This window comes from Onychomys torridus, chromosome 1, assembly GCF_903995425.1.
Source record: "Onychomys torridus chromosome 1, mOncTor1.1, whole genome shotgun sequence".
In the NCBI taxonomy this organism is placed as follows: domain Eukaryota; kingdom Metazoa; phylum Chordata; class Mammalia; order Rodentia; family Cricetidae; genus Onychomys; species Onychomys torridus.
Window position 1 is genome coordinate 8,046,120 of NC_050443.1, and position 72,089 is coordinate 8,118,208.

The 72,089-nt window shown below is 39.2% G+C and overlaps 1 protein-coding gene across 3 annotated transcripts; it reads right to left on the reverse strand.

Moving 5' to 3' along the window:
• Nucleotides 1-10,524: 10,524 nt before the first annotated feature.
• Nucleotides 10,525-48,252, reverse strand: LOC118569513 (probable alcohol sulfotransferase). Of its 3 annotated transcripts, none has more exons than XM_036167358.1 (6): nucleotides 48,120-48,252; nucleotides 46,467-46,675; nucleotides 44,377-44,503; nucleotides 26,577-26,671; nucleotides 13,669-13,825; nucleotides 10,525-10,637 (listed from the first exon to the last, which is right to left on the reverse strand). In XM_036167358.1, the coding sequence occupies exons 1-6, from the start codon at nucleotides 48,250-48,252 to the stop codon at nucleotides 10,525-10,527; spliced, it is 834 nt and encodes a 277-aa protein (XP_036023251.1). The 3 variants fall into 3 exon arrangements, with proteins under 3 accessions (XP_036023251.1, XP_036023242.1, XP_036023259.1); XM_036167349.1 differs by having other exon boundaries at nucleotides 13,648-13,825; XM_036167366.1 differs by lacking the exons at nucleotides 13,669-13,825; nucleotides 26,577-26,671.
• Nucleotides 48,253-72,089: the final 23,837 nt, after the last annotated feature.

Here is a 72,089-nt window from a genome sequence, read left to right on the forward strand (position 1 = left end):
TTGAAGTCTGATATCAGAATTTATTTATTTTTTTGAACTTTTTGAACTTAAAAAATAGAACTACAAAAATATTTTTTTGTTATGGATTTCTTCATATCTGGAAGGCTCGTACCAGAATTTATTATTTGAATTTTGAGACTGGAGAAATGAATTGAACAATAGAGATTTCATTGCAATGCGACAATTTTGAATTTACTTATGGTAATGACCTAGGAACTGTTTTCTGGAATTTGTAATAAAAATGGAAATGTTTAAATGAAGAAATTTATTGTTTCTACCTAGAGTCAAGAAGCAGTTTTGTGTATGCATATATGCTCTATTAACTGGTGGTGATTCATGAATTGTTTTATGGGGCTGTTTGTGTAAAAATGTAATTACTTATGGAACAAGTACGTATCAGAAATTTTTTGTGTTACAAATGGAAATTTTTAAACGGAAAAGTTTGGGTTTTCTAACTAGGCTTGAGATTTTGCTTAAAAAATTATGAAGAAAAGGGAGAGTTAATATTCCTTAATCTATTTAATTAAGAAAATATTGTTTGAGTGGATTAATGTCATGTTTTGTTAGTAAGAAATGAAAATGAGATATACTAAGAGACTACTTTTAAAGTGTAAAGAGTTTTATTAAGAAACTGCTTTCGGATGTTTTGCTAAGTTTTCAAAGTGTTAATGGTTACATTGAGAATACTGTATCTCAATATGGGTTTATAGGAATTGTGTAAGTTTGGGTTCCTCTAACTAGGTTGGAGGTTTTGTTTAAAAATTATAAAGAAAAGGAAGAGTTACGAGTGAATTAAGGTTGAATGTATTTTTGCAGAAATGTTTAACCAGTTGATATTAATGCACCCTAGTTTTGTGGAGTTAAGGAAATATTTAAGTTTGATGTAAAAATCCTCAGAAATTTTTCCTATGTTGTGTTAGCAAGAAATTCAAATGATTCTATTAAGAGTTAAAGTTGTAAGACTGAGAAAATTGTTAGCTATATATAGCACCATATATGCTAATTCAAATGGTTCTGTTAAGAGTTTTGTGTTGTAAGACTGGGAGAATTGTGACTATGTATAGCAATATTTATGTTAACCTGTTAATAGTAATGATGAAGCTAAGGGATTCTTTAGGTTTGTAGTTGCCTTAAGAGTTTTTGGTTTTAAGAGGGTTAATGCAGCTAAAGACTGCTGTAGTCACCTTGGACCTAATTAAAAAAAAATGCCATCTATATCATCCTCTACTCCCATACTTGGAGGTATAACAGCTATGGAGATTGCTTTAAGCTATTAATAATGAGTTATTTTCTATATATTAAGAAAGGTGGACCTGTAGGAGCCTGTTTTCAGGTTCCTTGTGGCTTTACTCAGCAGGTCTGCAAAGAGGATTAGGACCACAGGCCTGAGTGCAGTTGTCTGAGATGGTCTGCACTTGGCTGTGTTGGGGGGGAAGTATTTTGTTCCACCCTTTGGCATCTCTATAAATACTCTGGGGCAGAGACAGTCAGGGCCCATTGAGGGTATCCTCTTGAGGGTATCCTTTATTTTCTATGTGTTTATCTCTATAATTTAAATCCTTCTATCTAATATTTCCTGCTACTTGCATTCAAGAAAACTCTGGGGAGCTGTGGGGTTGGTGGGTAAACACCCTGCACATGGTGTCTCCTCACAGCAATGAATACCCTAGGTAAGACACCATCTCTCTTGCTCCAGTAGCCTGCTATATCCTTCTTGGAACTTGTCATGTATCTCTTGGTATCCTTGGCTCCTTAGGCCTGCTAACTGTCATGAATACCCCAAATGTCTACTAACACACTTACCCTCTTCTTCTGTGGGAACACTCCCCTTTCCAAAAAGCCTCTCCCTATCCACCTCTCCAGGCATTTTCTCCTCTACGTGCTGTAACACCTCATATTTTCTATAATGGGTAAGAGTCACCCCAGAGTTGTTTTCTTTGTCTTTGCTGGACTAAGTCAAAGGGTACATTAGTGGGCCAGAAAGTGATGCATGTCCAACAAAGTCCCTATCACATAGTGAGGGAGGCCTCTCCTTTGTGATTTTGAACATATCTCTCTAATAAGTGTCTCAGTCAACTTGGGGATGCTGTGGATTAAGATTCTTGTCACCATGACATGTACCCTCCTCTCTCCCTCCCTTTCACACCCCAACATGTTCTCAGATCCATCCTAGCATTTCCTTGCTTCCCACTGGCACTACCTGTTCTGGCTCTTCCTTAGCCACTCTTGGTCCTCCATGATATTGGAACCCTCCCTCTGGGGTAATTCTTGCTTACTACCCTTGTCCCTCATGATGACCCTGTTCTCCTCTGTCTCTCAGTGCTCTCTTGGAGATTAGTGGAACCCTCACTCTGATGGAGTTTGTTTTGTGGTTCTTCCTTGTTTCCTCCTTGGACTCAGTTTCCTTTTCAAACATGGAGATTTCATTATAGCCTTGTTGTCACACTACAAATGGCTTGGCCTCATTACAGCTCCATGTCCACTTGATTGTCAAATTCTCTAATATAAGAACAACTTCTGATCTTGCACAAATAAATGATCCTCAAATCTCTTATATCTTTGTCTTCTCTATATTTTCTAATGTCCCTAATCACTAAAGATTTACTCCTTTTTATTCTTGAAAACCTTATGTCTCTGATTTCATTTTTCTCTACTCTTAAGAAATCTTTTAAGACTATTGTGCAAATACTTCATATCAGAATTTTTGTTTATTAGGTATGGTCAAAATCTATAAAATTCTTATCAACAAGGTACCTTAAAACAGATAAAAAGTTGAAATTCTATACATATGAAACCCTAATTTGCTACATCATATTATATGTGTGGCTCAACTCTAGTTTTAAAAAATACATCTACTATAGCATGCTGTTTATGTAACTTGGGTTCAATACTTGTTTAGAAAAATAAATCCTCTATATTATACTATATATACAATATGAATTCAATTCTTATTTAGGAAAATAGATATTTTAAAATAATTACCATGTGGCCTTCATCATCTTGACTTATGCCTTCATCAGGATGGAATTCACCATGTAGCTGGCAGCCATCTTTACTAAGGTTAAAAAGAATACATGGTGTTTACCTTCACTACTATCTTGCTTAAGCTGACCACATGGTATAAAGTAACTAAAGCAATAGTTACAAAACCTTTTAGTCCTTGTGAGCCCTCTGCTAGTTATTGTATCTCTTTTTTGGATAAGGAAACAACAGCATGTTGTTTTGGGTTAAGATGGATTTTTATATGATGATAAATTGCCATGATTGTAAAGATATACTCATGTTAACAGAAACTGATTTAATGTATGTCTAACTACTTATTTCTTTGCTAACTGTTCAACACTGAAATTCTAGAAAACTTTAGATAAGGAACAAAATGTTTAGTGAAATAGGCAACTTCTCTTCTTATGTGGGACCTTGAGTTCTAGTGCAGACAACTTTGTCTCCACAGAGTCTGGAGCACAGGAGTCTGAGGTTATCTGTCAATAGCAGTGGATTCTCCAGAGGTCTCAGTCCATAGTGAGATGATGGTGATGATGATGATGATGATGATGATGATGATGATAGACAGATAGATATTTTTGAAATGATATGTATGTGTGCTCAAATCTGAACCCAAAATTACTCTTTTTTTTTCTTTCGAGATAAGATTTCTTTGTAGCTTTGTAGACAAGGTTGGGCTTGAAATCACAGAGATCCTCCTGCCTCTTCCTCCTAAAAAGAGGAATTTGTAACCATGTCATTGTACACACACATAGCTATTCACATTCAAAGAAAACCAAAAAGCCACACAAAATATGGCATACACCTGCAATACTAAAACTCAGGGGCTCAAGACAAGTGAAGATCAGAGAGGTTCAATGTCATTTTCCAGTACATAGAGAATTTGTGGCCAATCTGGGATAAAACAGAACCTGTCTGGAAACACAAAAAAGTCAAAACCATTTTAGGGAGAGCACCAAATATAAGCTAATGACATATATGTAGCTGGAAATTAGCAGTGGTTCTGTCTTGGAAGTCATTTTAAAAGATAAGTGTTTATTTGGAGGAAGGTATTATAAAGGATATCTCAATAAGACTGACTCCATCTTCATATGTAGACAAGGATGGTCTTAAAGACCCAGGGATCACCCAATGACAGAGAAATGGATGAGATCTACATGAACAACCTGGACGACAGTGGGAGTAATGAAGGGCAAGATCTGAGGGAAAAAAAGCTTAGGGGAGCAGGAGATCCCAGCTGGATCAAGAACAGAAAGGGAGAAGAAGGAATAACAGATCATGATAAATGAAGACCACATGAGAACAGGAATAGGCAGAGTGCTGGAGAGGTCCCCAGAAATCCACAATGATACATCCTCTGTGGACTGCTGTCAATGGTCAAGAGAAAGCCTGATCTGACCTAGTCTGGTGATCAGATGACTAAACACCCTAACAGTCATCTTGGAACTCTCATCCAATAACTGATGGAAGTGGATGCAGAGATCCTCAGCCAGGCCCTAGGTGGAGCTCCAGGTGTCCAACTGTCGAGAAAGAGGAGGGACTGTAAGAGTGTGAATTGTTGAATCCAAGATTGCAAAAAGCACAGGGACAAATAGCCAATCGAATGGAAACACATGAATTATGAACCAATGGCTGTGGAGCCCCCAACTAGATCAGGCCCTCTGGATAAGTGAGACAATTGAATAGCTTGATCTGTTTGGGAGGCACCCAGTCTGTGGGACCAGGACCTGTCCTTAGTGCATGAGCTGGCTGTTTGGAACCTCAGGCTTACACAGGGACACATGCTTAGCCTGGAAGGAGGAGACAGGACCTGCCTGTACTGAATCCACTAGGATTAAATGAATCCTCAGGGGTGCCTTGGTCCTGGAGGACATGGGAATGGAGGGGAGAGGCTGGGGGAAGGTGAGGTTGGGGGCGGGAGGGGGAGGACAGGGGAACTAATGGCTGATGTATAAAATTAAAACAAATAATAATAATAATAATAATAATAATAATAATAATAATAATAAAAGAGGCCAAAAAATAATCCTGGAACAAAACAGTAAAGGGCAGCAATTCATCTTGTCAGACAAAAGGTCCTAGTACAAGGAAAGTCACTGAGTGAAATTGATAGGAGGCAGCTCCCCATCCCATATCTCCAAGCCCACACCAAGGAATCACCAGCCCTGGTGTCAGCCAGTGCTCTTCTTTAATGTCTCAGCACGGAGTATGGAAGCCATGCCATCTGTGTGGCCAGTCCATGTAACCCACATAGTCTGTGAACACAAACTGTGTACAAGCAGGAACTTGAACAGAGGTTCCCATCACACGGTATTTAGAGAACCACTGTACTGGAAAGACAAGAGGTTGAAGCCCTGAATCCTGTCTTCCATCTCATCTCCAGCCAGCTAACTTCCTAGAGCAGAGGAGGAACAGCAACATACAGCCATTTCTCCCTCCTGTCAGGACATCTCTGATGTCTGTGTTCCTCTTTATCATCACAAGCACTTTTCCCTCTTTTCCTGGGTGTCTAAGCTGAGGACCCTTTTAAAGTGCGCATTGTAGCTGGAGTCTGGCAGCATCTGTCTTATATTCCTCCAGGTCCTGTGGGCTGAGGCATTAACTCAGACCAAGAAATCGGCCTCAGTTTCATTTCCTGTGCTGTGATACTTCACCCCAAGAAAAGGAACCTGAAGGAGAAAGAGATGCTTTGGCTCATAGTTCCAGGACACAGCACATCATTGTGGGGAAGTCAAGGCATAGGACCTTAAAATAGCTAGTCACTTGGCAGCAGACACACAGGCTCCTGTGGGAAATATAGTAGAGCCATTGTGCCTGACATAAACTCAGGAGCAATGACACAACTAGTTTTTGAAATAATCATTTGCATTAAGCAGTGATTGTGATTTGAGATTGATAGAGTTGCTTTTTGTGTAGGATCTTAGATTCTTTGCACGAATTCAGTCACAAAATATTCATGGCAAACCAGAAAGTCTTGTAATGGCTGAGAATGGCTTGTGTAATATGTTCCTCTGGCTATTATGTTATTTGGCCTCTGGGTCTGTGTATTGTAGCATTATTGTACTTTACAGCTGAAATTTATTTATTTAATTAATTATTTATTCTTTTTTTTTCCTTTTTAAAAATTTATTATATTTGTGTTTTAATTTTATACATCAGCCATGGGTTCCCCTGTCCTCCCCCCTCCCGCCTCCGCCCCCACCTTCCCCCATCCCCTCCCCTCCATTCCCATCTCCTCCAGGGCCAAGACTCTCCTGGGGATTCATTTAAACCTGGTGGGTTCAGTACAGGCAGGTTCAGTCCCCTCCTTCCAGGCTGAGCAAAGTGTCCCTGTGTAAGCCCAAGGTTCCAAACAGCCAGCTCATGCACTAAGGACAGGTCCTGGTCCGACAGCCTGGGTGCCTCCCAAACAGTTCAAGCTATTCAATTGTCTCACTTATCCAGAGGGCCTGCTCCAGCTGGGGGCTCCACAGCCTTTGGTTCATAATTCATGTGCTTCCATTCATTTGGCTATTTGTCCCTGTGCTTTTTGCAATCTTTGTCTTGTATATTTCTTAAGAGTACATAAGGAAATTATGTGTCCTAATATCTTAAAGTCCTCTAGTGTCCCCAGGAACCCAAATACTACCAAGTTTCCAATGGCATCCAGGCCCAGGAGCACATGAGAAACAATATGTTGCATACTTTCCCAGGTTCTCAAACACAGGGAAAGTTCCCAGGTGTCCCCAAGTCCAGCAATGTCCCTGTGTTCCCCAGTGATTTATGTTTGGTAGAGTTCCATGGCTACCCTAATGCACAGAGACAAACCCAGGACTCTAATGAAACCATGTGTACAGCAAGGAACAAAACTTTTGCTTCAAGAATATTTTGCTATTCAGTGCATGTATCCCTTCCTGGAGCAATGCATTGAACTGGCAGATAGGAATCTCATGACTGCATACCAAATTCAGATCTGACCTCCTCTTATTCCTCTTTCCTCAAGCTGGAATAACTACTCTCATCTTAGCTATCAGTACACATTTCAGAATCCTACAGTCCCTGTGATGCTTTATTGCATATGTCAGCTTGGGACAGTTAGAGAATGTATATATGTGTATCTGGGGCTGTTCCTTGCATTCTGCTTCAACTGAGGTACATCCATGGAGTCAAATTATTGCCTGCTACGGTCTAATATATTCTCTGTCTCGATGGTCTTTAATCTTCATCATGCTGCTATTCTTGAACTCATGCTGTGGTTCCAACTACAAAACTGTTTTCATTGGTATTTCATAACTGTAATTTTGCTACTGTTGTGAATCATAAATATAAATATCTGATCTTTTCAATGTTCTAAGGCCACCCCTATGAAGGGTCATCAACTCCAATAGGGGTCCTTATGCACAGCTTTATAACCACTGTTTTAGCTGAACCTTCCCTAGTCCTTTGGTGTCAAGTCTTACTCATCGTCCCTTCCTACCTCCTTTTTGACATCAAAGGCCTAAGAACTCTGTGCGTGGGTGTGTGGCTACAGCCAGCATTCCATCCAGCATATTCACCATGTGGCCCAGGTGGGGGCACTCTGTTATTCCTCTGACTTCCCCTTTGTCTTTCTAGATCTGGATCCAGAACCATGGTGGTATGTACAAAGTGGAAAATTCTCAGGATATTCCCGAGGAAAGCTTATGAGAGGTGGAAACGGAAAGTGTTTTCTAAGTCATCCCATTTACTTGATTACTTAACTGTCCCCCTCTTTGTCAATGTAGATATCAAGTCTCTAGGCACATCCCCTGTGGGCTCCATTAGCAAAGTCAACCCCAGCCTGGACAGTTATCCCCACAGTTATCAGACCAGGACTGTTCCAGGTGTCATCTTCAAGGGGACCTGCTTGATACTCAAGCCCCAGCTGGAGCTACAGATCCTGGTCAATCTGAAACAAATGAAGCCCTGACTGTCTCCATTAGTTTCTGAGAGTTGAGCCTCAGCTGAAGGTCCAGTTCCAAGAGCAGCAGCTGCCTGAGATAATTTTCTGAGCAGCTCTTGCAATTAACCCATGAAAACCTGTACACTTCATGGGGATTCACAGCCTTGGAGTTACATTCTGACTCCACATAACTGCTCTTACTCCTGGAACAAGAGTCCTTGGTCTTAGCCAAAAATAAATAAATAAGTAAGTAAGTAAGTAAATAAGTAAGTAAGTAAGTAAATAAATAAAATAAAAATAAACCAACGAACAACAACAACAAAAAACTCAATTCCAAGGAAGAAGTAGCCATGTAGTCAAGGACCAGGACATTTTTGAAATTTCTGAATGTGAGGGTTGGGGATTGGATGCTCCTTTGCCTTAAGTACTGCAGGTCATATCCTTGTGTCAAGGTTTGTACATAGAGTCAGCAGCTCACTCCTGCTTTACACTGTTTTCACCTGATGACTTAATTGTGCCCTGACTGAGGAATTATTTATTTTGTCTTTTATATGGGAGAGGCTCTCCTGGAGTTCCTGGCACTCCTCCCTCCCCCTTACAGAGTGTAGGGGTAAGAGGCAATAGCTGCCACCACACCCAGATCACATTGGTTTTTTAACACTGGTTCCAACTCTATTTTAGCAAATATGCCTGGACATTTTTATGAACTCATTTGTTTGGTTCCCTGAATGCTGGGATACTAGCTACTGACTGAGAATTGGACAGGAGTTGAAAGTTCCTCAGAGACTTTTCTTTTTCAAGTTTAATTGGCTTGCTATTGTGATCTATAGAATAATCATATAAATTTGTCTCTGTATTGAACCAATGTTTCCATATGTATCCCAGGCTGAGCCTCTGACTTAATCAGAATTTTAAGACTACTCCAAAGCTGCCTGCACCTTGCTAGCCCCAGATGGTCTCACAGAACCTGGGAAGCCTACATTCCTCTCCTTCCTCCCAACCTTTGGTCAGCACATCAACCTGCCCAGGTCCTGACAATGTCCTAATTTCAGCTAAGAAGAAGTTACAGAATAGATTACATCATCACCAACAAACAGGCTGATATGTCAGGACCAAAGAAAACTCAGGGCAAATGGATAAATATGGTGCCTATTAGCATAATAAAGTGCATACTGTCTTCCAAGCACTCTGGGCAAGTATTTGTTAGAGAGTCTACTCAGATATCTTGGGTTCTCTCAGCTCCTCTCATTTCAGGCTCTACAATAAACTTCTCCAGCTCATGGGCTTCCCTTCCCCCAGCTTTTGATTCATATATAACCCTGACATTTTGACTATGCACCTCTTGGCTCTCTTGGTCGTCTTTGACTTTCTTTCTTTCTCTCTCTCTCTCTCTCTCTCTCTCTCTCTCTCTCTCTTTCTGTCTCTCTCTCTCTCTCTCTCTCTCTCTCTCTCTCTCTGTCTCTCTCTCTCTGTCTCTGTCTCTCTCTGTCTTGGCTCCTCTCTGTTGGTCCTCCTTTCTTGATCCCTACCTCATGGCCTGGCCTATTCTGCTGGCCATGTACAGTCTACCTCTTTCTCTCCCTGCTCTGGAATCTTCCAGATGCCCCTGGCTGTGTTCTCCACCATGTCTATCTGAAGAACTTTCCACTTATTATTAAAAGGAGAGAAAATAATGCATTCTGTTCCCATCTGCACATCTGGGTTTAAGTGTAAGTGTGTCACTATGACACATAAGCAGAGTGGACAATGTGGAAGCAGAACCTACTAACAGGAGCATAAAGACAGGACTGGGCAATAGAGGAGAAATACTGAATAAGTTACAATGATATACGTGTCTGTATCAAAGTTTCATAATGTAACACAACATTTTAAACACCCACTAAAATTCCAAAAAAAAGAAAAAGTGAAATACAGATATAAAATTCTGAGCAGAAATATAAGTTTATAAAGGTCTTCCTATACCATAGGCAGTATGAATGAAGTTTCAAAGTCTCTAAAAATACATTTTTTATTTCTTTTGCATAAAAGTCACAGAATAAAAATTACTTAAATTTTCTTATAGTTTTTTTTTAATGTTTAAAATGTTACAAAGATTGTTTTAAGCTGGAATTCCATGAAGCATATTGGAGTTAGCTGATAATGTATAACAAAGTATAATAAAAGAAGTCATATTTGATGACTCAAGATTCCAAGATTTAGAGCTGATTCTGAGATGATTCTGAGGGCAGGAGTACTGTACTGTCCTTGTGGAGGACCTGAGTTCAGTTCCAAGACACAAAGCATGCAGCTAATAGCAATATATAACTGTAACTCCATGGGAACCAATGCACTCTTCTGACCTCTCAAGGCACTGTACACATAAATATGGTCACACACACACACACACACACACACACACACACACACACACACACACTACAACTATTGCCACTACTATTACCACTACTAATACTTCTATCAGTTCATATATAAAAAAAACCCCAAAAGTCTATAATTCAATATCACGGTTTATTCTGTGACAACACTCAGTCATTCACATGTACAAGAACAGAAAAAAAAAACACTCTCCATATATATATATATATATATATATATATATATATATATATATATATATACATTTATTCCCATGGAAACAGCCCTGGAGGAAAACCAGCCATTTTCTCCTGGAATACTTTATCAAAGGCTTCAGCTTGGGCTACTGTAAAGTGATTCTTCCAGTCCCCAGTCATGCCTAGAAAAGGTGAAGCAGACACATAGATGGGTTAATGATGGTCTCAACACTGTTCTCAGTCCTTTCTTCATATGCTCTTACCATCTGCTTGACAAGGACCACACAGTTAATAAAGTGGAAGTACCAGTGATGTCCTGTAGAACACATCTATTCCCTTGAATTAATATTCATCAAACTTCTAACTCTGTGGCAATAATGTTTCCCCTTCTCCTAATTCATCATATCAGCTACACACTCTAATAGCTTCCACACTAGCTCTACCATTTAGATGTTGAAATTATTCCTGCTTTCCCACTACACCTGCTTCCATCACATTGTCCAATCCGACAGAGTTTCTTATCTCAATTATCCAAACAGGTTTCAATTATTCTTTTTAAATTTTAGTGTTTACTTATAAAAGTTCTGTAAAACATGCAAGCAACTTTTAAAAGATTTTTGAAATTATGTTTAATTGTGTGTGTGTAGGAACACATCAATGTAGGTTGAGGAAACATCCACTGTGAAGTATTGTGGTCCAAAACCTTTGAAGTTTGTCAGAAGATGTTTCCTTCATCATGTCTTGATTGTGATAATGTTCTTATATAAGTTCTGTCAACTAAAGAGTGGATGAATGGGAATGACCATCTCTCTGATCTCTATTTCCTGCAGTATCTAAATATGGAATCATAATGGTCAAAACTGTTTGTAGATAATTATTGCTTAAAGCTAAAAACCAGATTCATTCCAACTAGCCAGATATTGAGTCTCCCATGTAAAGAGTAGCTCTTCAGAGTAGCTCTCCAGAGGTAAGAAAAGATATTTTTCCTGGGTACTGAGAAGAGCAACTAAAGGACAGTGAAAATAAGTCTAGAGAATTCTTCCTGCTTAAGGCTAGTCCAACAGTTAGCAAAGCTTTTCATGCATTATGATTTAGGGAATTAGGTGTCTACTGGTAAGTAATTAAACTTGTTTTAAAATTAATCTTTGATTGCTCATACCTTCATGGTTAAAAAAAGGAACCAATCTTATGTAGGAATTGAAAAGACTATCGTTATCCTCATGTGTCATATTCTTTCAAAAGTGTTTCCCAGATACCCTTCTCAGCATCCTCTATAATGAAGTCATGACTCAGGATTGGGCAAGTAATGAAGGTGTTCTCCCCTTCAATGACCTGGTCTCCAGTGGACTCATGGCTTATAATGAGTGGGAGTAAAAGAAGAATTATTCCCCAGAGTAAAAATTATCTTTAAGTGCTGAAGAAACAGATGTTTTGTATATTCACCATGATAAATTATAAAGGACTTATGGAGAAAGATCAAGTTTTATGACTGACATACATGAAAAGTACTATGTTTTGGAGATACTTAACTAAAATCCCATTTTGGTCTCATCCTGGAAAAATCTACATGGAAAAGAGGAAATGACAGTTGTCTTCATAGAATTGTGTCCTTAATTCTATTGCATCTGCGCAAATGTGTTTCTAAAGAAGCTTTTACTTGTTAGTTTCCATATCCTTTTCCTATTAAATAAGACATTTAATTTCTTTTGGCATTCCATTAAAGCTTTTTATGTATCAATACTTTTTTTCCTTGGCCAAATTCTGATTCATTACAGGAAATCTAAGAATGGGCAACTTCTCTTCTTATGTGGGACCTTGAGTTCTAGTGCAGACAACTCTGTCTCCACAGAGTCTGGAGCACAGAAGTCTGAGGTAATCTGAGAATAGCAGTGGATTCTCCAGAGGTCTCAGTCCATAGTGAGATGATGATGATGATGATGATGATGATGATGATGATGATGTTGATGATGATGATGGTGATGATGATGATGATAGATTTTTTTGAAGTGACATGTATGTGTGCTCAAAGCTGAACCCAAAATTCCTCTTTTTTTTTGAGACAAGATTTCTCTGTAACTTTGTAGCCTGTCCTGTATTTTGCTTTGTAGACCAGGTTGGCCTTGAACTCACAGAGATCCACCTGCCCCTGCCTCCCATGTGTTGGGATTACAGGTGTGTGCCACCACCACCCAAACCCCAAAATTCCTTGTGAGGACACCAGGAATATTGGTTAAATACAATCTGATAACCATTTTAAATTACTTCTCTGTCTGTACACTCCTGATATCTTTATGTTCTATCACCTGATCTTTACAATATAGGGTGGAGGAGGATTGGAGGTTAAGGCTGAAGCAAGTAACTTATTGGAAGAAGAAAATAAACCCATAACCAATAATTCTCCACCTGCTGAGTCTATACCCATTTTCTTTACTTATCCCCAAAGACCTGACATCTAATTCATTCCTTCTTCAATGCCAAGTCTCATCTCACCAATTATTTGATAATTAGGAAAAGGTGACACTCCAGGTGTGGTTCTCTTTGGCACAGTTGCTCCTCAAACTTAGAGCTGTGAAACCATACCCACAACCTGCACCCAGCATAGAGAGGTAGCACAGAAATAGAGAAGATGGGTATTCTCAATCCTGGAGAGGCAATTCAGAACAAAACAAGAAGCTCTGAGGCAGAAGCAATCCAAATTTAGGCTGGCAAGAACCATAATGTTTTAATACTGGTGACTAATTTGCTTAGTTTTATGGTGTCTCAGCCTGGTGTCAGACAGAAATCTTGACATGTTCAACATCTTTTCCAGCTATGAATGAAAGTTTTTTTTCTGTGATTATCATTGAAAATATATCTTTGGTCCCATGAACTATAGGTTTTTTTTTTTTAATTTCTATGATATATGGAGCCTTACTAAGCCTCATTGCAACATGTCTATCCCCTTGTTTTCCATTTAGGGTATTGGACACAACAATCTGCAGTCCCAAGATCCTCTCCCAGAAGAAATCATTTCTTTCAGAGCTACTGAAGCCCACATCATACCATGGAATGAATCTTCTGTAAGGTCTGTGTGAAACTATGATGTGATAAGCAATGACTTCTGAAACATTCCCAACTCTTTCTTAGAGTCTCACTGGAACAACAAGCCCTCCCCATCTCCTGACATCATTTAAAGCTCAAAAACTTCTTCACCTTTTCTCAAGAGAACCAAACCATTAGGAGCTATATATTCTTTGATGAGACTGAAATTGGACATTTTATTTTCTTTCATGGCCTTAAAGGAACTGTACTTGAGGATCATATCCAACTCATCTGGCTCTAATTTTTTTCCTAGGAAGTCACAAATCTTCTTTATGGTGCTCTTTGTGTCCTGAAAGAAGAAGAAACAAAAATGAAGGTTATCAAGAAAAAACTCTGAGAGAGCAGATGCAGAGATAGGAACTATGGATAGAGGATGAGAAAGGGATATGAAGAAAGAAATGGCAACATGAAATGAGAAAGCATTGAAAAGGATTTAGGAAAGATACAGGAAATGTTGAGAGGGTAGGAATTCCACACAGCATTTGTATATTGAGTGGGCTTGCAATGTGACTGATCTATAGCCCTAAGAGACAGAGGCTGGAATTTCTTCTAGGGAGGAGAGGATACTAGAGACAAGGTCTCATATAACCAATGCAGTTCTCAAACTTACTTCATGGTGGATGAATTCATTGAACAACTGATCTCTTGTTTCCATCTTTGTGGTGATGTGTTCACAGGTATGTGACAACCCACCTACTAAATATACCTGAGATGTTTTTCTTGAGAAAGGGTCTCACTATGGAGCCCTGTCTAGTGGGATGGAAGTTGCTCTGGAGACCAGACTGACCTCAAGCTCAAAGAGGTCAGAGATCCACCTACATGCCTTTGCCACCCAAGTGCTGGCATGAAATGTGTGCACCACCATACCTAATCTGCCCTCTGATGTCCAAAGAGACTTGTAGAAATAATTCTGACAATTATCCACAGGAAACAAGGAAATATGCACAAATAATTTGAGTTAGGTTAATGTTTACACCATGTAAATCTGCATCCTATGAGTAAATGAGAATACTATAGATTTACATTTTCATAAGACTGATCTCAATGAATTTGTTACTTGGGGATACTTCTGGGAGATATAAGTTTGTTTTGAGTTTTACCTCATGCTGTAACTCAGATGGGCATCACATTCACAGTCTTCCTGCTTCAGATATCCACATTCTGGAATTACAACTGTGCACTCCACAATTGAGTTAATACTAGGAAATAGTCACAAGAAGGCACAGTCTTGGATTTTGCTTTGAATTCCAGCTCTTTACCTGGGGGCCTAAAGGTATCATTGTCTGAAAACTTTTGTTACATATTTTATCACAGATTCAGTTAATATTTCATGGGAAGGTATACAACCATGACAATCACAGAAAAATGTCATTGGACAGAAAAATTATGGGAAACTATACTATCATGCAACAAAACATCTAAGTAAGGAAACTTCCTGGGGAATATTGAATTATATGAAGAGAAAATAAAAGATTCTATAAAAAAATGAAAGAGTCTTTTACATTGCTACTTATGCAGAAACTTTGTGTTCCTGGATGATACCATTAAGAGATCCCCTGGAGCCTTAAGCCTACTCTACACCAATTGGAAACAGGTAAGGCCCTAACTCTGGAATTGGCCGACCAGATCCCTCACCCCTTGGCCATGGGGAACATCCTGTGCCCCTCTCCCAAGGCATTGGAGCCCAGGGACCGGCCTGTTGCCTCTTCCCCTGACGCTTTACCAAGAAAACAGCTCCCTGTGTCACCAGTGAAAACCAGAGACATAAGTCCACTATGCACCAATTGGGAATAGCCACTCCCTGAGACAGAGCCCACTGGTGCCCATTAGACTAAGTTCTGCTCCCTGAGACACAGAATCTATCAGAACAGCTTGGACCAAGTGCCAAGTTTAGACCAAGAGTTCCCATTAGACCAAGGGTATCAATCAGACCAAAAGAGACTCATTTAGACACAGACAGCACTTGCATGGAGTGGAGGATGATATGGGTAGACACCAGTGCAAAAATGCATTCAACAACATAAAGACAAATATGGCACCAACAGAATGTAGTGGTGCTACATCAGCAAGACCTGAACATCAATCACAAAGCAGAAGAAATAGATCAAAAAAATGACTTTAAGAAGATGATAGATGCCTTTAAAGGAGAAATGAAAACTACCCCTAAAGAATTCAAAGAAAGGACAAACAAAAAATTGGAAAAAAAACCAATAAATTCCTTAAAGAAAGCCAAGAAAAAGCGATTAAAGAGTTGAATGAAAAAAATCCAAGATTTGAAAGTTGAAATAGAGGAATAAAGAAGACACAAACTGAGGGAAGGCTGGAAATGGAAAGTCTGTGTAAATGAACAGGAATTACAGATGCAAGCATAGCCAACAGAATGCAAGAAGTGGAAGAGAGGACCTCTGGTGTTAAAGATACAATAGAGGAAACAGATTCATCAGTCAAAGAAAACACTAAAGCCAAAAAAGTCATAATACAAAATGTCCAGGAAATTTGGGACACCATGAAAAGATCAAACCTAAGAATAAAAGGGATAGAAGGAGAAGAATATCAACTTAAAGACCCAGAAATATATTCAACAAAATCATAGAAGAAAACTTTCCCAACTTAAAGAGGGAAAAGCCTATGAAGATACAAGAAGCTTACAGAACACCATATAGACTGGGTAAAAAAATAAAAGACCACTGGGCTCATAATAATCATATCACTAAATATACAGAATAAAGAAAGAATATTAAGAGATGCAAGGGAAAAAGACCAAGTATCATTTAGAGGTAGACTAATCAGAATAAAACCTGACTACTCAATGGAGACTTTGAAAGCCAGAAGGTCCTGGACAGATGTTATGCTGACACTAAGAGATGGAGGAAACAAAATATTCCATGATAAAACCACATTCAAGGTATACCCATCCACAAATCCAGCCATACAGAAAGCACTAGAAGGAAAAAATCCAACCTAAGGAAGTTAGATACACACATGAAAACACAGGCAATAGATAGTCCCACACCAACATATACCAAAAAAGAGAAACACACAACACTACCACCAAAAAATAACAGGAATTAATGATTACTGGTCATTAATATCCATTAGTATCAATGGTCTCAATTTACCTGGAAATAGACACAGGGTAACACAATGGATATGAAAGCAAGATCCATCCTTCTGCTACATACAAGAAACAAGCCTCAACTTCAAAGACACATACTCCCTCAGAGTAAAAGGTTGGGAAAAGAATTTCCAATCAAATGGACTTAAGAATCAAACTGGTGTAGCTATCTTAATATCTAATAAAATAGAGTTCACACTAAAATCAATCAAAAATTTAAGAAGGACACTACACATTTATCACAGGGAAAATCCATCAAGATGAAGTCTCAATTCTGAACATTTATGCTCAAATACAAGGGCTCATTCTTCTGTAAAAGGAGTATTTCTAAAGCTTTAATCACACATCAAATCCCAAATACTAGCAGTGGGAGATATCAACACCCCACTCTCACCAATGGAAAGGTCTGCCAGACAGAATCTTAACAGAGAAACAAGGCAACTAACTGACATTATGACTCAAATGGACTTAATAGATATGTACAGAATATTCCACCCTAACAAAGAAGAATGTACCTTCTTCTCAGCACCCCATGAAACCTTTTCTAAAATTGAACAAATGCTTGGCCACAAAGAAAATCTAAACAGATACAAAAAATTGGAAAAACCTGTGTTTTACTAGACCACCATGGATCAAATTAAGATTTCAACAACAAAAAATTACAAAAAGCCTACAAGCTCAAGGAAATTGAATAATACCCTACTGATTTACCAATAGGTCAAGGAAGAAATAAACAAATCATAGATTTCCTAGAATCCAATGAAAAGAAAGCTACAACATACCCAAACTTGGGGGACACTATGAGAGCAGTGCTACATGGTAGATTTATAGCACTAAATGCCCACATAAAGAAGACGGAGAAATCTTACACTGGTGACTGAATAGCATACCTGAAAGCTCTAGAACAAAAGGTATCAAACTCACCCAGGAGGAATAAATACCAGGAAATAATCAAATTGAGGACTGAAACCAACAAAATAGAAACAAAATGTTGGTTCCTTAGAAAAATCCTCAAGATAGAAAGCCCTTATCCAAATTAACTAAGAGGCAGAGTGAGAGAGAGAGAGAGAGAGAGAGAGAGAGAGAGAGAGAGAGAGAGAGAGAGAGAACATCCAAATGAACAAAACCAGAAATGAAAAGGGAGACCTAACAACAGACAATGAGGAAATCCAGAGAATCATCAGATCATACTTCAAAAATCTGTACTCCACCTGAAAGAAATTGGCAATTTTCTCGATAGGCAGCACATACCAAATTTAAATCAGGATGAGATAAACAATTGAAATAGACCAATAACCCCTAAGGGAAACAATCATTAAAAGTCTCCCAACCAAAAAAGGAGCCTAGGACCAGATGATTTCAGAACACAATTCTACCAGATTTTCAAAGAAGAGTTAATTCCAATACTCTTCAAATTGATCAACACAATACAAACAGAAGGTACATTACCAAACTCTTTGTATGAGGCTACAGTTATGCATAAAAAAGATGCAACAAAGAAAGATAATTATAGACTAATCTCCTTCATGAACATTGATGCAAAATACTCAATAAAACATTGCCAATCCTAATCCAAGAACACATTAAAAATTATTCACCATAACCAAGTATGCTTCATCCCAGACATGCAAGGATATTTCAACATATGAAAATCTATCAATGTAATACACCATAAAAACCAAAGTAAAAAACCACACTATCATCTCATTAGATGCTAAAAATGCCTTTGAGGAAATCCATCACCCCTTCATGATAAAGGTGCTACGGAGATCAGGAATATAACGAACATACCTAAACAAAATAAAGGCAATTTATAGCAATCTGATAGTCAACATCAAATTACATGGAGAGAAACTCAAAGCAATTCCACTAAAATCAGGAACAAGACAAGGCTCTCCACTCTCCTCATATTTATTCAATATAGTACTTGAAATTTTAACTAAAGCAATAAGACAATAACAGGAGATCAAAAAGGAAAAGTCAAACTTTCAATATTTGAAGAAGAAATGAGAGTATATATAAGTGACCACAAAATTCTAACAGGGAACTCCTACAGCTGATAAACTCATTCAGTATGTTGGCAGGATACAAGATTAACTAAAAAAATCAGTAGCTCTCTGATACACAAATGATAAATGGGCAGTGAAAGAAATTAAAGAAACATCGCCCTTTCCAAGAGCCAAAAATAATATAAAATACTTGGGATAACTATAACAAAGCAAGTGAAGGACCTGTATGATAAGAACTTTAATTTTTTTCATTTATATATTGTTCACTTATTTGTCTACTTATTTTGCCTCTGTCTATTTCTAGAACAGCTTACAAACTCTGAACTTTAAGCTTTTGAAGAAAGAAATTGAAGATGATATCAGAAGGTGGAAAGGTGTCCCATGCTTATGGATAGGAGGGATTAATGTAGTAAAAATGGCAATCTTACCAAAAGCAATCTATAGATTCAAAGCAATCCCCATCAAAATTGCTTCGCAATTTTTCACAGACTTGGAAAAAACAATACTCAACTTCATATGCATAAACAAAATACCCAGGATAGCTAGAAGAATACTGTACAATAAAATAACTACTGGAGCCATCATGATCACTGACCTTAAGGTCTACTATAGAGCTATAGTAATAAAAACAGCTTGGTACTGGCATAAAAACCGACATGTGAACCAATGGAATCAAATTGAAGACCCTGACATGAATCCACACACCTGTGAACACCTGATTTTTGACTAAGAAGCCAAAACTGTAAAATGGAAAAAAAGAAAGCACCTTCAATAAATGGTGCTGGCATAACTGGATGTCAACATGTAGAACTTTGCAAATAGATTCATATCTGTTGCCTTGCACAAAAATCAAGTCAAAGTGGATCAAAGGCCTCAACATAAATCAGTTACACTGCACTTGATAGAAGAAAAAGTAGGAAGTAGTCTTGAATGCATGGCACAGGAAACCGATTCCTAAATATAACACCAGTATCATAGACAATGAGAGAAACAATTAATAAAAGGGACCTCTTGAAACTGAGAAGCCTTTGTAGGGCAAAGGACATAGTTAATAAGACAAAATGATAGCCTACTGCATGGGAATAGTTCTTCACTAACTCCACGTCTGACAGGCTGCTGATCTCCAGAATACATAAAGATCTCAGGAAACTAGACATCAAAATACCAAACAATCCTATTAGAAATGTACTAGAGAGCTAAACAGAGAATTATCAACAGAAGAATCTAGGGTGGCCAAAAGATATTTAAGGAATTGCTCATCATTCTTAGTCATCAGAGAAATGCAAATCAAAACGAGTCTGAGATATCATATTACACCTGTCAGAATGGCTAAGATCAAAAACACTGAAGACAGCTTATTTTGGAGAGGATGTGGAACAAGGGGAGCACTCCTACACTGTTGTTTGGAATGCGAACTTTTAAAGCCACTTTGGAAATCAATATGGTGGTCTCTCAGAAAATTGGGAATCAATCTTCCTCAGGACACAGCTATAGCATTCTTGGGCTTATACCCAAGGAATTCTCAGTAATACCACAAGGACACATGCTCAGCTATGTTCATAGCAACATTGTTCATAATAGCCAGAACCTGGAAACAACCTGATGTCCTTCAATCGAAGAATGGAAAAGGAAATGTGGCATATATACACAAAGAAATACTACTTAGCACTAAAAAACAATGACATCATGAAATTTGCAGGCAAATGGATGAAATTAGAAAATATGATCTGAGTGAGGTAACCCAGACTCAGAAGGACAAACATGATATGTATGTACTAACTCATAGGTGGATACTAGATGTAAAGGGAAGTATAACCAGACTGCAACCTGCAGCTCCAGGGAGGCTAGATAGCATTGAGGTCCCTAGGTGGGATGCATGGATCATTCAGAGAAGGAGAAATAGAGGAGATCTACATAAGCAAATTATGGTAGAGCTAGGTAAGGAGTGTGATAGATGGGAGATGAGAACATAGGGGAACAGAGAGTTCAAGATGGAACAGGGACAGATTGGAAGATCAATGAAACAGATACCATGATAACTGAAGACATCATGGGAATGGGGAGAAACAAATTGCTAGGAAAGCTCCTAGGAATCAAGGAAGACCCCACCTTATACTGCTAGCAATAGTGGAGAGGGTGCCTGACCTGACCTACTCTGGTTATCAGATGGATGATTACACTAACTGTCATCATAGAGCCTTCATTCAGTGTCTGATAGAAGCAGATGCAGAGATCCATGGTCAGGAGCCAGGCCGAGTTCCAGGAATTCAACTGATGAGAGAGAGGAGAGAATCTGTGAGCAAGGAACACCAAGATCATGATGGGGAAAAATACAGAGATGGCCAGCCAAACTAGTGGAAATGCATGAACTGTGGACCAATAGCTGAGAAGCACTCATGGTACTGGACTAGGCCCTCTGTTGAGACAGTTGTTTAGTTTGAACTATTTAGGGGCCTCCAAGGTAGTGGGACCAGGATCTGTCCCTTGTACATGAGTGGGCCTTTAGGAGCCCAGTGCCTATGGTGGCACAACTTATATAGCTTTGGTACAGTGAGGATGGGCTTGTAACTGTCTAAACTGAATATGCCAAACTCAGTTGACTCCCTTTTGGAGACCTTGCCTTGTAGGATGTGGAAATAGTGGGTGTGTGGGCGATGCTGGGGGTTGGGAGGAGGCTCTGTGGTTGGTATCTAAAGTGAATAGAAAATTTCTTAATAATAACAATTTTTATTAATAATTTAATAAAAAGAATCCTAGACACACAAGAATATGGTCAACCATGCCTTCTTGGTTGCAACTTTTTCTTCAGTGAATTCTGTTTGCTGGCAGTGAGCACATGTATGGCACCTTTAGGAGATGTTTTTCAGGGTTAGTGCTAGCAGCAAAAATGGGTGGTGGTTTCTTTAAGAGTTCCTAGTACCAAACACTTTTATGGTGTTTATGAGCATCTGGAAGCATGCTATTCTGTGGCAGCATGGACCTAGAAACTTCCAGAGATGAGGAAGTAAATATGGCTCCCAATGGTGGTGAAACATGCCTCTGCCATGAGGCTAGACTCTCAGTGAACCAAGGGGGAGGAGCTATTCTGTGATCTAAGTTACATAGCATTTTTTTGTTGTTTTTCATGAAGACAGAAAAGATTATAGATGAGCAGTAAGGACAGATTCAAAAGAAAGAGACTCTAAATAGGTCACAATGTATTAAAAATATGCATAGGCTTGGGAGAGCAAAAAAATAATATATATAGCCTTAGATTTAAAAAATATAGTTTTAAAAATAAAGTAAATTCCTTAACCAATAAGCCACATAAATATGGAAAACACACAGAGTCTGGATACTGTATGTTATTGTGTTGTCTTTAAACTTTTTGCCTACTCATCAACAAAAGAGAACTGCAAAAATCATTTGAATAGGAAAGCTGGTAGATTAAACAAAGCTTTATATTTTAAAAATATGCTGACATTAAAATTTAGGTCAAAAGATATATTAGTTTGGAAAATAATATTCTGCTTTTATTTCCAAAGTAAATAAAAGGCTCTGGATTCATCTGGGGTTAAGAAATTCAGGTTTGAATGATGAAGACCCCCTGAAAAATTTCCCATGGGAAATGATTACCCAGCTGGTGGAATGTTTGAGCATGCCTCTTTTGCAGTTCTCTCTGAGTTCTGCACCAGAACAACTTCATAGCTGCTGGCTGAGATGATCTAGCCTCACAGAAAACTTCAGTCAGAACTTCACCTTAATCCTAAATTATCTCCGGACCCCAAATCAACTGAAAACAATCTGGAGAACTGCATCCACATTCCCAATAACACATTATGATTGTCATCATTTGGAGGGTTGGCTACAAGTTGTTATACATAATGGTCAACAAAAGCTAAACAATAAGATTAGATTCAAGAATCTTGTTCTGAAAAGAAAAAGGGGTATAGACAAATGATAGGATAAAGTGGTAGTCTGTTGAATCTGCTTTATTCCAAAAAACAAGTATTAATCTTATGTATTTTACATTGACATGGATTTTCATTTATTGATACAAATTTATAATTTTGTTATAATTTGTGTATATTTCATCACTTGTTTCAGCTATTATGTTTATGCAGCTAATTTTAAAATGTAATATATAGTTAAGAAATACAGATTAATAGTTATCTACTATAGCAAACATAGTTATTTTAGGTAGGTCTTCTAGTATACATAGGTGTGTTTCAGATAGATAGAAAGGTGATCTTCAAACACTTCAAAGACCTACAGAATGTGGCATTTAACATGTTTTACGAACTTAGACTTTTCTTGATAGTGTGGCATGTCTGCTCCTGGCAGCACCAACTACTTCAAAGAGGATGATGGGCATCAAAGAAATTCCATATGGAGTTTGTTTTCTCTATGGCCAAAGCTAGCCTTTGCCTCAATTGCTGACAGTTACTGTCTCAACTGGACCAGCAGGATGCAAGAAAGGTGACTGGTGCACTTTGCCAAGATAGTGTAGGACAGTTTTGCTATATTCCCTGCTTAATGGGAAAGCCTGGAAGATATGCTTAGCCTGTAGGCCAGAGTTGGATGCCCCAATGTTGTAGAGGAACTTTGGGTAACTGGCCAGGCAACCTGATGTCCCTGCCATTAGGTAACTTTTCACCCTTCTGGGGTCTTTGATGGAGTTGAAGACTAAATAGTTATAATTATAGTTTTCCTTAGTTATGGTGGAAAGTAAATTATATACAAAACTTTAGACAAACCAAGATAAGATAGTTAAGTATTTTCTCCAATTTTGCCAAATGTAAATGGATCAGATATTATTACTGTAATTCTTATTTAATAACTGTTTTAGTTGTATACAGTTTTACTACATAATGTGCCTTTTTAATTAGACAAAAATGAGAAAATTCTCTGTAACAATGCTTTTTACACTATGAATATATATTACTCACATTGGTTAATAAAGAGCTGACAGAGCAGTAGGCAGGCAGGAAATTATGCAGTAAAACCAGATTGAGAATGATGGGAAGGAGAACAGATTCAGAAGAGATGCCAGCCAGCTGATCAGGAAGCAAGGCATGTTAGAGTACAGGTAAAGCCATGAGACACTTGACAATACATAGATTAATAGAAATGGGTTAATTTAAAGGTAAGAATTATCTAGTAACAAGCCAGAGCTATCAGCTGTGAATTTATAGATCACATTCAGCCTCTGAATTGGTTATTTGGGACCAGGTAGTTGGGACAGGAAACTTCCAATAACATAGTCCTACTACCTGCAAGATACACTAAGGCAATGATGCCACAAAGCTCACTAGAGTAACCAACAAATAGTTGATTTTACTTAAGGCCTACTCTATGAGATGGAACACATAGCTGGCACTGCTTTGGTGATCAGACACTAGATAGCCTGGGGACCTAGGGAGAAACCAAATAATCCTGGTCTGAAAAATTAGTGACAAAATTACTCCATGGTGTTCTGCTATGCTCAGATTAGTGCCTTGTACAGCCATCATCAGAGAAGATTTCTCCCAAAGCAGTTGAGAAGAAGAATGGAGATCCACAGACAGAGAATACACAGAATTTGAGATATCTTTGAACAAATAGTCCTAAATGGTTTGTCTCCACCAAATCTCTCATTTTAGAGCTCAGATAACTCTTAAGAAGAAGAAGAAGAAGAAGAAGAAGAAGAAGAAGAAGAAGAAGAAGAAGAAGGAGAAGGAGAAGGAGAAGGAGAAGGAGAAGGAGAAGGAGAAGGAGAAGGAGAAGGAGAAGGAGAAGGAGAAGGAGAAGGAGAAGGAGAAGGAGAAGGAGAAGGAGAAGGAGAAGGAGAAGGAGAAGAAGAAGAAGAAGGTTAGAGCCATATAAGAGGGAGGACATGAAGAAAACATGACCATCCACATCAACATAAGAAATGCTCATATGAACACACAGACTGGAGCTGCATGAGAAGTTCCACACCAGTCTACACCAATCCTCTGCTTATATATTAGGGTCTAGAGTTTAGCAATTTTGTGATCTTCCTTGATATTCGAGCACGTGGGTCTCTGCTTGTGCCTTCTCTTGTGCTGTTTTCCTTCTGTTGGTTTATCTTGACCAGTTTTGAGGTGATAATACTATTTCACCAGATTATACTTTATTTTGTTGTATTTTAAAATAAATGAATGAAAATCTAGCATTAGGGTAAAGGTTAACAACGGGACTGTCATTTATACCTGCTGGCAGAGGGAAAATCTAATATCTCCAATGAAATGACACTGGATATATATCAACTATTCCAGGAAAGTCTTCATGTGCTGGAGTAGTTTACCCACAGTTTTTTCTATCTATCTATCTATCTATCTATCTATCTATCTATCTATCTATCTATTTATTTATTTAGTGTTTATGTGTTTGTGTGTGTGTGTGTGTGTGTGTGTGTGTGTGTGTGTGTGTGTGTGTTTAGTCATATTTGGTTGCAGTTCAGTGTTTTTTTTTCTCTTTGGTTATTTTTTTATTCTGTTTTCTTTCAGGGGAATTTTGTTTTTTTTTTATTTTATTTGCTCTTTTTCAGAAAGAATTTAAGGTTGTGTGGGTAAGGAGGGGGAAAATTGTGGGAGAGAAAGAATATGATCAAAATATGTTTAAATTTAAAAATTGCTTTAAATAATAAAAAATTTTTATAAGAAATAAAAATGAGTACAAAGAAGTTACAACTTTCAGTAACCATCATCATCAGAGTCTACCTCTGAAAGGTACACAGTGGCTGTGAGACTGCTTCTCTTCCTTCTTAACTAAATTTTTTGAACTATTCAAAGGATGGGCAAATGTTTTCTCTTGCAGACTGCACAAATTTTTTCTTGTTTAGTAAAATGTACAATTGATATTTTATCTATGATATATAAATGATGATTATCTTTCACTGATTGCTTCCAAACTACTAAAACTTTTGAGTGGATGAACAAATCTTCCAGCTTATGTGCTTGGTGTCATTATTATGTGTCCATCAGTAGAGGGAAAATTGTTTTAACTAAATGAAAATAAAATACAAAAATTAACTTACAATTATTTAAATTAATGATCTTTAGAATCAATGCCTCTTTTAGCCAAGGTTGACCTCAAATCCACCATACAAACAAGGATAACCTAGAACCCCTGACTCTGACTCTCTCTCTCCCAGTGCTAATTTCAGAGTCATGTGATGCCTTGCCAAGATATTTTTTTTTAATTTTTAAAATAAGAGATATTTTAGACACATTGACAGTACTTGAACATATTGTTAACTGTCTGTGGGGCATTTCAATGAAATGAAACCAGCAATGATATGGCCTGTCAGTCTAGTTAGACATATGTCATTACAAAGTGTTGAAACATTTTAGATATTCTCTATGAAGAGTTTTGAAATCTCCAGTGTATTATAATCCACCATGGAAAACCTTCTTTACTGCACGGGACAGGACACAGTCATCCTTGACTGGCTGCCTCCTGTACATGCCTGGTCAGATATAAGTATCACTCAGTGCTGTTCATGTGACTTCAGCACTTGTAATTCCCCAGGATTCACAGATGGATTTCCTGCCTTTGTCACACTTCTTGCCATCAAGGGGGGATGACATACATTTGGGCACAATAGTGGAATGGAAGTGCTTTACCCATTCCCCATGGACTACTAGGTTATTAGGTTATTAAATGTTTTGCATAGACAGAATTAAAAAAATCTTATAGTAGAAATGTGAGCCACCCCACCCTACCCCAGGGTTGATAAAGTAAAGATATAGGTGATGGATAAGGTAACTGCAGAGAAAATTCCAGGTGCATGTCAGTAAAGGACCTAGGGCATAATTTCACTTTTATTGACTCTTCATGAATCTAAAACTGACATGGGGATACTAAGAAATATGAGGTGCTGCATGGAGTGAGTTTGTGTGAGGCTCTGTGATTTCTGTAAGAATAAAATTTACCTTTTTTATGTCTTCATAGCTCAGTATCAGGAAGTTGTCCCTTTCTCTCATGGATATCCATGCACAGGTGTGCTCAAACCATGATCCATATACCACTGTGGGAAGGGAAAAGGAAAGCATTGATTATAAAGAATGAAAGTCATGTCTCCCTGATATTCTTAACTTTTTTTGCAAATGGCAGACAGCTTTATTATGAAAAAAACCCCACTACTATTTAAAATATACAATGTGACATTGGACACATACACACAGACAATGAGCTGATTAAATCAAGTTCATCTTACAGCTTTACCCCTGATGTCTCATGGAGACATCCTCCTTTTGGGCTTTAGTGATGGAGGCATGTTTTGGGGAAAAGCAATTGTACCAATACAGTAAGCTAGAGAGGTCTTGGCATGGCCATGGTTGGACTTTATAATGCTATCATGTATAAAGTTCTATCTTAATCCTTTCTAAGGGAGCTCTCCCCACCCTGGCATTCACCACAAAGTTTCCACCATTTCTCAATGGTGATTCTTCAATACCCTAGCCTCCTCAACACAGACTACTAGAGACCTTCCAGGCATAGAATTCCACCTTCCCCCCTGCGGGATTTCTTATCCCTAACAAGCTTGAGGGCCAGCTGGCACAAATCAGTTAAAAAAAGATACTTAAAAGCCAGCTTGGGTCTGCTTAAGAACCTTAGCAAAAGAAGCTGAGATGTGATCTGGAGATGACATGAACCAATGAGAGGTAGCAATGTCACACCAGCAGATGCATATTTCTGAGACCTTCTCCCAGGGTGGGGTGGAGGGTATGTAAGACTTGCCTCTTCCTTAATAAATTGGGCTTGTTTCAACATTCTGCCAGAATCTGTGCCATTGACTCTCTGCCTACTTGGTCCCTTCCCCAAAGGGAACAACAGCACAAGACCCTGATGCACACTTCATTTACATTCCCAATGCTATTGTGATGTTTTCTCAACAGTCACAGTGTCTTCACTGTTTCTGGTTTAGGGCTTTCTCTGCATTTCTCTGCTTCCATTGCACATTTGCGTTGTTCATGATTATCTGAAGAACTAACTAAATCAAATTTGGAGTGAAGTTAAGAATTAAGCAAGGGTCAGAGCAGTAGGACACATGAATTCAAAGAATCTAAGATTTGATTGAGAGTTAGAGGCAAATGATCTACAGAGAAGTAGTAATAGAAATAAACTTTACAATACAAGACAGAATTAAGCTACTTAAAGAGACTGAAAGCTGGGCTCAGGTGATGGTCAAGCATTTGCTGTGCATGTGTGAAGAGCTATGAATGAATACTCAGGAACTATTCAAAATGGTAATTCAGTTTCTTTTTGTTACCATAATGCTCCTTCTATGACACATGGAAGGTGGAGACAGGAAAATGTCCACAAGCTGGCACACACAGTGATGAACAACAAGAAGACTCTGTCTCAACTAGGGTAGAAATTAAGTCTCAACACTTGACATTGTTGTTTGTCTTCCACATTCAAGCTTTGGCACAGCCACATTCATGCATTTGTAATCACATCATTGTAAACACACATAGCTATTCATATTCAAAGAAAACAAAAAAGCCACGCCAAATATGGCATACACCTGCAATACTAAAATTCATGGGCTCAAGACAAGTGAAGGTCAGAGAGGTTCAATGTCATTTTCCAGTACAGAGAGAATTTGTGGCCAATCTGGGATACAACAGAACCTGTCTGGAAACAAACAAAAAAGTCAAAACCATTTTAGGGAGAGCACCAAATATAAGCTAATACATGTAGCTGGAAATTAGCAGTGGTTCTGTCTTAGAAGTCATTTTAAAAGATAAGTGTTTATTTGGAGGAAGGTACTAAAAAGAATATCTCAATAAGACTGACTCTGTCTTCGTATGTAGACAAATATGGTCTTGAGCTATTGATTCACTTGAATCCATCCTGTGGATATTGTGATTGAAGGCTTGCACCATACTAATCATCCTGGATATTGATCATTTTATTTCATTTTAATTGATGCTTATCAAGTGATGTGACTTAGTGGCTGTATCAAAAAACAAACAATAACAAGACCTGAGTGTTACTGTTAGTGGTGAGTAATGTTCAATTAGCAGGCAAGTAAGTGCCTGTCTCCTGGTCCTAGAAAAACAGAAAGATTCAAAGAAAGAGATGGGAAGAATGACATTTTGTATTACATGAGAAGACAAATTCTCATCAATACAAAATGCAGTTGAGTGAAACCAAATGAATGAATCTAAGGTGTATGTCATCATTAATAAATACAATTAAAAATGAATGGAATAAGTCTCAAGTAGAGAGAGAAACGAATGGAAAGTGGAGAGGGAGTGGGAGAGGGAAAGACAGGGAGAGAGAGAGAGAGAGAGAGAGAGAGAGAGAGAGAGAGTTATATATGAATATTCAGAGAACATGTAAGGCCCTAGAAACTTGTAGTTAATAAAATAATAAAATATTTTTGAAAGATTTATTTTATTCTTTCTTTTTGTATGTTATTATATGAGTTTGAGTTTGTATGTTTGTGTATCTGCAGAGATGAGAAGAGTTTTACTTCCCCTGAAGCTGGAGTTATGGAAAACTGTGAGCCACTTGATGTGGATACTGGGGAACACACTCCCCCTCCCTAAAAAGCTCCAAGTTCTTTTGAGAACCAAAGCATCTCTCCAGCCATTAAGGAAATAATTTTGAACAGTAAGTTATGAAAATAACTTCATTGCACAAGGAAGAGTAGAAATTAGCATAAGTGATCTACACAACAAATAAATAGTAATTGTAGGAAATAGAGATACAAAAGGGAATGGTGGCATTGTGAAATAATAATGAGTAAAAATGTGGTTATCATATAAACCTGATGACCAAACTGTCTCTGTAACCCACATAAATTAGCAGTAGTCAATTGACTCCACAAAGTTGTTCTCAAGTTCTCAGAAATGCTCTGTGAGATGTATGTAACCACACAGACACTCATGCATACATACACACCAGATCACAATAAATAATATATTTTAAAGGAAAAAAAAATCACAGTGTGAAGGTAAGGTAGAGGACTTAGAACAATGCAATAAGAACAAAGATAATATAATAAGAAGATAGGAGTGGGAATTTCAATATAACTGTCACTCTATGAAAAGAGGAAATCTAAAGTTTATAGGTGTAGAAAACAAACATTTATTAAGATCATTCCCTGTAGTTAGGAATACAGATGTGGTGTTTAGTACCTATAGTGTTAACTTAACACAACCTACAGCCAACTTGGAAGAGAATTTTAATGAGGATTACTCTAGATTACATTAGACTATGGGCACATCTTTCAAAGGTTGAGCTGATAGTTCATTGATAATTTAGAATAATGAAACACATTGTGGGGAGGGGACCAGAAAAGCATAAGGAAAGAGAAAGCTAGTTGTGCGCAAGAAAGCAGGGGTAAACATACTTATTGTCTTTCTGCTCTTGACTGTGAACATAGTGCTTTAACTGGCAGCCAAGTCTTCTTAATCAATCATAAACTGTTACCTAGAGTTGTATGCAGAACAAGTCCTTTTCTCTCTAATTTGCTTTTTTGTTTCAACAGATGCCAACAGGCAGAATTTCAAACACCACATAGACAAGACCAGAAAAGACTTCGCTTCATAATATTATAATGAAACAAACAAAGAACATTGAAATTCACAAGAGAGAAACACCAAGTCAAAGACCCAGCTATACGACTCTTGGACATATACCCAAGGAATGCTCAATCTTACCACAAAGACACAAGCTCAGATATGTCCATAGCAGCATTATTTGTAATAGCCAGAACCTGGAAACAACTGAAGAATGGATAAAGAAAATGTGGTACATATACACAGAGACAAAACAATGACATCATGATGTTTGCAGGTAAATGGATGGATCTAGAAAAAAATCATCCTGAGTGAGGTAACCCAGACTCAGAAAGACAAACATGGTATGTACTCACTCATAGGAGGATACTAGATGTAAAACACAGATGACCAGACTGCTACTCACAATTCCAGGGAAGCTATCTAGGAAACAGGACCCTAAGAAAGACACAGAGATCGCCCAATGACAGAGAAATGGATGAGATCTACATGAGCAACCTGGACGTGAGTGGGGGTATTGACAAGGATTGAGGGAAAGAGAGCTTAGGATAGCAGGAGATCCCAGCTGGATCAAGAACAGGGAGGGAGAACAAGAATAAGAGACCATGATAAATGAAGACCACACGGGAATAGGGAGAAGCAAGGTGCTAGAGAGGTCCCCAAAAACCCACAAAGATCCCTCCAGTGCAGACTACTGGCAATGGTCAAAAGAAAGCCCGAACTGAAATACTCTGTGATAGGATGGCCAAACACCCTAACTGTCCTGCTAGAAATCTCGTTCAATGACTGATGGAAGTGGATGCAGGGATTCACAGCTAGGCCCGAGGTGGAGCTCCAGGAGAAATTTTATGAGTGAGAATTGTTGAGACCAAGATTGGAAAAAGCACAGGGACTAATAGCCAAACGAATGGAAGCACATGAACTATTAACCAATAGCTGAGGATTCCCCAACTTGATCAGTCCCTCTGGATAAGTGAGACATAGCTTGAACTGTTTAGGAGGCCCTGAGGCAGTGGGACTGGGACCTGTCCTTAGTACATGAGCTTGCTTTTTGGAAACTGGGGCTTATGCAGGGACACTTCATTCAGCCTGGGAGGAGGGGAATGGACATGCCTGGACTGAATTCTACCAGGTTGAGCTGAATCCCTAAGGGATTCCTTGCCCTGGAGGAGATGGGAATGGGTGGTGGGTTGGAGGGGAAGCAGGGGTGGAGAGAGGGACAGGGGACTCTGTGGCTGATATATAAAATTAAATTAAATTATAAAATAAAATAAAAAGTTAAAAATAAAAGTCTGTCAGAATAACAGATTTTTAATGCAGATTTTTTAAATGCAATAGGGACTGGAAAGCTATACTTCAAAGTATAAAAGATAATCAATAACAACTACTGTACCCATCCAAGCTGCTTGTCATAACTCAAGGAGAAATAATATTTTACATGCTAAAATTATGAATTTATAATTATCAATTCAGCTTTACAAACTAAATTTATAGGAGCCTTTCAGACTGACGAGAAAAACAGATGTGTCCCTAAGACTGCAAAAGCATGAGATTGCTTTACCAGTCATCTTGACACAACCTCGAATTATCTGAGCAAGTCTCAGTTAAGTTATTGTCCCAGTCAGATTGGCCTATGACCAAGGATTTGAGTAGTTGTCTTCAATGATGATTGATGTGTTAGGGTCCACAGCCTGGGACCTGGGATGTATGAAGAATCTGACCTAGCCTGAAACATTGAATGAGTTAGCAAGCAGATTAGTATAATATTTTCTGCTTCAGTTCCTTCTGGAGACACTGTCTTGAAACCTCCTGTAGATAGCTTGTGACATGAAAGTGGAAGCCAGATAAATACTTTCTTTCCCTACTTTGCTTCTAACAAGAGCATTTTGTCATAGAAACTATACAGCAAACTAGAACAACAGTTAAACAAGAAAACAGCTTGAGACCCTTGAAAAAATTATCAAAATGACAGTAATCAATAGGCACCTATCACAAGTAACTGAATATTAATGTCCATTCCTAATTACAAATCACATGCTAGGAGATTGGAATAAAAATGTAGGAAGTATATATTTGTTGTACTCCGTCATCAAAGACAGATATAACCTTACAATGAAGTGATGAAAAAAGGTGTTCAAGGAAAATGGAGCTTGGAAACAACCAAGTGTTGCTGATCTAATCTGACAAAATAGACTTGAAAGTAAATCTAGTGATAAATGATAAACTTTACTTCCTACTGATTAAGGCAACAGTTTCTGGGAAGATCTACAGAATTCTATACACTTGTGCACCCAGTTCTATACAGAAAATACTATTAGATATATCACCAGGTGTCATAGTAGTTTCACTCCCAATAATTAACACTTCATCCCAATATAGTGTAAACAGAATTAAACAACATCACATGTAAAATTGCCTTAAAAATATCTACAGAATATTGTATCCAAATACTGCAGAATACTCCTTTTTCTCAGCAGTCCATGGGACTTTCTCTAAAATAGATAATGTATTAGGACACAAAGAATGTCTGAGCAAATATGGGGAAACTGAAATATTTCCTTACATTCTACCTGACACCAATGAGATAACTACAGGCAAATAAGAGAAATTCCAGAAGGTAAATAATCATGAACAACATACAACTCACAACGTAGTTATGACTGACTTCTTGAAAAAAATGAAGAGCAGAACAACTCCGTCAATAAAATAAAAATTAAACCCCAACATCCATTGATCTGTTAGATGCTATGTAAGCCGTCCTAAAAGAGATGTTTAAAGGTCAGTCTTCCTATATTAAGAAATTAAAGAGATGTCGAATAATTTAGTTAATGATTCACCTTTGGGCCATAGAACAGGAACAAGTCAAACACCAACATCATCAGCTGGAAAGGAAACACTGACAATAATGAAATTAGTGAAACCAAAGCAGCTCAACAACAAAACAAACCACAGAGTTAATGAAACAGATCTGGTTCTTTCTTAACACAAACAATATTGACAGACTTTAGATAAACTAACCAAAAGGAAGAGTGAATGCCAAAGCTAATACAGTAAGACATGAAAATGGAGTCATTATGACAAGCTCCAGTGAAATTCAGAAAATTATTAGGGTTTACCTTAAGAACATTCCACTAAATGAAAAATCTAAAACATATGGATGAATTTCTACATAGATTAAAAACTACCAAGATTAAACTATGATGACATTTTGAACTAATAAACGAGTAGGGATGGGGAGAAAAGTGCAGTTAAAAGCATTCACTACTCTTTTGGAGAAACAGGACTCAATTTCTACTTCCCATTGATATCTCTCTGTATGCTGTGAACATATTACTCTGATTGCTTAGTAAATAAAATGCTGATTGGCCAGTAGGCAGGCAGAAAGTATAGGCAGGACAAGTAGAGAAGAGAATTCTGAGAAGAGGCAGGAGTCTCCAGCCAGACACAGAGGAAGCAAGATGTGAAGGCAGAGCTGAGAAAAGGTACTAAGCCAAGTGGATAAACATAAATAACAATTATGGGTAAATTTAAATGTAAGAGCTAGTCAATAATAAGCCTGAGCGAATGGATGAGTAATTTTAATTAATATAAGCTTCTGAGTGATTATTTTATAAGTGGGCTACAGGACTGTGGGTGCTAGGCAGGACCTGGATAGAATTCTCCAGCTACAACCCACATGATAACCCACAATGCCTTCTTCCAGGCCCTACGGGCACCACACACTTATGCAACAAACACAAACATACATGATAATACTTCTGCACAAAAAAATGAAATGAACCTTAAAAATAATCAGGACTAGTCCTTTCCCTAACTTGCTACCTCTGAGGTAGGGGAAGGCAGAGCAAAGACCAGTGCTAATTAATGCAGCAACCACCAAGCTCCAGATCTAAGGGCTTTGAGTTGGTTTACCCCAATATTTACCCTATCTATAAGCTGCTAGAGAAGGTAGACAAGGCCTGTCCTGCAGAAACAGAGCCACAGGATCTCCATGACTCTGAGCAACTGTAGGATATCTGAGAGGAGTCTAGAGGAGCCAGTATTGATGGTGTAGCAGAAACCAGAGGCCCTGAACCAGAACAACAGCTTACTGCAATGAACATTTGCAAATAAAGCTGTCTGGTCAAAAGTGAGTACATACTGTATGACACACCTCAGCTCTCCATGCTATTATGATGAACAAGTATGTGATGGAGAGGTGGAAAAGATGGAGTAGCAAAGTCAAACAAGTATGTTGTAATAGGAGACATGACATGTTGGGCTGATATGAGAGAAGACTTCTATCGATAGAGGAGCATGTCATTGCTCAATGGGGTCAGAAAGATGGTCTGACTTTTCCTTTGTTTGGTTTTGCTTTTCTTTTTAAAATCAATGTATTTGTGTACTTTTTATTTTACTTTCCAGCCGTAGTTTTCCCTTGTGTCCTCACCTTCCAATATGTCCCGCAGGAGAATTTGCCTCAGTTCCCACTCTCCACACTACTCCTCTTCAATTTCTCTTTAAAAAAGAACCTGTCTCTCATGAGTATCAATATGGCATATCTAGTTTCAATAAGACTAAGTACTTCCCCATGTACTATAAATGGGCAAGGTGACCCAGCATGTGGAGTAGGGTCCCAACACCAGTAAAAGAATTGGAGATAGGCCCTGTTCTTACTGTTTGGAGTCCTGCAAGGGCACCAATCTACAAAAATATAACACATATACAGAGGGTCTTAATCAGTCCCTTGTAGGCACCCTGGTTGGCATTTCAGACTCTGTGAGCCCCTATGATCCTAGGTTGATTCTGTGAGAATTCTTGTGATGTCCTTGACCCTTGTAGTTCCGAGTATTTTTTGTCCTCCTCTTCTGAAAGATTTGCTGAACTCCACCTAATATTTGCCTGTGAGTCTGCATCTGTTTCCATCAATTGGTGGATGAAGTCTCTCTGATGACTATTGGGCTAGGTACAAATCTGGTCACAGGAGATGTACAGTTCAGAGTACATATCTGCTATTGCTAGGAGTCTAAGTTGGAGTCTTTGTTGGAGTTTCTTGGCAATGTTTTTGACTGACCCTAAATTTTCCCCCTTTCCATACTCTCTTTCAGAACTCTCCCCCTTTATCCCCTCCCTCAACCTGATCGCTCATGTTCTCATGCCCACCTGCCCTCCGTTCACTCAAAAGAAACCTCTTCTTTTCCCCTTTCACAAGGATATCTGTGGTGTCCCCAGCATGAATCCTCCTTGTTACCTAGTCTCTCTGGGTCTGTGGATCATAGCACTATCCTTCATTTTATAGCTAATATCAACATATCAGTGAGTACATACCATGATTGTCTTTCTCTGTCTATGTAACCTCACTCAGGATGATATTTTTTTAGTTCTATCCATTTGCTTTCAAGTTTCCTGGTGTCCTTGTTTTAAGCAGCTGAGTAATATTCCATATTTTATTTATCTACTCCATGGTTGAGAGACATCTGGGTTTCCAGGTTCTATTACAAATAAAGTTGCTCTGAACACAGTTGAGCAAATATCCATATTGTAGGATAAAATATTCTTATGTTATGTTCCCAAGAGTGATGTAGTTGGGTCTTGGGGTAGGTTGATTCCAAGTTTTCTGAGAAACCTCCACACTGACTTCCAAAGTTGATGTGCAAGTGCACTCCCCCCAGCAATGGAGGCGTGATCCCCTTACACTACCTCCTCTCCAGCATGAGCGAGCTGTTACTTGTGTTTTTTATTTTAGCCATTCTGACAGGTTGAGGTGGAATCTGAGAGTCATTTTAATTTGCATGTCCTTGATGGCTAAAGATTTTGAACATTTTGTTAAGTGTTTCATAGCCATTTGGGTTTCCTCTGTGGAAAATTCTCTATTTAAATCCAATTTTTAAATTGGATTGTTTAGTTTGTTGGTGTTCAGTTTTTTTGAGTTCTTTATATATTTTGAATATTGACCCTAAGTCAGATGTGGATTTGTTGAAAATCTTTTTCCAATCTATGGGGTTGTAATTTTTTCCATATTGATGGTGTCTTTTGGTTTACAGAAGATTTTCTATAAAGCAAATATCCAGTTTTTTAAATTGTTGATCTTTGTGCCTGTGCCATCATTGTTCTGTTTAGGAAGTGTTATCTCCTGTGCTGATGCATTCAAGGCTGTTCTCCATTTTGTCTTCTATTAGATTCAGTGCATCTGGATTTATTTCAAGGTCTACATCCAAATGGACTTGAGTTTTGTGTGGGATGATAGCTATGGATGGATTTGCATTCTTCTACTTGTCTACATCCAGTTAGACCAGCACCACTTGTTAAAGATGCTTTCCTTTTTCCTTTGTATATTTTTTGGCTTCTTTGTTGAACATTGGCTGTCCATCAGTGTTTGGATTTACATCTTTGTCTTTAGTTCAATTACTCTGATCCATCTTTCTTTTAAGCCAATATATATATATTACAACTATAGCTCTGTTGTAGAGCTTGATATCTCTGGGTACTCTTTTATTATACAGGATTGGTTTAGCTATCCAGGATGTTTTGTTTTTCAATATGAAATTGAGTATTGTTCTTTCAATTTTGTAAACAATTGTGTTGGGATTTTGATGGGAATTATGTTGAATCTGTAGCTTGCTTTTGGGAAGATGATCATTTTTACTATTTTTATCCTAAAGATGCATGAGCATGTGAGATCTTTCCCTCTTCTGATATTTTATTCAGTAAAGAACAATACTCAAATTTTCTATTTTTTTTAAATTATTTTACTTTTGGGGGAAGTTACAGGGTTGGATGACAGGTATGAAAGACCTAGGAAATGAATGGAAATGGGGTACATCATGGTAAATTCCCAAAAAATCAATGAAAAATTATGTTATATAAATACTTAGGCCTGTATAAATCAATGAGTTTGCAGTAGTACTTAAAACAGTCTCTAAATTAAAAAATAGTTCAGGCCCAGATGAATTTTCTCAGACCTTCAGAAAACTTGACCAAAGCTATTTGAACTGTTCCATAAATGAAGGGAAAGAGGACACACCACCAAACTTCTTTTATAAAGTATCATCTTGATACTAAAAGCAGACACATATTCAACAAAATAGAAAAGTACAGACAAACTTCTATGGTGAACATAGATGCAAAACTTATCAACAAGATATTTTTTTAACTAAATCAGGAATACATTAAAAATTAGTTAAATGGCTCAACAGCTAAGGTCATTTGCCTCCAAAGCTGATGACCTAAATCCACATGATGAAAAAAAAGATGCATTCTGTAAGTTGTCCTCTACTCTCCAACTGCACACTTGGTTTCACATGTACCCACACAATATGTGTGTGTGTGTGTGTGTGTGTGTGTGTGTGTGTGTGTGTGTGTGTATTTAAACAACCATTAGCCATAATCAAATTGACTTTATTCCAGAGTGACAGTTTAGGGATGGTTCAATATACAAATATCAATAAATGTAAATTACATAGCATAAATCTACTCAAGAACAGGAAACACACTGGAGTCTGTGTAGACACAGAAATGTTTTTTTAAAATAAATTTCACCATCTTCAGGACTAAAGTCCTAAAGAATTTGGAATAGAAGAAATATATTTCAACATAATATTTGCCTTATGTTAAAAATATAGCTAATATTACACTAAAAAGTGGAAAATCTATGCATTTCCAGTAAAAACTGGAAGACTACAAGTGTATATACTTCCTCCATTCTTTTTCAATATAGTACCAAAGTCTGTGTTAGAAGAAAAAGACAAAAGGCACAAAAAAAGTAATACAAATAAGAAAAGAAGAAGTCAAAGTATCTTTATTTTCAGATAATACAACACTATCAATAAGAGAGCTTAAAGAGTTTACCAGGAAACATTTAGATCTCATAAAGGCTTTTATAAAAGTGACTAGGTATAAAATTGTCATACAAACACCAAAACTTTTCCTATATTCCAATGACAAATAAACTGAGAACTAAATCATAAGAATAAGTCTGTTCACTATTGATTTAGAAAATACATCAGAATATCCAATCAAGGGTGCTTGCTTGAAAAGTTAGCCTCCTATAATTTTTAGGCATTTGAATACTTGTTTATCTGTTGCTTGATGTTTTGGGAGGACTAGGAGTTTTGAACTTGCTTGAGGAAATATGTCTGGATAGGATTTTATTTTTCAAAAAGGTGGCACCATTACAAGTGTTCTATGCTTCCTTTTTATTGATTGAGGTGTGAGATCTCAGGTGCTACAGTATTGCTATGCCTTTCCTTCTGGTACCATGCTCCAGAAGGAAACAGACATATAGATTAATGGAATAGAAAACCAAGATATAAGTTCACATAATTCAAGGCAACTGATTTTTGACAAAATGTCAAAAATATTCATAGGAATATAAACATGATCCTTAGTAAATAGGGCTTTGAAAACTGGATTTGTAGGGGAAAGAAGCTGGCTAAGGAAATTCATAACTAGCACTGGAGCCTAGAACTACGGTCAGATGGCACATACCAGGGCAGAAAGAAATGAAGTTTGGCTAATTCAGATCAGAGAAATCTGTCCCTGGCCAACTGACTAGTGAAACCAACCAATCACAAGGCAGAACAATAAAACCCTGTGCCCTACGTCAACCCCTAGTTGATTCCACCCCCAAGACATCCTGTATAAACCACCCTTTCTGGTCATTTAGGCAAAAGGCTGTTCTCTCAACCCTAGAAGATGTTGCTATTTTCCTGGAGTCCTCCTTCCCCAATAAATCTCTTCCTCAAAAGAGTTTTGGGTGTAAAGATCTTTATTCACTGGCACAGAGAATGTCCTTGCTGAGACATCTCCCAGTGGACAAAACAAGGGAGAGCTGAAAGAGCAGAGCAAGGATGAGCTGAACAGAAGCTATTTTCTGAGAAAGCCCTCAGTGGACAGAGCAAGAGAGCTGAAAATTAAGTTTTCTCCAGAGCCAGAGGAGATTTTTAAATTTCTGCAGGTGTTTCCCCTTTCAGATAGTGAAGCAAAAGAGCTTCCCAGAGCTCTGCTGGGAAGGCCCCTTAAGTGGGGGCTGAGCAAAGCTCAGCTGTATCAGCTCTTCATGAGAAGACCAACATTGATGTATCTTACAGGCAGTCCATCCCTCATCACACCAGGTCAACCTTGACATTCCTGGACAGTCAGAAAACCCTTCCCTGTTGAAGCCTTTACAGGCCTGACTTTCCCAAGAAGTCAGAAAAATTTCTATTACAGGATTGGGCTGCTTCTTTGTAGTTTCTTCTATCAGAGCTGTTCTAACAGGTCCAGGTTTCCAGGACACCTTCAGTGCAGAGCTGCTTTTCTGAGCAGCTTGACATGTCTGGAAGTGTTTATGTATATCTTAATCTCTATTCACACACAGACACAGACACAGACACAGACACAGAAACACACACACACACACACACACACACACACACACACACACACACACACACATTCACCCCAATTCCAGATGGATCAAGAACCTCCACAGCAGATCCAAAACTCTGAAACTGGTAGAGAAAACGATTGGAAGTCCACTTTGAAATGGAATCACAGCTAAGGACTTTCTAAATAATACTCATTTCACTCAGAAAATATGGCAGATAAACAAATGGGACCTCATGAAATTAAAGGGCTTCTATCACCCAAAGGAAATTGTTAATCATGTGATTATGCAACCTACAAAACGGAAGAAAATCTTTGTCAGCTTCTTACTCCCAGAAAATGTGTATCTAGTATCTATGAAGAAATCAAAAGTAAACAAAAACAATCCCTCAACATTATGGAAAAAATCATGGAGCAAAACTTGGGCCGTGGAACTCAACAGTGTTATCAAAAAAGAAAAACCATGCCTTGTGTGCATTTTTAACATTTTACATATTCAACATCATTAGCTTTCAGAAATATACAAACAAAACTAATTAGGGAATTAATCTTACCCCAGTCAGAATAACTATTGTCCAGAAAACAAATGATGCTACAAAGTTACAGAGAGAAACCCTAGCTAAAAAAACAAAGAAAAGAAAAAAGGAAGGGAAAGAAAGACACCAGATGACAACAAATGTTTGAAGTGTGGGGCACAGAGAAGAAAATTCAAATAAAAGGGAGTGAGAAAGGAGTCGATGCAGATAATGGATGAGAGTGCTGAAAGACAATGTGAGGCTACTGTGTTCTAGTTATAATTGTCATGGGATTTTGGTTTTGATGATGGAGAATTGAGAGCAATGTCAGTGATATTGAAAGTGAAACATTTACTGTGACTCTTAGCAGCTTCTCTATTGAGTGTCAAATCTATGTGTATTTTCTAAACAATTTATATTCATTGTTTATAGGCTTAGTATCTCATTAATTTGGATTTACCTTGTTTTTACTTATTTACAAGTTTCTTTATAATAAGGCCTAGATTTTAAAATTTTAAGAAGATAATGTGGAGAATGAATACTGGTGGGAGTGCAAACTGACCCAACCCTCACTGAGAACACTGTGGACTTTACTACACAGCTGAGAAGAGAACTCCAATATGACCCAACTATCAATTCTTAGGTATATACTCAAACTATTTAGATATCATCTACTATATACGAGATACAACTATACAGATGTTTGAACATCTGCCTTCATTGCAGCTCCACTCACAATAGCTAGGAAACAGGTTCAACCTACATGCCATCACTGAAAAGTAGATAATGAAATTGTAATGTGTACACACAATTAAATTTCATTCAGCTATACATATAAAATTATGTAATTTTCAGTAAAATAGATAGAACTGGAAAATATACCCAATGAGGTAAACCCAGCACAGATAGACAACTATTGCATACTCTCTCTCATATAAGGATCCTAGACAAATTCTCAGTGTGTTTAACTTGAAGTGCATATTACTTACAGGAAATGAGAAAAAGGGGGTATTAGAAGAGAAAAGAGAGACCCTAAAGAAAGAGAAATTTCAGAATACCTCTGGTATGAATGGGAAGGGAGGAAATGAGACTGAGTGGGTTAATGTAAAGATGGGGTGAGAGGATGAGGGTAAAATTAACCCAAAATGCTGGGTGATGGTGGCAATCTCCTTTTATCCCAGCACTCAGGAGGCAGAGGCAGATGGATCTCTGTGGGCTACAGAGTGAGTTCCAGAAATGGTGGAAATCTACACAGAAAAACCCTGTCTCAAAAACAAAACAAAACACAACAAAACAAAACAAAAACAAAACCAAGAATATATGACAATGCCTTATGGAAACTCATTCATTTGTAAGCTCCTTAACATATTTAAAAAGTATAATTCAAGCTACAATACCGCTTCCAGGAGTCATAGATTATTAAATGAATACTCCATTGCTAGTATTGGGATACCTCTCTGGGATTTGTTGCCTAGAAAGCCCCAAGGAACCAAATAACATAGGCAATTATCGCTGTTGTCAGTGCCCCCTAAAACTAGTTAGTAAGACCCTATTTATAAACACATCCTCATATTCTTATCACAGTACGTAAGGAAAACAAGCTGGGAATGGGCTGAAATATGCCTTTCTGTGCAATATCTCTCACAGTGCCAGAAAGCGTTGTGCAGTCTAATGGAGTCTGTCATCAACAGTCTTCCACAGCTGTGGACACTTCAACCAGCCTTACAAGATATGTCCACTAGTGCAATAATGGGAATTGTGGTATCAGGGCAACCAATCATTTTCTGATTGAGAAGAGTTCAAATGTGGTGTAGCCAATGTGGTTGAATATCTATGCTGGGATGGGAATAGCTTCTAGTGTTGAGGCTATCTGTTGCTCTGCTGAATGGACTTGATATGCAGAGCAAATTCTCTTCTAAATAGCTATGTTTCTCCTTATATATCACTACTGTTAGCTTGGTTAAAAAAAGAATCTTTTCATATTGAGGAGTGGTAGTTTTGGAGACTCAAAGTTGGCCAAAATGCTGAGAATAAGTGTCTTTTTCAGTGTTCACCAAATGAGATGCTCTAAACACCCCATGTAGCCTTAAGAAACATGGAGGAAGAAGGTATGGAAATGATGTAAAAGCTTAAATATGGGGTAGAATGATGTGGAATATTGTCTTCCAGACATGACAAGGCCATAGAACATTATAACCCCACTAGCTGGGATTACTGCACAAGACCTGCACAAGACTGGGCCCTAAAATACTTTTCCAAGGAGAGAGAAAGTGCTCCCAAGTAACACCACTTTCCTGTGGCGTTATGAGCAGTCAAGTGTTTTTAGGGACAGGGCCCATGAGACCTCCTCCTTCCAGGGTCTATAGGCAGTTAGAGGTTGCTGGTGGATTGAGAGTTATTTTTTTCAATGTAGTAGCTACTGGTGTAATACTCATGTTCCTGTAAATGATTCCTTCCCTGTGCTCCAGTAAGCAACCCCAATGGACATCACTGGGTCACAAATAGACACATGCTGAAAAGGGACATGGAAGTAGAAAGCAGAGTTCTTGGGAAGAGGAAAAGAATCAGCAAGAGTGAGAACAGAAGAGAGATTAGTGAGCCATTAATTTGTTCAAAAATACCTGCACACATGTATGAATATGTCATAATGAATCTGGTTATTATATATAATTATTAGTACTCAACAAAATTTGAACTATATGCAAAGTGTTAAGAAACCATGCCAATGAAAATACTTTTGAGATGATAAAGAAAATAGAATTTACAATATTTTTTAAGGTGTGTCTTAATAAAATTGTGGACAGTCAGGATAATGTATGGGAAGCCAATAAAGAAAAGACTAATAGAATCCACAAATGAGTTGTGTGGTAGGAGGACAAGCACATTTGTTATTTTTCTGCTGCTGTGGTAAAACTTCATGAACAAAGGCTACTTAAGTAAGCAGAAAGAGGTTAATTTTGGCTTACTATTCTAGAGGGAGAAGAATAAATGATGGCCAAATGGAGGCACTGGCAACAAGTGGCAGGCAAGGCTATAGCAACAGGAAGCTGAGAGGTCATCTCAACTACGAGCTGGAAGCAGAGACAAGAAACTGGAAGTGACTTAAGAACTTAACCTTTTGATGTGGATCTAGGGGAGCACTCCTCCATTGCTAGTAGCAGGGCAAACTTGAACAGCCACTTTGGAAATCAAAATGGATGTTTCTCAGAAAACTGAGAATCATTCAACCTCAAGACCCAGCAATACCATTCTTGGGAATATACCCAAAGGATGCTGAATCTTTCCATAAGAATAGTTTTTCATCTATGTTCATGGCAGCATTTTTCACATGTAAACAACCTAAGGGCTCCTCAGCCACACAATGGACAAAGAAAATGTGGTACATTTCCACAATGGAATATTACTCAGCTGTGAGAGTTGTGTAGCTTGCTTGATCTGCTTGTGGGTCTCCTAGTGATGAAAGCAGGGTCCATCTCTATTTCTTTGGTTGCCTTTAGGAACCTATTCCTCAGAGTGAGTTGCCTTGTCCAGCCTCCAAGGAGAGGAGTTTAGCCCCACCTGAACTTGATACACCATGCTTAGTTGACACCAATGCCTGTCCCTTTCTAAACAGTAATAGAGGAGGAGTGGATTAGGTGGTGGGGTAGTTAAGGTAGTGGGGGGAGGGAGGGCAAGGGAGGAAAGAGGGAGGGTAAACTGGTCAGGATGTAGAATAAATGAATAAAAATAATTAAAAAATTAAAATCTTTCAAAGTCCACACTCAGTTGTACCTCCTGCAAGGCTGTACCTCATCTATCTTCTGGAACATTGCCATCAAGTGGGAATAGGCATTCAAACGTCAAGGTCTATTTGAGGCATTTCTCATGTAACACCACAAATTATAACACCTACCTCAGTACTGGGAAGACCAGATACTCCAAATGTTGTTGGGATGGTGTGTTATGGGGCAAGCTGTGGCTGTGCCCTGTTATGTAGTGGTGTGTGAAAACAGGAAAACTTCACAATTAGGTTTATAATTGTGATGAGACTTGGAACCACAGATTGGTTGAATACAGAGTGACAAGATGGAACCAAGTGAAGACTACAGAATATCCTAAATGCTAGGGATATAATCAAGTTAAAACACATGATCTTAATAGTGAGCCCCAGCATTAACTTGATGGAAAATGGTAGTAGGTGCTTTAGTCCTAGAACTCAAAAAGTGGATGCCTGAGGAACAGAGTTTCAGCGTTGTCAGTGGCTATATTGAGTTCAAGACCAACCTGGGCTATATCTCACCTTATCATTAAAACGTCTCTAAACCTTCCTGAAGTCCTATATTTAACAGGACACTCACCATTTCCTTTGAGGAACCATTCAAAATAAGTTGTCAGTGACTCTGGATACTTAACATATTTTGTCTTACTCAGGAAAAAATAACCAGACACAAGAACATCTCTGGGATTTCTGATGACATAGATCACCTTAAATAGAGAAACATGTACATGATGGTCAACATTGCTATTCCAAAACTTTTAACTGGTACAATTTATATGAAATATCAATAAAATCTCTATGAGGTTTCTAAAATAATTATTTTTATTTGGACAAAATATTTACATAAGTACAAATTATCTATAGCGAGAATCGTATTTTAAAAATTTATTTCATTTACAAATATGTAACAGCAAAATTGCTCAAGTCACTAACACATTAAAAAACAAAACCACAATAACAAAAATTCAAGACTGATCTTAATTTATAAAGATCAATATCTTACAGTGTCAAAAACCATCCATCCACTATGAAAGAACATCTTATATACACAGAGATGAGTACTGTGCTATATATATCTTCAATATGAGAAACCAAGTGTTTTCCACAACTGTAACTACCAAATAAACTTTCAAAGAATCACGGTGCAGATCTTCAAAGCCAGTGTGTCACAACAGTGAACACAAAGACTTACAGGCCACTCAGAAATGCAGGGAGTTGGAAAAATATACTTTCCCTGGGAAAAGCATAACAATTGGTTATGCAATTCCAAATGCTCAACCCTGAAAACATACATACAAGTAACATTTTATTTACTGAGCAGATTGTATTTAAATATTGAGAAATTCATAGATTTATATACAGATGTAACAACAATTAATGAAAAAAAAGACTGCAAATTTGAAAGGAGGAAAGGAGGAAAGCTTGGAGAGAGGAAGAAGGGGGAATGTTGCATGTATTTATGTTATAATCACAAACAATAAAAAACAAATTAATAATAAATAATAATTTTAGTAAAAGGAAATTCGTATTTTGTACCAATGCTCTTTGGTACTTCAATTTCTCCACCAAGATTTTGCCAAATCCACATAACACAATACATATAATGTCACAACTTCATTTTGATATTATCAAGAGAGTTCTACATTTGTCTTTGTATTTTACATATAAAATATTTTTAAGTTCTATGGTGCCGAAAATTCTAGAAATTTTTTTTTCTGAGACAGGGCTTCACTGTGTAGCTTTGCACCTTTCCTGGAACTCAATTGGTAGACCAGGCTGGCCTCGAATTCACAGAGATCCACCGGGTTATGTCTCCCGAGTACTGGGATTAAAGGCGTGCAGCGACACCACCCAGCTAATGAAGATATACTCAACTTTTTTTTCTTTTGTTTTTTTTCGAGACAGGGTTTCTGTGTGGTGTTTTGGTGCCTGTCCTGGATCTCGCTTTGTAGACCAGGCTGGCCTTGAACTCACAGAGATTCACCTGCCTCTGTCTCCTGAGTGCTGGGATTAAAGGCATGCACTACCACCACCTGGCATCTGAAAACTTTCTTACTAACTAGAAACTATGATAGGTCAGAACCTGCATATCACTTTCCCTTCTAGAGATCCTCTATCACTGGTGTGCATGATATCTGTGGCTACTGATCTCAATGGACAGCTAGATACAGCAAGTATCTAGATATACACAGTGGGTACAACTGAGCCATGACTGCTGAACAATTTCCGTGATTAGAGCACTGATGCCTGGTCAGGTTGCTTCTTCTCTGAGAAACCCTCTCACACACTAATTCACACACTTCTCATGGGATATATGTAGAATCACAATTAGCTAATTGACTTTGATGACAGCAAAACAGTAATGTCCACTGTACACTAGATTTAGCCCTCTTCTTGACCTGTATGTGTAGTTCCTGAATGCTCTAGTTGATATTTCACTTTCTCTTATATATCTGCCCATGACCACTGTGTGGTATTTGACATTATGGTACTCTGATGTAGTCTGAGGTAGAGACACATCTGCATCACTTAGTTAGTGCATGAGAATCTCAGCTTCCAATCCACAACCTACACAATCTGTGTGCCTTTAACCAAGAGCTCCAAGGCCAATCAAGGTAAATGATGTTCAAAGAACATTTGGTCAAATTTTCTCAACCATTGGACACTGACCTTGGCCTTTGAACTGAAAAAAGAATTAGGAAAAAGATGGAAGGGAAGGTGGGAGCTGATGAGGCGTGGTCCTTCCTTATTGATTAATAGTGGATATCCTTTTTGAGTCTCAATGCTGGGTACGCGGTCCCAGATAGGCACAGATTGGATCCAATTGGGATCCCCCTTTGTCTGAATCAAGCAGACAATCTCAGTCAGCCAGTTAGTTCCTGAAGAAGGAAAAGTAATGGTCACTCATTTCAACAGTACTTGTTAAAAAGCCTCAAGTAGAAAAGTGTACACCTGTACAATTTACAGTGCAGCTGTTTCCAAGCACACAGACCTGTGGTGTTCACAATGTCCTGCTGTGGATATCACGCTGTGTAAATAAAGTTCTGATTGGCCAGTGGCCAGGCAGGAAGTATAGGCGGGACAAGAGAGAAGAGAATTCTGCGAAGTAGAAGGCTGGGGAGAGACACCGCCAGCCGCTGCCATGAGAAGCAGCATGTAAAGACACTGGTAAGCCATAAGCCATGTGGCAAAGTATAGACTAACAGAAATGGGTTAATTTAAGATAGAAGAAGTAGATAACAAGAAGCCTGCCATGGCCATACAGTTTGTAAGCAATGTAAGTCTCTGTGTGCTTTCTTGGTTGGGTCAGAGCAACTGTGGGACTGGCGGGTAAGAGAGATTTGTCCTGACTGGGCCAGGCAGGAAAACTCCAACTACAATGTCCACATGCTCTAATTACAAAGTATATTCATTCATCACATTGCCAATGCTTCACATCTAGAAACTGAGACTATACTCAATTAATTCCACCTGAACATCCCCTCAAGTCCTGGGCCATCATCATTCTACATTCTGGTGCTGTGAGTTCTACTTTCCCAGATACTTTCCAGAGATGTAATTGTGGATTCTGTCCTTGAGATGAGCTCCTTTCTTTTAATACAAAGCAATTCAGATGCATCCATGCTGCAGTATGTGTATGAGTACTGCTTCTCTTTAGTGAATAAATCCCCTTCTGTCTCTTTTCCACACACTCTTGTATTTATGTTTACATGTTCACTTGTCCTTGGGTATTTCTCTAGCTCTCTGCTCTGGGCCATTGTATGAATCTTCTTCATCCATTCCACTGCCCTTGGCTTTTCCAGGTTCTTTCACTGTCAGTGTCAGCAACCTAAAACTTTCCTCTGTCCAGTGCTTCTGCCACCCAGCAAACATCCCTCCCCTGAAGCCCATGCTGCTTCTTTTTGGTTTCTTGAGTTTTGAGACTGTTTGCACTCTCTGGACAAGGTCCACAGTAATTCTTCTTCTACCTGACATTGTCCTCTCCTCCACATATTCTTAATCCATGCCTTTATACCTTGGTGCTATTTCTTCTGTTTATTTTCCTCATTTCCCCTTCCACTGTCCTCCACAGAGACAGAACAATGCCAGAGTCTGCCTTAGGATCCACTGGCATTGCTAGCATGGCTTAGAGACTCTCTCCCCACACAGACCAGGCTGGAGGTCTTTCTCTGAGTGAAAATGCACTCACACACAGCAGTCCATGCCTGCAAAACATTTTAAACATCATATATAGAGAGCATTTCACTCATCACCTAAATGAATGAGGATCAAAGCCCTATCCTTCCTCATATACTCAGGATTATTCTTACTAACAGTTCTTACCTGATTTAGGGTAAGTCAGTATGATTGTGTCTTCATCTCTGATCACAAACTTATCACGAATTTCTTCAAGTCTTTCTTTTTCATACTGTAAATTAGGGAAAGGTATCCCTTCAAACCAAAGGTAGTCTGACATGGCAAAGAGATCTTTGTGGGTGCTGTTAGGATTATAGCTTTAGCCACCTTTTCAGCTCTAGCAAATGTTGAGAGGTAATATTTATAGTGCTGGCAAAGAAATCATTAACATCCCACATTTCCTTATAAAATTAGCTACTGACAGGAAGCACTAATGTAATAACCAGTCAAAGGTTGCTGTGGTAAGCGATTGTGAACACATTCAGAGAACATTGTGCAACATTTGTTAGCCCGAGTTCATGACTCCAAACCAGAAACTCAATAACAAGTATTAGGACATAAAAATGGAACTTAATTTAAAATGCTTTCTAATATAATTCAGCTTTTAGAATGGTTTCAAATGTGTATAAAAGTTACAGAGATCATAAAAATGTTAACACATGTAATTCTTTTTTAAAAAAGTAGTGGTTATTTTTGAGAAACTCAAGTCTTTAGCTGTGCTATATGTCTCTCCCCTTCACTTTTCCCCTCCAGTGCCTCGCTCCCTTCCCATGTTTATGATTTCTTCTTTACTTTTCAGTTGTATATGTATATGTATATGATCAGATGTACATATAACCTACTGAGTCCAATTAGTTCTGTTTGTATGTGAATGTATTCTGAGTGGGGCACTTGTGATTGGAAAACCACTGAGATTTCCCTACTGAGACAGCTGAATCTCTTTCAGCAGTCATTGACCTGCTGTGTGCCTTCATCTAGAAGTAAGCCCATGTAGAATTTCCCCTGCCCTTATTTCTATACCAATTAGTGCGAATACGATAGTACATTTCACTAAACATACTATTGAGAGTTCATAGGTGTATTTTCCTGTCATGTCTAAGGTATATATACAATCAACAAGGGATCCTTAGCCTCAGGGACCTTTCTGTCACCTCTTCTGTGTTTCTTCCAACTCATAGGTTGAATGGACTCATTGTGGATGTATTAGTTATGGTCGGGCACCTTATAGTCAATTATTCTCTGCATTTTGACCAGTTGTGTTACTTTTTAATAGTCTCCAAAGAAGCTCCTTTGATGAGGGTGGGAACTATTTTTAGCTATGTGTAAGAGGTAGGTATTAAGAAAACAGCTAGAAAGTATATTGGATTCTGAAACTTACAGTAGCAATTTCACCTCTTAGATCTTTGCCATTTCCAGGCCCAAGTGGTTGTCTATGTGTATAGTACCAGACATGGCTTTGCGCTTGTTGAGTGTGCCTTAAGTCCAATTAGACAACCCTTGAAACCTCCAAGATGAATGTTCCACTGCTGCATCATCATGAATATTCTGCCAGTCAAGTTATTGTTGTGGTTCACAGATATCACACCTGGATAAGCAAAGTGATTGCTCTTCTCCCTTGGCAGCTTTTCACTTTATGAAAGCCACTTCTCATAGAAGAGGTTCCAGGTCAATTTCAGTTCAATTCCTCCAAATTCTGTGTCTGAAGTGTATTGTGCCTTAAGTAACAGAGTTGTATTCCAAGTTCTGTGTGCCAATCAATCAAGGACAATAATACTTGGTATTGTTTTGAAGGTCACTTGGAGTTTCTCATACATGGTACTGGGGTTTTCCTATATAGTCTATGGCACCTGGAGGGAGTATTATCATTATAAATTACATAACATCTTTAAAATACATGTTAATACATGCATATTATGATTTATTTTAGATATGTATGAAATAATAAACTTCCCTGTGACTCTCCAAACATCCTTGGTAATACTTATCTCTCCTTCCTCTCTGTAACTCTGTATTCTCTCTGTACCCATATCAGTTAAAGCCCCTCCATTTATTCTATTCTACCTTTGTAGCACCTGCATGCTATTCTGATATTTTGAGTTTTTTCATTAATTACTCCGGCTTTCTTTCTTAGTTCTGTAGTATCTTCAGGTTATGAATGTACATCCATAAATGTATGGACAGGAAGCACAAAGAAGGGGGAATATTTAACATTTGTATTTCATGTCTGGGTTACCTCTCTCATTTTAATACTTTTTTAGTTTCACCCAGTAACCTAAAAATTCTCATGAGTTCATTTTTCTCGACCTCTGATTAGAATTCTATTGGATGTATGTATCACATTTTCATTTGTCATTCAGCTGCTGAAGGAGATTTAAATGGTTTTCATTTCTCAGCTCTTGTGACTAGAGAAGTAATGAACATGGCTAAGGAAGAATTTGTGGGTTAGGATATCAAGTTCTTTGGTCATATGCCAAGGAAAAGTGAATCTGGGCCATATGATTAATTTTCCACACTGATTTCCAGAGTTTACAGTCTTACTAAGAGTGAATGAGTGTTCCCATTTTCCCACACCTTTACCATCATTTATTCTCATTAACATTTGTTGTTGGTTGTTTTCTTGATAATATCCTTTCTCACTGGAGTAAGATGAAATCTCAAAGTAGTTTTAATTTTCATTTTCTTAATTTTAAAAATGTTTACCAATCTAAAAGATATTTCTTAGCTGTTTTAATTTCTTCTTTTGTGAACTTTTATGTCAGAGACACTGCATAGTTTTTAATAAAGCATAGTTTTTACACAGATCATTTCTTACTTCTGACACTTTTGTACTTTAAAAAATTATTTTCATATATTTTATTTAATTTTTTCATGTATTATATTGGATCATAATTTTTACCCCAATACCTTCCAAATCAAACCATCTTTTCCACCCATTCAACTTTAGCCCCTGTTTCTAAAAAGAAAAGCACAAATAAAAATACAAACAAACCCTCAAAAACAACCCCAAAATTAAATAAAAGCCTCTGCTCCCCCAGTAAATAAACCTGGAGTTTGTTTTGTGTTTGTCAACTACACTTGAGTATGAGGGCTACACTAGAATAAGGTTGATTAAGGTTAATACCTGCAGTGACACTTCATAAGAGAAAACTGACTTTCCCTTTCCTGGAAGGTAACAATTGCACATAGCTTCTTGATTTGGAATTAGACCTTGTGTCTACCTCCCTTTAACTGTGCTGAAAATTTGTCTGGTTTCTATGTGTGTATACATGTAAATACCATCTTGTGTCTTGAATTCTGTTTCCTTGATGTCATCCAACATTTCTGTCTCCTACTATTGATCCAGCTCCTGTTCTTCATAGATTTCAGAGCCATGGATAGAAGGGATTTATGAAAACATTCCAATTTGGAAGGAGTCTTCCAAGTTTCTGAATACACATTGTCCAGTTGTGTCTGTGTTAATTAACATCTACTGCAAAAAAAAAGCATTTATGATGACAGTTGAGCAATGCACTGATCTATGGGCATAGCAATATGTAATCAGGATTCATTTTACTGCCATGCTCACTTCAAAGAAGTATAGTAATAGATTTTGCCAGAAGTCTATGACCTATGTAGAATCAGATTCTTGGCCTCATAATTAGTGTTCGTTGTGGGTTTTATCTGATGGAGCTGGATTTAAATTCAATTAAACAGTTGTTGATTTCTCCTATAATGGTTTGTGCCATTATTGCACCAGTATACCTTGAAGATAGCTCACTTTTGTAGATGTGTCATACTGATGATTGATTTTCTTCTCCTGCAGTGTGCACAGTACCTTCCAGCATTATTAATGATAATCAGTCTATATGAAGCTTTCTGTTGAATACCAGATCCTTTTCTCCATATTCAATGATATATGTTAAGTCTGTCTTCAGGAAGAACGCCTTACTATCAGTTTATGGAAGGTAACCAATAACATGGACAATAGCCTATATTGTTGTGGGGAGGGGGTGCTGTGGAACCCTATTGACCAACTACTCAAAAGATGTAACTAATATCTGGTACTTGAGATTTTACTTGGTAGCATATGATTTCTGTAGGGAAAAGGAGCTGGCTAAAGAATACCACCATGATCCTGGAGCCCAGAACTAGGGAAAGACGGCTCAGACCAGGGCAGAAAGCAACACAGTTTGGCTCAGTCAGATCAGAGCCACCACTGCCCTTGGCCAATTGATTTGTGAAACCAACAATCAGGACAATAGAACCTTGAGCTCCTAGTCAACCCCTAGTTGACTCCACCCCCAAGATATCCTGCGTAAACCACCCTGTCTAGTCCGTTCAAACAAACAAACAAAAAACCACACTGTTCTCTTCACCCTGTTAGAGGCAGCTACTCTCCTAGACTTTTCCTTCCCAAATAAACCTCTTCTTCAAAAGAGTTTTTTGGGTGTGAAGATCTTCCTTCACTGGCACAGAGAAGATCCTTGCTGAGATGTCCCTCAGTGGACAAAACAAGGGAGAGCTGAAAGAGCAGAGCAAGTTGGAGCTTACTAGAAGGTCTTTCCTGAGAGATCCCTCAGTGGACAGAGCAAGAGAGAACTGAAAAGTAACACTTTTCCCCAGAGCTGGAAAAGATTGCTACGTTTCTGAGGGGTTTCCCCTTTTTGCAGAGTGAAGCAAAAGAAGCAACATCTTAGGCTCAAGAAGCAGAGCTCTGCTAGGAAGCCCCCTAAGGTGGGGGCTGAGAAAAGCTCAGCTGTAGTGGCTCTTCAGGAGAGGAGCAGGATTGATATATCCTGGGGGGAGACCGTCCTGTCTCACACCAAGTAGGTATACCTTGACTTTCCCGAACAGTCATGACACCCTTCCCTGGTGAAGCAGTTCCAGGCCTGACTTTCTTGAAAAGTCAGAAAAATTTCCCTTCCAGGGTTTCACTGCTTTCTTGCATTTCCAGCCATTAGAGCTGTGCTAAGTAGCTTCAGGTGTCCAGGACACCTTCAGGGCAGAGCTGTTTTTCTGAGAAGCTCCAGATGTCTGGTATACCTTGCCCTCCATGGCTGAACTGTCCCCTTGCAGTTCCTGCTGTCAAAGCTGTCCTAAGTAGCTCAAGGTGTTGCCTGACTCCCCAGGTAGTGAGGACACCTTTCCCCAGTGTTGTTGCAACAAATTTACTTACATTGTTGGTTCTGAAACCTGGGATCAAACCCAGAGTTGTTGCAACCAATTTACAATTTACTTAAATTTTCTAGTTGGAGCATTAAATCCTCTATATATCATTATGAAATTTAAATTATTTTATTAACTTTTTTGTTTGTTTGTTTGTTTGAGACAGGTTTTCTCTGTGTAGCTTTGTGCCTTTCCTGGATCTTGCTCTATAGACCAGTCTGGCCTCAAACTCACAGAGATCCACCAGGCTCTCCCTCCCAAATGCTGGGATTAAAAGCGTACACCAACACCTACAGGCTTAATTATCTTATTAACTTTAGAAAGTTACTATAATAGTAAGTTTCCATATGGCTTTTCAAAACATCTTTATTATTAATTATAGGAAACACTAGGCATATATATATATGTATTTATATGGTTATCTAATATATATATATATATATATATATATATATATATATATATATACTTTTAATTGCTTGTGGATAAAAATTTGATTTGGACTATTATTTTGATATTGCATAAGATTGTGGAAATAATGGAAACTAACAGTACAGAATAATTCCAGTAACAGTAGAATATAATTTTTTTGTAGTAGGTTTTAATTTGGGCCAAGAAAAGCTACCAGATCATGACACAGAGACTCATTATTATTTATGAATGCTCAGCTTTACCTATACTTGTCTCACTAGCTCTTTTTAACCTGTTTCTCTTATCTACATTTTGCCTCAGTATTTTTAGCTTTTTTTCATTCTGTATGTCCTACTTGACCTGCTTGTCTGTCTGTCTGGTCCTGGGTACCTGTCTCTCTTTATTCTTCATTCTCTCCACTCTAATTTTCTTTCTAGATTCCTCCTCCTATTTATTCTCTCTTCCCACCAGCCCCATCTATACCTCTCCTGCCTAGCTACTGGCTGTTTGGCTTTTTGTTAGACCAATGTGGTTACTTAGGGAGGCAAGGAAAAAATATAAAATACATCTGTAGATATTTAAACAAATGTAACACACTTTTACATAGTTAAAGTAATATTCCCAAAACATTTTGAATTCATCTGATATACCAAATTTTGGTCATTAGGAAGAAAATGGCCCCCCAAAGGAAGTGACAATATTAGCAGGTGTGGCTTTGTTTGAGTATGTATGACCTTGTTGGAGGAACTGTTTCACTATGGGGTGGGCTCTGAGGTTTTGTATATGCTTAAGCCACTCCCAGTGAATCAGACCACTTCCTATTGCATTTGGATCAAGATATAAGGACTCTTTGCTTCAGCATGTTACCTTGTTTCCCACCATGACAATAATTTACTCAATCTCTGAAATGTAAGTGAGCTACCCCATGAAATGTTTTCTAAGAGTTGCCATGGTCATGGTGTCTCTTCTAAGCAATAGAAACATTAAGACACAAATCTTGTTTGTGATGGGAAATAAGAGATTTGACTTGTGAGATGTCAGAATTCCATAGATTTTGTGGAAAACCATATTTCATTTTTTTAAAATTATATTTGGGTTTTAACTCCACAATCAGCCATGGGTTCCCTGTCCTCCCCCCTCCGATGCTCACCTCCCCCCTCCTCCTCCCCTCCCATCCCCCCCAGGGCCAAGACTCCCCTGGAGATTCATTTAAACCTGGTGGATTCAGTACAGGCAGGTCCTGTCCCCTCCTTCCAGGCTGTGAAAAGTGTCCCTGTGTAAGCCGAAGGCTCCAAACAGCCAGCTCATGCACTAAGGACAGGTGCTGGTCCCACAGCCTGGATGCATCCCAAACAGTTCAAGCTATTCAATTGTCTCACTTATCCAGAGGGCCTGATCCAGCTGGGGGCTCCACAGCCATTGGTTCATAATTCATGTGCTTCCATTCATTTGGCTATATGTCCCTGTGCTTTTTGCAATCTTGGTCTCAACAATTCATGCTCTTACAATCCCTCCTCTTTCTCAACAGTTGGACACCTGGAGCTAAGCAGACCATAAACTTGTAGAGGCACAATATGGCTCAGTGGTTAGGAGCACTTGTTGCTCTTCCAGAGGACCCAGGTACTATTCTTGCCACCCATATATTATTTTCATCCATCTGTAAGTGCAGTTCCAAGGAATCCAGTGATCTCTTCTGGCTTCAACAGACACAAGAGATGCATGAGGTTCATGGATATCCATGCAAGTAAAACACTAAAATTTTACATTAAAATAAACTTAAAACATCAAAAAAAGGAAGGCAATTAAAATTGGACAGAGAGGTGAGTGCCTGGGGTTGTAGTCAGAAAGGCAACCACCTCTGGGTCCCACCATTGGGCACCAGCCATCCCGGGAAGACCTGCCCAACTTGGCCTCAGTTTCTGGCCATTCAGGCCCTGCGAGAGGCCCTCCTTTTCCAAGATTTCAGGCAGACCCTGCAGTCTCCACACCCTGTCACCACACCCATTTGCCTGAGACCACTGCCACTCCCTGAGTCTCAAAGACTAGCCCCCAGCTCCCATCTGCCCCAGAACTCCCAACTGGATAAGAGAGACTCCTCCAGTGGACACTACAACTTCAACGCCTTGCCCTCACACCCATCTGCCGGAGACCACAGCCACTTATGGAGACTTAGAGACCAGTATCCAGCACTCCATGCTGCCCCGGAACTCCCATCTAGACCAGAGAACCTCTAGCTCCCATCTGCCCTGGAACTCCCATCTGGACCAGAGCTTACATCCTGTTCCAGAACTCCCATCTGGACAAGAGGAGCTCCCATCTGGACAAGATAAGGAGACCACAGGGACTTCCTGAGTCTCAGAGTCCAGCCCCCCAGCTCCTATCTGGCCAGCACTCTCATCTGGACCAGAGCTCCCATCCAGCCCGGAGCTTCCATCTGGACCAGAGAGAGGCTCCCTAAATCTGTCAGCTCTGTCTGGACCAAGTACACTGATAAGACCAAGAACAAATCAATGAGGAGATGGGCAGACATCAAGGCAGAAGTACCTACAACAAAATAAAGAGCAATACAGCATCACCAGAACCTAGCACTTCTCCAACAGCTAGACCTGAACATCACAGAATGGAAGAAGCAGAAGAAAACAACATTGTAAGTAACATATAAGGCTAGAGCCTTATATAGAAGAAATCAAAAATAAAGTGGAGGAACATACAAACATAAAATGTAAGATCACTATAAAAAAAAACTAGAGAAAAGGACAATTAAAGCAGAAGAAAACAATAAGTCCCAGAAAGAAAATTGTGAAAAAGCAATGAAACAGATGAGGGAAACAGTCCAAGACCTTTAGAGGGAAATAGAGAAAATGAAGAAGACACTAGCAGAAGGAATGCTGGAAATAGAAAATCTGAGTAAATGAACAGGAACTTCAGATGCAAGTATAACCAACAGAATGCAAGAGATGGAAGAGAGGATCTCTGGTGTTGAAGATTCATTAGAAGAAATAGATTCATCAGTCAAAGAAAACACTAAAACCAACAAAGTCATGACCCAAAATGTCCAAGAAATTTGGGACACCATGAAAAGATCAAACCTACAAATAATAGGGATAGAGGAAGAAGAATACCAACTCAAAGACATAGAAAATATATTTAACAAGAACATAGAAGAAAACTTTCCCAACTTAAAGAACGAAATGTCTATGAAGATAGAAGAAGCCTATAGAACACCAGACTAGACCCCCCAAAAAGTCCCCTCACCACATAATAATTAAAGAAGGCCTTACTTGGGTAGTCAATACAGGCTGTTAGACCATGTTGGGGTCAGACCTAGATCCTCCCTCCTGCATCAAGGCTGAGTAAGGTATTGAACCTTAGGGAATGGGATTTAAAAAGACAGATTTTGTACCTGGGGCAAGTCCTTGTTCCAATACCAAGGGACCCACAAACACTTCAATCCATACAATTTTCACCCATATCATGAGGGCATAGTTTGGTCTCATGTAGGCTCCCCACCTGTCAGTCCAGTGTCCATGAGCTCTTATTAGCTTTGTTCAGCTATTTCTGTGGTTTTTTTCCATCATGTTTCTGACCCTCCTTGCTCTTATAATCAATTCTTTCTCAGTCTCTTCATCTGAATTCCAGGATCTTGGCTGAGTACTTAGCTGTGGATCTCTGAATATACTTCCATTGGACATTGAATATAGGTTCTGTGATGACAATTAGGGTAGACACCAATCTAAGTGCATGGGAAGGCTAGTTTTAGAACCCTCTCAACCATTGCTATGAGATTAGCTTGGGACAATCTTGTGAGTTCCTGGGGTTTTTCCTAGCTGCAGATTTCTCCCTATCCCCTTACTGCTACACTCTGTTAAAATATCTCTTTCATTTCTCTCTCTCCCTGTCTCACTTCCATGTTCCCTGTTCCCTCCCCCTTTCATACCCTTCCCACTCACTATCTTCTCTCATAGTTTGTCAATGCGATCTTAACACTTTCCCCTTCTTGGGGTGATTCATGTGTGTCCCTCTTTGTGTCCTCCTCTACCTAGCTTCTCTGGGTTGTAGATAATAGCCTGGTTATCCTTTGCTTTGATTGTAACATTCACTTATGAGTGAGTACATATTATGTTTGTCTTTCTGGATTACCTCACTCAGGATGATTTTTTTCTAGTTCTTTCCATTTGCCTAAAAATTTCATAATGACATTTTTTTAACCACTGCATAATACTCCATTGTGTAAATGTACCACACTTTCTTTATCCATTCTTCTATTGAAGAGCATCCAAGTGTTTCTAGTTCTGGCTATTACAAATAATGCTGCTATGAACATGTCTGAGCAAATGACCTTGTTGTGTGGTTGAACCATTTTGGAGTATATGCTCAGGAATGTTGTTGCTGGGTCTTGAGGTAGGTGGTTCTGTGATAGTGCCATACTAATTTCCAGAGTGGCTGTACAAGATTGTATACCAACCAGAAGTGGAGGAATGTCCCCCTGTCTCCATAAGTTCTCAACACAGGCTGTCATCTGTATTTTTATCTTTGTCATTCTGACAGGTGTAAGATTGTATCTCAGAGTCGTTTTCACTTGCATTTCCTTGATGACTAAGGATGTTGAACATTTTATTAAATGTCATTTGGACATTATTAAATAAATCAGTCTGCTCTTTTCCTTTCATCTGATTCCCAGTGTCTGTGTCTTTGATGTGGTGCTTTCTCACTCCTCCCCCTGAAAGAGCCATTTGGACCCACTAACATCTGGCACTGGAACATGGGACTTCTGTTACTTTTACAGTCCTGTTTTGGTTCTCATCATCTCCTTCCCTTCACTCATGGTGCTAGACAGTGCCCCCAAGATGGGGTGATTAGGTGAGAAGGCTCCTCAGTGTTGTGTTCCTTTGGTCCCTTCAGCAGGTGAGTGTGGTGCTATATTGTGTACCTCAATAAAACTTATCTGGGGATCAGAGGAGAAAGCCAGCCACTTGATTAGACATGCAGGCCAGACCATGATGGCACACATCCTTAATTTTAACATTAAGTAGACTGATATCCATCCAGATCTCTGTAAATTCAAGGCTATAGTGGTAACAGAGCCAGATGTGGTGGTACACATCTTTAATGCCAACACTAGAGATCTCATGACTTGCATGGGAAGCACACATGACTTTAATGCCAAGAAGTAAGATGACAAGGCAGAAAAAAGGTATTGAAGGCATGAGGAAATGCCCCAGCCAGCGGGGTTTCAATGGGGAGCAACCCACCTGTGGGAGAGAATGAAAGGGAAGGGCGACACGAAGAGATGGACAGCAAGACAGAATTCTGATCAAGCCGCCAAACTTTATTTCTCTCCATATGGCTTATATAGCATAAGGGGGAAGGGGCAGGAAGGAGGGAAAGGGAAAAGGGGCGTGTAGAACATGGAAGGGGTGCAAGATGTGTGAGGCAGATAGTGCAACTGCGAGATGTCGGCTAAGGTCACTGGTCGGGGCAGTTTATTCTGTTGCTAAGCTACCTGACCCTGGAATGCTCTTTACATTTGGTTGTCATGGCACCTGACTGTGGGATGTTCTCTTATCTTTGGAGGCCTCTGGTTACTGCTCTGGGAAGGGGCTTATGAGTTGTTTTTTGGTCTAGCTAGTACTTTCCATGGTTCATGTTTGGTTCCTGACATCTTGGTCCCTAACAAGGAAACAGTGACTTACTGTATTTAAACTGAGGTTTTCATAGAGGTAAGAACTTGTGTCTGGCTTGCTCTGCTTCTCTGATCTTTTATCTTTCCTCAAAATCTGGCTGTGGAATTTCTATTAATAAGACCATTTAGCAATTTGTGTTGCAGGTAAGCATTGGAACCACTATTCTTTCCTTCTTTTGACTTGTCTGCAATATTTGTCTGCCTGTTCCATTGGGAAGGCACATTTTTTTTTTCTGTTTCAATATACTTAGCATCTGCCCATAAGCATTGTGCACCCACCCCCAACAGAAGGTAGAATCAGGATCAGCTCCCAAATGCCATTCCTCATCTGGAGACACTGTGTGGGCTTATGGCTGAAGCCTAGAAAACCATGGAAGTCCCATACTAAGCACAAGACATAAGAGTCTGATACAAATTTCTACCCCTGTTGATTGTCATGCTCTGTCTGATTGTTGTTTGCCTGCTGTATGCCTGTACAAGATGGATAACCTCTTCATCTTCTTCTCCCCTTCTATATCTTATCTCACTATGGCATTTAATGATGAGGATGCAGACAGTTTGGTCCCCTGAAATCTGTCAAGGATAATGCAGCTACTATTAAACACCATGCTCTCTACTTTCAACTTCAGTCTCAATTCTACCATGAGTGTCAATACCCCTGGGGTGTCAGTGGGGTGGTCTGCCCCAGAGACTGTCTGTCTTAGAGACTGGCCACTGCCCTGCTGCACTTTATACCCTTCAACATGCACAGCCAGCCCCTTTCAACATTGGGAGGCTGTAAGAACTTATCCGGTTAACCTGGATCCAAAATGCCCCTGTTCAGCCCTATTTCCCATCCCCATAACTGAACTCTTCCTCATCTGGAAGGAAGATAATAAGTAGGGTCTGGACTCATCATATTTGGAACAGGTCCCCATACAATGGGCAATGCAACTACAGACATTTTTTGAATGATATAGTTTGCTCAAAGCTGTGTTGGAGCCTGCTGCTTTTCTTAGCTGCAAATCAGCTTACAGTGATCAAGCAGAAGCTCAAGCATGAATGAACCTCTTAATTACCATTCCAGTGACCCTTGGCATGCTCACTTGGTGAGGTAATTTTGTCCATCCCATCCATCCAGCAAAGTTGGCCATTGAGCCTACAAATAACAGGTTTCTTACCTAACTGTGGGAAGCCAGCAGGGAGACCAGCTCCCGCATTTTACCCCAGGGTACTCTTGAAAAGGGAGGTGTAAGAGATTAAGATAGAAGGCTAGAAGGGAGAGAAATAGAAGCAGAGGTTAGCCTTGGGAGATTCTGGATTCTTATCTACTGGTCCCTCTGTCTCTTCTATAGGGTTATTTATAGGAATTCCAAGGGATTAAGCAAAAGACCTCCCACAGCACAGGCAAGGGAAGATGATTGCCAATCACCTGGTAACGATATATGTGGTCCAGCAATCCTATAATGCAGCTTCTGCTGACTAAGCAAGCTAAGATCTCACTAAGAAACCTTTGTGGTCCTCCACACCTGGCCTACAAGGCTCTTAAGGCATGTACTGACAGAGCCCTTCAGCTTCCTTTCATAATGTTATTCAACAGTTAGGAGAGGTGTTCAACAACTTCCTGGGCCATGTCAATGAGGCAGTAGAGCATAGAGTGGATGCAGGCCCCACTAGAGATATGTGGATTAAATAGCTGACTTGGGAGGTATTCAATGCCCAAATCACCCACCAATGAAGTGATTGCAGCCCTGTATAATGAAGACATACATAAATGGGTGCAGGCCACCAGAGATCTTGACTCCTGCACCTGTCTCATTGATGCTCTTACTGCCTTCCCGGATGCTCTCCTCACTGTGCTAATGACCAACCCAAAAGCCCCAGGTTGATAGAACTTGCTGGGGATGCAGTGAATCAGGCCATTTGTGGCATGACTGTCCCCAGCCAAAAGTTAGGGCCCAATGCTACAGATGCAATAAGGGATTATATTGGGCAAAGGATTGTAGGTCACAGCCTGTTAATACTAGAGTCACTTTAAACACCAGACAGTGTAATCCTCAGCCATGCCAGTAAAAGGAGGCTCTGGTAATCCAAGAACCTATTGGACAATGCCCCTTTTCCACACTCTCCAGTGCTGACCATCTATCTCGCTGGGCAAATTGTGAAAAGATTGGTTGAAATGGGTGCAGACATCATCATTTTAACCAAGACACAGGTACTTCACTTCCCTCACTGGAAATTTAATACCACCCCTCCTCATCAATAGTGTGGCAGGCCAACAAGATTCTAAGATGGCCACTGTATGGATAATTGGTAGGACCTTAATGGTTATGGGCAGTCATTCACCCTATCATTTCCACTGTACTTAAGAACCTATGGAGCAGAGATATTTTGGAGGATATGTGTGATCTCCCAACTATAGATGACAGGGATTTTGGATGACATCAAGGTCTATGAAAAGGTGGGTCTTACAGTCCCTGACCCTGCATATGATCTGCACCCCTAAATCTAAGGGCCACTGTCCCTATAAGATCCATCACGATCAAGTCTCCTACTGTTCAAGCCAGCAGGATCTTCAGCCAAAACACCAGAAGGGGAAATGGTGAATGAAATGGACAAGAGACACGAAGAATTGACAGCAAGACAGTATTCTGATCAAGCTGCAAAATTTTATTTTTCTTGGTGGGTTTTATAGTAAGTAGACCAGGAAACTTTCTTTGGGAAAAGATCAGAGGACTGTTGAGTTGTCAAGGAACTCAACCAAGCAACCTAACCACAAAACATTGTTACTAATGGTCACTGAAGCAGAAAGAAAAGGAAATGTTATTTTCTAATAACTCAGGACTTGTTCAGGCATGTCAAAAGTTTCTGGTTAGTGGCTCAGTATTGGACAACAGAAACTTAACTCAGGCAGGCAATATGGCATTGCTCTTAAAATTGTCCTTGGCATCCTACCCCCATTTCTTTGACATGGCTCTTAGATCAAGAAGTATAGGTGTAACAGTATCCTATAATTGAACCCAAGCCGTCAATCTGAAAGTAATTAGTTTCAGAACAGCTAAAGATGGGGCACAGAGACCATCTACAAGTAAACATAATACCTCATATTTGTTATCTCAAAGCGATCAGTATGCTACTGTCTCCTGCATGATCTTTGTGTAGTTAATAGATTAATAGAAAAAATGAGGTCTATATAGCTAGTCCTCTGGCATTGTAGTGCTATTTCTCCATCTTATTATATATTAGATTTAGATATTAAAGATTGCGTTTTTTCAAATCCTCTGGCAAAACAAGATCAATATCATTTTGCCAATTCTGTGTTATAACCTAATATGCATAAACCAGCTAAAAGATATCAATGGGCTGTTTTGCCCCAAGGAATGAAGAAGAGCCCCAATATTTGCCAATTATATGTTTCTCAAGCTTTGGCCAATATCCCCAGTGATGTTCTTTTGATCCATTATGTAGATGATCTTCTGTTGCACACCCAGACGCAGCCTACCTGCAAAAGATTGCAAAAGGACTATTAGTAGATCTTACATTGTTACATCTGATGGTGGCTCCAGATAAGATCCAAATGGTACCCCCCTCCTTTGTATTTTCAGGATTTTCCTTTGCTAAGCAGGTCCACCTCCTTACCTTTAAACTGGAAATGAAGGAATTATGCACAGTATCAAATTACAACTATTAGGTGGTGCAATTAATCGGCTTAAACCTTTCTTGCCCATCCCTGAGAACAGGGTTGGAAAAGCACAGGGACAAATGGCCAGACTAGTGGAGACCATGAGCTGTGGAGCCCCCAGCTGGGGCAGGCCATCTGGATGAGTGAGACAGTTGAATAGCTTGAACTGTTTGGGAGGCACCCAGGCAGTGGGACCTGGACCTGTCCTTACTGCATGAGCTGGCTGTTTGGAAACTTGGGCTTACACAGGGACACTTTGCTCAACCTGGAAGGAGGGGACTGGACCTGCCTGTGCTGAATCTGCCAGGTTGAATTGAATGCCCAGGGGAGTCTTGGCCCTGGGGGAGATGGGGGTGGAGGGGAGGGGCTGAGGGGAGGGTTGAGGTGGGGGTGGGAGGGGGAAGGACAGGGGAACCCATGGCTGATGTGTGGGATTGAAACACAAATATAATCAATAAAAAAAGGAGAAAAAAAAAAAGAGATGAGACACCTCTTTTTGTTGTTGCAGGGCCTCACCTGTCCTTACACTAAGGTTAGTCTGACCCAAGAAGTTAAATATTTGCTACAAAACCTTTTGGCCATTCTAATAACCTCCATACTGCAAGGATATTTTATTGTGGGATGTCCTGTATGTTGTGAATAAATAAAACATTGATTGGCCAGTTGCCAGGCAGGAAGTATGGGATAGGCAGGACAAACAGAGAGGAGAGGCTGGGAGGTGTATGTTGGAGGAGATGCAGCCTGACATCCAGGGAGCATCATTTAAAGGCAGCAGCTAAAGCCATGGTACACGTGGCAAAATATAGATTAACATAAATGGACTGAGTATAAGAGTAAGAACTAGACAATGGTAGGCCTGAGCTAATGGCCAAGCAGTTTAAATAATATGAGCATCTGTATGTTTATTTTATAAGTGGGCTACTGGACATCTGGGTCTTGGCAGGACCCAGAGAATAAAACTCTAGCAGCAACATTTTTCACAAATACCCTTAATGTCAATGGTCCTCTGGACATGCAGGGGATTTGGGGGAATATTATGGAAATATGGGCCCATTCTATGGATACAACAAGCACATTCTGACCTGCACAAGATCACCTTTATGTTTGACCAGTCCTTCCAATTCAGCCTTAAGGCACAGATGCTGGCATGGAGACCATATGGAACAGAGCCAGATAAGCTTATAGTCCCTCTGGGCAGATTCCATCTCATTCCAGGAAAGGGTTGAAGGATTCACAGGAACTTGTGACAATTATTTGCCAAAAAGTAAGATCTTAGCAGAACTCCCCACATTTCCAATAAAGATAAAGCCCCATGTAGTTCCCTCTTCCACACCCATCCTTCATGCCACCCTGGCCTTTTCAGATTCCAATAAAAACACACATGGTGTTCTTATCCATTGTTCTGCCTCCCAATATATTATATATATTATCCATGAATCTGGTTCCATTCAATTGGGTGAGTTATTGGCCATCCCAAATGCTCTAGTGGGGTGCTAGCCTGAGCCTGTTAATATTTTTTATATAAGATCTTTATTGACAAATAATTCACATAGTATATAATTTTCCTGTTTGCACAATTTGATAGACTTTAGTCCAGCATCCTTATAGGCCCTTGACACCATTGCCACTTCCTGTTTTAGAACATCACTGTCTTCAGTTTCTTTCTTTCCTTTTTTAAAAAAGTGCTGAATGCCATTTATTGAAGGAAGGATTTGGTCTTAAATACAGGCTTACAGCACAATGGGAGAACACTGGAGGGCAGAAGTTTGCTTCTGATGTTTTACAATCTTGTATCTAAGCTGTTAATGCCCCAAATGCAGGACACACAGACAAGGAACTTCACTTAAGCATTCAGGAGGGTAGAATCTCACAGGGAATTAGTATAGGGAGGATATCAAGGTCACGGTCAGCAAGTAAGGCAACAGATACCCAAAATGGAGGCCAGGGCCCTACAGGTCCCCTCCTTTTAATAAAAAATGAGCTTCTGTCTTAGGTTGCATGGGACGTCAGCTGGTCACCTTACCTGTCATGGAGACACCTGTCTAGGCCACACAGGCATTCTGTCTTAGGTTTGTGAGCGCCCCCGCCCCAGGCATTACCCATCTCTGAATATTCATTATCATACAGGCTCAATCATGTGAGAGCTGCAGAATTAACTCTTGCAAGAGATCTCTAAGTGGTGCTGGGCTTGCAATCTGTGTGTTTGACACAGAAAAGACCAACAGAAGTCTTAACCCATCCATAGCTGGTAGACTAAAGGCAACTGAGCCATTCCCTTCCTTAACAAGCCTTACTGTAAATTGGAGTCCTTGTAAGATGGTATCCCTAGAGCCAATGGAACATGAGTTTGTATATTTTTAATTTTTAAAGCCAATTGAAATGTATATAACTATTGATTTAAACTTGTCATGCCCAATAGGATGAAAAGTTACTTAACTGTGGTAGCTACTTTTGCTGCCAGGGTCTCCACTGTGCTAGCTGTAGTAAACAATTTTGAAAAGGCAATCCCAGTAGCAGTAGTAGTGATGGTCATCACTGTTATAACAGCAACAATGGCAGCAGCAATGTCAAATTTTCTTATGGAGTGTGTGGGCATCCACTGGCATGGACACAACTCCAGGAACACAAGTTGCCAAGGCCCATTTTCTTGATCCCAGCATGACTTAAGCTGGCAGCTCTGCAAAAGAACAACTAAGAACCATAAAGAAAAAACAGGCAGCTCACAAGCAGCTGAACTAATGGTCTCATAATGGCTACATTCAGGCTCACAAATTTTAAGGTATCTTCAAAGGGGGCTAAATGAATTTCAGGAGGCCAAAAGATGTTGCACAGTGCCACTCCTGAGAGGTAGGTACTACTCCAGCTTGAATAGGTCTGTGAAAATGCAAATGCTTAGCTGGCATGCTAATATTAATAAATGGAGGTCATTGATCTTCAGTGTTATTCTTTATCTCCAATGTGTCTGGGTGACACGTCCTCAAACATACTTGAAAAATCAGTTACCATATATTACTTTCTTTTGTGTTCTCAGGTCATGTTTTGCTCTGCCTGTTAATATTTTTTTTCTGACAGCCAGTAGGCTGTACAAGCAGTTCATGTGCTGGCCTTTTCACAAGCCCAACACTCACTGTTCCCCATGGCCAGCACCATGCTACTCATACAAGAAGTCCTAAATCAGAGGATTGAGCACTGGTACCTATCCCATATTAATCTTACTCCAAATTACCCAGAATACTGGTTTGAGGAAATGAGGTCACAGACACCACCATATTAACAGCCAGTATGGATCTCATAGACCAAACCTGGGCTCTTCACCAGTAGTTTCATCTGTCTCCACAGTATTTGCATAGACTTCTTCCAGAATTACTCATTCCCAGTGTAAACATCTCTCCTTGGGCATGTGCAACTTGCACTCCTCTTGTCTCCTTAGGACCACTTCATTGTGGAGGAGTTAATCCCTAGGTCCTGTTGCCTAATTCAATCTGGCAGATGGATGCCACACATCATGCCCACTTTGGCAATTCTAAATATGTTCATGTGGTAATAGATACCTGTTCATCCTTTGTTTATGATCTCAGCCTTTCTGGGGAGAAGGCCATCAGTGCTATCAAGGATGTTATGTTGGTCATGGTAGTTATTTGGGTACCTTGGGCACTTACTACTGACAGTGGCCATGCCTATGCCTCTCAACAATTCAGTACTTTCTGGGGTCCTAGAAGATTTCCCACACAAATGGTATCTCTTACATTTTGCAGGGACATGCCATTGTGGAGAGGACCATCAGAGATCTTAAGTAGTTATTGGCAAGGACTATCTCACTAGTGGCTAGGAGAGATCCTCATCTGGCCTTAACAGAGGTCCTTTTCCATCACTTGTGTCCCGGCCAGTCAGCAGTTGGGACATATGTGTTACCCAAGTAAATACACAGAGGCATATATCAATTATAACTTCTTAGCCAGTATTAGATCAGGCTTATTACTGACTAGCTCTTACATTTTAAATTAACCCATTTCTATTAATCTATGTTTTGCCACATGTTCCATGGCTTTACCAATATGTTGGCATGTTGCTTCTCTTTCAGCAGCAGCTGGCCTCTTCCCTGCCTTCTCCTGTCTCTCTGTTTGGATTTCCAATCTGCCTCTAAGCTACCTCACCATAGACCAAACAGCTTTATTTATCAACCAATTGGAGAAACACATATTAACAGCCTAAAGAAAGACATTCCCCATCACTTTAAAGATGAGGAATATTATTTTAGCATGCCAGGCACCAGTTAAATATATTAAGGGCCCATGGTCAGCTAAGTTTTTATCTCATATATTACAGCTAACATACAAAATTTTCCAATTAAATCAGACAAGGGCAGAGGTTATGGCTTTTGAATCTTTATTTTTGAAAAGGTTTGCCATAATATAAAAAGGATTTTTGTTTGTCCCTTCTGGATTCTCACTAATGTTTTGATTGGCCAGGTGGTGTTCATAACCTTTCTCCTTTTTAAGTGTCTCCTACACCACATCTGGCAACTCTACAGATGTTCATGGGCCTTAGACATCCAATTCATAACCCTCCACTGAAGTTTATGCATGGCAGGCTTTCTGAAAGTCAAAAGGCTACTTCCTGATTCTCGCCATCCAGGATGACTCCCCAGGGATAGATGTTCTTCAAGGGATGATAGTCAATAATTGGTAAGACCTTGTTTGACAAACCTACCTAAGGCAGGCACAGTCCAGTTACAGAGTTCCTCTGACATGGGGGCAACAGGTCTGGTGCAAAGAATTCCAACTCCCACTGAACACACACATGATAAAATAAAAGGGTAGATATGTTGTAGGACAGGCCCATAAGGTTGAGAAAATTGGTTCAAATCAATTGACAAGGCATATACATCCTCATAAGCTTTCCTAGTGTCTGCCCAAGGGCATAGCAGGTGCTGTCAGAGTTCCTCATCCTTCTCAGCTAATCAGGAGTGACCACAAGAAGCGACCAGATTGATGTAATTGCTGCTGATCATGCCCAAGCAATAAGGGATGACCATTCAATGTCACCAGATTAGGACATAGCCTGTGTACTGGGAGGATATGTGTGTGTGTGTGTGTGTGTGTGTGTGTGTGTATACATACACACACACACACACACACACACACACACACACACACATATATATATGTACATGTATACATATATATGTATATATATGGAGTCTTCCCCATTATTGAATAAATGAGTCTGTTGTTTGGCTTTCATCTGACTCCTGATGTCTGTGCAACTGATACTGCACCTTCACACCCGGTATGTACTCACTCATAGGAGGATACTAGATGAAAAACAAAGATGACTAGACTGCTACACAACTCCAGGGGGGCTACCTAGAAAACGGGACCCTAGGAAAGACCCAAGGATTACCCAATGACTGAGAAATCTACATGAACAACCTGGACGACAGTGGGAGTAATGAAGGGCAAGATATGAGGGAAAGAAAGCTTAGGGGAGCAGAAGTTCCCAGCTGGATCAAGAACAGAAAGGGAGAATGAGGAATAACAGACCATGATAACTGAAGACCACATGAGACCAGGAATAGGCAGAGTGCTCGAGAGGTCCCCAGAAATCCACAATGATATACCCTCTAGTCTGCTGGCAATGGTCGAGAGAAAACCTGATGTGACCTAGTCTTGTGATCAGATGGCCAAACACCCTAACAGTCGTCTTGGTACTCTCATCCAATAACTGATGGAAGTGGATGCAGAGATCCTCAGCCAGGCCCCAGGTGGAGCTCCAGGTGTCCAACTGTCAAGAAAGAGGAGGGTCTGCAAGAGCATGAATTGTTGAATCCAAGATTGCAAAAAGCACAGGGACAAATAGCCAAACGAATGGAAGCACATGAATTATGAACCAAAGGCTGTGGAGCCCCCAGCTGGATCAGGCCCTCTGAATAAGTGAGACCATTAAATAGCTTTATCTGTTTCGGAGGCATCCAGTCTGTGGGACCAGGATCCTTAGTGCATGAGATGGCTGTTTGAAACCTTGGGCTTACACAGGGACACTTTGCTCAGTCTGGAAGGAGGTGACAGGACCTGCCTGTACTGAATCTACCAGCTTTAAATGAATCCATAGGGGTGCCTTGATCCTGGAGGACATGGGAATGGAGGGAAGGTGTTGGGGGAAGGTGGGGGTGGGGGCGGGATGGGGGAGGACAGGGGAACCATGGCTGATGTATAAAATTTAAAACACATAATAATAAAGAAAAAATTATGTATTAAAAAAAGATATATAGAATGAAAGAAAGGTGATAAAAATGTCCTGAGGCAAAGTGTAGGTGAAGAGAAACAAGATATTTTAAGTTATAAGAGGTAGTTGGACTTCCATAGATAAGGCCAAGCATTCATAACTAATAATGAATCTCTGTGTCATGGTTTGGGAGCCCATAAGAAAGTCTGTTACAAAAGAATGACATTCTATTGTTACTGGACTTATTTTGTAGTGTTAGTTAGTTTACATTAGTTTTTTAAACTGAAATCTTGTGCAATATCAAAATAATAAGCCTGATCAAATTTTTATTCACATGCAATTAAAACTACACACACACACACACACACACACACACACACACACACACATACACACACACACATTTGTAGTGTATCTTATAATTAATGCTAAAGTTGTTTTGAAAATCCATTTGGAAACCTTCTTAAGGTAAATAAAATAATTCACATTGAATCGCAACTTTATGACATATAGGGGAGTTCATGCTCTAACTGTAAATCATATGTCACCAAGTAAAATATCAAATACCAGGGATTGGTTACATTTTGTGAGCTGTTGGTCAAAGGGGTCCCATAGACTCCCCAAACATTATAGGCTGCAATCAAGGTTATGCTTATCATCCACAACCTGATGGAAAGGTCTTATTCCTGAAGACAGAACTTAACTTATATCATTGAACATGGAGAAAAGGAGCTGGTATACACAGGAAACTTCATCTCCTACCTCTTATCATTAATAATGCTGAAAGGTACTGTGCACATTGCAGGAGAGGAAGAGCATCAATCTCACACATATACAAATTCTGCGACCTACTACAATGACCTACCTTCAAGATATAGTGGTACAATAACAGCACAAATGTTATGGGAGTGATCAACATCTTTTTATTTGGAATTAAATCTAACTCCATCAGATGTTTGCCATAAGTCTATGACTTGTGTAGAATCAGTTCTAAATTGATTCTGATAAATGAACAGAACAATAAAATTAATCCTGATGACATATTGCTAGCCAAAAGATCAGCACATTACTCAACGTTCATCAGAGAAGCTCTGTATTTTGCACTAGATTGCAATTAACACAGAGACTCATATCTGGACAGTGTGGACAGTGAGAAACTTGGAGAACTCATTCCCAAAACAGGATGATTTCTTTCTTTTTAATTTACTTATGTCTTGGACTTATTTTTTATATTTTTGTTTTGCTTTTACATCCCAATCTCAGTTTCCCCTCCATCCTCTCCTCCAAGTCTCTTTCCCCCTCCACCCATATACTATTTGTCCATTTTCAGAGAATTGCAGGCCTCCCATGGATATCAGCCTGTCATGCATTATTAAGTTGCAGTGGAACTAGGCACATCCTCTTCTAGTAAGCCTGGACAAGGCAAGTAGGAGGAAAGATTCCCAAAACCAGGTAACAGAATCAGAGACAGCTCCTGCTCCTACTTGTTAGGATTCCCCCAAGAAGATCAAGCTACACAATTTTAAATATATGCAGAGAGCCTAGGTCAGTCTCTTTCAGTGTCCCTCGTGGTCAGTTCAGTCTCTGTGAGCCTATTTATTTGATTCTGGGTTTTCTGTGGTGTCCTTGACTCCTCTGGCTCCTACCATTCTCCTTCCCCTCTTTGTCAGGATTCCCCAAGCTCTGCCTAATATTTGGTTGTGGGTCTCAGCATCTGTTTCCATCAATTGCTTGGTGATGACCATTGAGACAGGCACCAAATTATGGGTATAGCAGAATATCTTTAGGAATCATTTCATTGACTTTTTATTGAACCAGTCATATTTGGTTCTATCCTAAGTCTCTGGACTATCTTACCTCTGGTCCTGTCCCTCCAGTCAATATAAGGGGTGGGCTCCCTCTCATGGTATGGGTATAAAGCTTGATCAGTCATTGGTTGGACACTCCCACAATGTCTGTACCACCTTTATCCACCACATTTTGAAGAGGGCAAGTTGTAGACTGAAACTTTTGTGGCTGGTTTGGTGTCCCAATCCCTTCACTGGAAGGAGGTAGCTGATTCAGGTTTTGTATCCCCCATTGCTAGCAGTTTTAGCTAGGGTGACCCTCATAAAATCCCAAAAGTTTCCATTGCACTAGGTTTTTAGCTTTTCCCAGAGATGATGCCTAATTCCAGTTTTCTCTCCCAGTACTCCCTCCCTCCCTCCTCCTTTAATCCGGTTACTCCTGTTTCTGTCCCCACTCCCATACACTGCTAGTATTTATCTATTCTCCATTCACAGTGAGTTTCATCCATTCTACCTTGAGACCTCCTTGTTACTTAGCCTCTTTGGGCCTACAGATTGTAGCCTTGTTATCCTTTACTTTATGGCTAATATCCATTTATAAGTGAGTACATACCGTGTCTGTTTTCTGGGCCTGGGTTTCCTCACTCAGGATAATCTTTTCTAGTTTTATTCATTTGCCTGCAGATTTCATGATATCATTGTTTTTAACAGCTGAGTAATACTCCATTGTATAAATGTATCACATTTTCTTTATCCATTCTTCAGTTGAGGGACATCTGGGTTGTTTCCAGGTTCTGGTAACTATGAATAAAGCTACTACAAAGCTATGTGAGCAAATGTCCTTGTTGTAGGATGGAGTGTCTTTGCATGTATGCCAAGTAATAGTATATCTTGGTCTTGAGGTAGAACTATTCCCAATTTTCTGAGAAACTACCATATTGTAGAATCCAGATTTCTAAAGTAAACTCCTGATTATTAAATATTTGTAGCAAATTCAATTTAATTTTCAATCTCTGTGAGGATCTTTGAGGTTCCATTTTCTATGTTGTTCTCTTAGATGGCCTCTGTTAGCACAGTTCTCTAATGATTCGCTGACACTCATAAAAAGAACAAGTGTTCAAAATTCTTTTCAAAAATCAGTTTGAAACCAATGTTGATTAGAACTTCCATTACAGTCAGATCAATTGGTGCTGCCAGAATACACC

Coding starts and splice junctions, on each gene's coding strand:
- LOC118569513 (XM_036167349.1), bottom strand. CDS start 48,252: ATGTCAGACTACCTTTGGTTTGAAGGGATACCTTTCCCTAATTTACAG. Junction 44,504..46,466: donor TTTTCAGTTCAAAGGCCAAG/GTCAGTGTCCAA, acceptor TCTCTATTTAAG/GTGATCTATGTCATCAGAAA. Junction 10,638..13,647: donor TTTGGTTCTCTTGAGAAAAG/GTGAAGAAGTTT, acceptor CACCTTTTCTAG/GCATGACTGGGGACTGGAAG.